Source organism: Lithobates pipiens, unplaced genomic scaffold (assembly GCF_037356315.1).
Source record: "Lithobates pipiens isolate NorthernLeopardFrog02 unplaced genomic scaffold, aLitPip1_a1.2 Scaffold_23, whole genome shotgun sequence".
In the NCBI taxonomy this organism is placed as follows: domain Eukaryota; kingdom Metazoa; phylum Chordata; class Amphibia; order Anura; family Ranidae; genus Lithobates; species Lithobates pipiens.
This window is the reverse complement of record NW_027507785.1, coordinates 165,957,001-166,029,089: the sequence shown is the minus strand read 5'-3', so window position 1 is coordinate 166,029,089 and position 72,089 is coordinate 165,957,001. Positions and strand designations below refer to the sequence as shown.

General features: G+C 45.8%; 1 protein-coding gene across 1 annotated transcript; it reads left to right on the top strand.

Annotated features, from left to right (window-relative positions):
* The first annotated feature begins 33,815 nt into the window (after positions 1-33,815).
* FHIT (fragile histidine triad diadenosine triphosphatase) lies at positions 33,816-63,210 on the top strand. Its single transcript, XM_077452553.1, has 2 exons — positions 33,816-33,981; positions 59,885-63,210. Exon 2 carries the CDS (start codon positions 59,980-59,982, stop codon positions 60,424-60,426), a length of 447 nt encoding a protein of 148 aa, XP_077308679.1. The 5' UTR covers positions 33,816-33,981; positions 59,885-59,979; the 3' UTR covers positions 60,427-63,210.
* Positions 63,211-72,089: the final 8,879 nt, after the last annotated feature.

Sequence of the window (72,089 nt, the reverse complement as noted above, 5' to 3'; positions counted from 1 at the left end):
AGATAACTGTGAACAGGCAGATAGGTTTATTACATTGCAAGTCTGTCTCTTCTGCCACAAGGAACCTGCCTGCTTCCAGTTTTTCTTTTTAGACTTTGGTTGGCTTTAATACACCTTTGTGCATAAAGCCTTAATGCAAAGAACCATGATGAGGCCATGCGTTATAGTAATCCTGGTAATTGCTAGTCTATAGGGCCAAAAACATACTTTCCGACCCTATAGAATCTGCTGAATTTTTCTGGCGCAAAAATCCACATCATATCACCCAGTTGTGACTGGGCCTCATAGGATAACATGGAAATCTGTTGTCAAGTGTTGAAGAGCTTCTGGAAACATGCTTTAGATGGCTCAGGTGTGAATGAGGCCTTACCTACCACAAGTGTGCAGATCATTTAGAAGTCCTCAGTCACATACAGTTTTTTGCGAAAGTATTCGGCCCCCTTGAACTTTTCAACCTTTTGCCACATTTCAGGCTTCAAACAAAAAGATATAACATTTTTATTTTTTGTGAAGAATCACCAAGTGGGACACAATTGTGAAGTGGAACGAAATCTATTGGATTTTTGAAACTTTTTTGACTAATAAAAAAATGAAAAGTGGGGCGTGCAAAATTATTCGGCCCCCTTGCGTTAATACTTTGTAGAGCCACTTTTTGCTGCGATTACAGCTACAAGTCGCTTGGGGTATGTCTCTATCAGTTTTGCACATCGAGAGACTGAAATTCTTGCCCATTCTTCCTTGCAAAACAGCTCGAGCTCAGTGAGGTTGGATGGAGAGCGTTTGTGAACAGCAGTTTTCAGCTCTTTCCACAGATTCTCGATTAGATTCAGGTCTGGACTTTGACTTGGCCATTCTAACACCTGGATATGTTTATTTGTGAACCATTCCTTTGTAGATTTTGCTGTATGTTTGGAATCATTGTCTTGTTGGAAGATAAATCTCCGTCCCAGTTTCAGGTCTTTTGCAGACTCCAACAGGTTTTCATCCAGAATGGTCCTGTATTTGGCTGCATCCATCTTCCCCTCAATTTTAACCATCTTCCCTGTCCCTGCTGAAGAAAAGCAGGCCCAAACCATGATGCTGCCACCACCATGTTTGACAGTGGGGATGGTGTGTTGAGGGTGATGAGCTGTGTTGCTTTTACGCCAAACATATTGTTTTGCATTGTGGGCAAAAAGTTCGATTTTGGTTTCATCTGACCAGAGCACCTTCTTCCACATGTTTGGTGTGTCTCCCAGGTGGCTTGTGGCAAACTTTAGACAAGACTTTTTATGGATATCTTTGAGAAATGGCTTTCTTCTTGCCACTCTTCCATAAAGGCCAGATTTGTGCAGTGTACGACTGATTGTTGTCCTATGGACAGACTCTCCCACCTCAGCTGTAGTTCTTTGCAGTTCATCCAGAGTGATCATGGGCCTCTTGGCTGCATCTCTGATCAGTCTTCTCCTTGTCTGAGCTGAAAGTTTAGAGGGACGGCCAGGTCTTGGTAGATTTGCAGTGGTCTGATACTCCTTCCATTTCAAAATGATCACTTGCACAGCGCTCAGAACCCTGAGACTATCACAGAGCAGGTGCATTTATACAGAGACTTGATTACACACAGGTGGATTCTATTTATCACCATCAGTCATTTAGGACAACATTGGATCATTCAGAGATCCTCGCTGAACTTCTGGAGTGAGTTTGCTGCACTGAAAGTAAAGGGGCCAAATAATTTTGCACGCACCACTTTTTTAGTTTGCTAAAAAAGTTTCAAAAATCCAATAGATTTCGTTCCACTTCACAATTGTGTCTCACTTGTTGGTCATTCTTCACAAAACATTAAAATTGTATATCTTTATGTTTGAAGCCTGAAATGTGGCAAAAGTTTAAAAAGTTCAAGGGGGCCGAATACTTTCGCAAGGCACTGTACATGCTCAGGATCAGTTATTGACAGTGCTGAAGCAAGCCATATCAGCCAGGCAATCTGCATTTTCAAAGGCAGAGGTTACCAATGGCAATGTCCAAGTTTTTCTCAGGACATGTTTTCATTAAGCTCTTTCTGTCGGGGGTCACACATGTGTAACAGTAAAGAGGTGTGCCTTACTGTTGCGCTCCTCCATACTGTAAAGGTGTCACTATGTTGTTCTTCATGCGCCCCCAGAAACAATGACATTGTGACATGTACCAGCGATCTGGAGTCAGTAGGCGGGACTCCTGATTATATCATCATTGCATGCTCATCGCAGTGAGCACATCACCGAAAGCCCCACCTACTGGCCTCTGGGGTCACAGGATATTTAAAGGGCCAGCAGCAAGATTAAAGGCTTCCTTCAATCTTATAATACAAACAGTGCAGAGCTAAATAAAAAAAAAAAAAACGTGTAATAAACATGTGGTGTGATTAATAATTCCAAGAAACATATTAAATATAGTCTCAAGAAGATTTTCCAAGATGATTATCAAGATGAGTCCCACCTACCATCCTACTGTGATAGTAATGAAAAGCAGGATAGAGTGGGTGTCACTAACCAAAACTCATGCTGCGCTTACCAGAAATCATGTGACCCCCTAGCTAAGAGTGGTCACTGCACTTAATTTACAATAACCAGGCCAGACTGTTTTCATCCTCCTGGATGAACTGGCACCATAGGGAAAAGCACATGAACGCAGTAAAAGCAGCCCTCAGTATTCAATTTCCCTGCAATGATTAATCCGTGTCATGAGGCATGTAACAAAAAGTAATCCACATAATGTGATAACATTTAAAAACAATTTATTAAAAAGAGTAACACTAACATGAGTAGGAGTAACAGGAGCATGTAAAACACCAAAAGATCATTTCCTACCATCTTTCCGACCATCAATCGCTCATGCGTGGTAGCGTGTGTGCATGGCTCCGGCCTACGCATTACGTCATTAATGATGTCATCAGGGATGCACACACATGCCATTACTATGCTCTTATATACAACAATAGACCTGGGAGGATCAACACAATTGCCCCATCAGTCCCATGGTGGGATGGCCCAACCACCTAACATGTAAACAATATCAAAGCACTGAGATATGGTAACCCGCCGATCCATCCTCAGCACCATCTTGTGGTAGATTACAAATAAGCACTCTAAAAATGAAATGAGATTTAAATTATATTAAAGCAAATGGAGGGCTATAATGGCCTGCATATCAAGGACATGCTTTATGCAGGACAATTCCAAATGTGGTTTTCCCACATAGTATAGCCAATATAAGTGTCATTCTCCCAGGTTAATTAAATATTTAACAACTACAACAAATTCAAAGTAACACAACATGAATACAAATTCCTCCTAATCACAATAAAAACCTTGTTGAATAAATCACCATATATTGCCAATCCCAGTTATTCTCAACTGTTATTGATGTAACATTTTATGTCTCACTCAATGAAAAATATAGCACAAATCTGAAAACATCCTACAATATTGTGAAAAATACTACAAACTAGTGATGATAAGCTCCTTATAATTAGCATGTATAAAACTGATCCACACTATGAATACTGTGCCATTAATTCCTATATACAATTAACATATGTGTGATATGTGAAAAATAAAGTGCAAATGCAAGAAAAGCAAAAACAGAAAAAAATATATATATGTGTTACCACAATTTCCTTGTGCAACCCTAGATATTTTGCACCAAAAAATTGTTGTTCATAAGTGACATTCTAACATCCCAAGTTCATATATATCTAAAAAGTTCATTAAAAAAGTGCATATATATATATAGGGCCCAAAGTTTGATCATTCTTTAGATCCTGACAGTATTTCCTTACAATACTCTTGAAAGCATAATGTTGGCAGGAGTAAGTTGTAAATTTAGACCAAACCAAAATTCTGTTACCCCCTATTGGGGCGGACAATATCAGAGAAAAATTGTTCCCAATCCTGACTTGCCACCTCCTGAATAATCTGATCAAGTGTATTTTCTTCGTACCTGTTATCAAGGAACCTTAGCCCCCAAACCCACACAGTTTCTCTGAAGATAGAATGATCCCTGACTCCAAAAAAAGTTGTGAGTCATGAAGAATTGGAGTAAGTCCAGTATAAGCTCATATTGAATCCTTGGGATAGTGACATTCTGATTCAGGTAATGTTGCACCGCCTCCAACCCTAATTAATGGGAAATTGCTGTATTAAGCTGCTGTAACAAGCAAATAATCAGATCTCCATTGAATGTCTCCTAACATGTTTATAACGTGTTTGGTGTCCTTAAGGAAGGATAGGGTGGCCCATAACCAGTGGCTGAAGATAATGGTCAATATATTTTTCTGCCCAAGCAGTGATGGAATCAATACCACTGATGATGGACCGCCTCAGAGGGTTATCCAGATGGTGAACTTTGGGCAAACATAAAATCTTTTGATCTTTTGGGGTCACAGGATTTTGGTTTGGCCTTCTTTACAATGTACTCCTGCCAACATTATTATTATATTATGTCAAGAGCATTATAAGGAAACAATGCAGATTCCAACGAATGATCAAACTTTGGGACCTATTTTGCTGGATTGAACCACAGTCATATTTAGAGGGGCCAATAATTTAAGGAATAGTGTGGCACACAATGTGGCTGATCAGCCCCATAGGCCATTTTATTTTTTACAGAAATTAACGGATATTATTTTTGTAGGAAATGCAGGGCATGTCAGATTAATGTACTTAGAAGAAGAAAGGTAACAAGTTTTAATTCTGTGCAGACAGGAAAGGCATATGACATACAGTCTTTCATCACCTGTCTAAACACTATGCCTTGAAACACAATAGGAACCCCACTGGTACTGTTTTCATTGCTCTGGAGAAGTGCACTCCCCTCCGGAGGGGGGATGCTAAAAGATGTATTTCAAGGGCTTAAACCAGGCGGATTTATCAGCTGAAGTCCTACTCTTCAAACGGTTTGAATTTTTGTAGTTGTTAAATATTTTATTGACCTGGGAGGGTGGCATTTATATTGGCTTTACTATGTGGGAAAACCACAATTGGACAAAGTCCTGTACAAGGCATGTCATTGATATGCAGGCCATTATGGCCCTCTATTTGTTTTGATAGAATTTTAAGCTAATATTTGCTTATTTGTAATCTAACGCAAGATGGCAGGGGTGGATCGGGCGGCTTACCATATCTCAGTGCTTTGATGCATGCTAAATAGTTGGGCCGTCCCCCCACAGGATTGATGGGCCAATTGCGTTGATCCGCCCAGGTTTATTGTTGTATATAAGAGCATGGTAATGGCATGTGTGCATGCCTCTGATGACGTCATATATAACTAAATGCGTAGGGAAGAGCCACACACACAAACGATACCATGCATGTGCGATTGATGGTCTGCCATCTTGCTTTCAGGAGGAAATGATCTTTTGGAGTTTTACATGCTCGTGTTACTTCTGCTTCTGTGAGTGTTACTTTTTTTTAAATTGTTTTTAAATGTAATCACACTATGTGGATTACTTTTTCTACATACCTCATGACACAGATTAATCCCTGCGGGGGAATCGAATACTGAGGGCTGCTTTTACGGCATTCAACTGCTTCTCCCTATGGTGTCAGTTCGTCCAGAGGAGGGGAGGATATCCAAACAGTCTGACCTGACTATTGTAAATGAAGTGCAGTCTGACCACTCTTAGCTAGCGGAGTGACACGATTTCTAGTAAGCGCAGCATGACTTTTGGTTGGTGACACCCACTCTATTTTGCTTTCCATTACTATCACGGCATGTGGGGCTCTTCATCTTGGAAGATCTTCTTGGGACTATATTTAATACATTTCTTGGAATTATTACTCACACCACATGTTCATTACATGGGGTCTGTGCTACAATTGAATAATGTGAACACTCTGAAATGAATTGATAAGTCGTTTCAGTTTGAAGGTTTTTATCCCTTCTTCTCTTAAAGGAAATTACCTGAATTAGTCATTTCAATGTATAATAAGGATGTATAGCTTTAAGCAATCTCAAGGGGGGTGAGGCGCAAATCACCAGATTTGGAACAATGTGAAGCATGCTACATTAATTGTTTGCCACCCCCAACCTTGCAACTCACCCCCCCCCCCCCACGCACAAAGATTATGTTTAGTTTTTTTTCATCTAAACCAGTGGTCCTGCACACCTATAGTGCTCTCCAATGCTGGAATGTGGACCGGCACTTATAAATGATCATGTACAATGCAGGACCAGTAGTGGTCAGTGACAAGGATGTCAACGAGGAGGGCTATTTTTTTATATGATGAGATTCAAGGTCAAAAATTAACCTGGACTTTGAACTTTAAAGTAGCTGAGAGGCTCTTTTTAAAGTGTTTGTAAACCCTTTTGTGTGACTTTTACCTATAGGTAAGCCTAGAATAAGGCTTACCTATAGGTAGTGGAAGCGTCTCCTAAACATGCGCTGTTTAGGAGATATTTCGTTCATAGTGCGCTGATGATGTCACTTCACTCGCAAGTGGCGTGACTGGTCCCCCCGTGGCGTCCCTGGCTCCTCTTCTCGAGTGCCCCCACAGAGAACCACACTCCATGGGGGCACTCGTGTGGACATGCTCCCAAGTCCTGCTGCTGCGTCCATTTACACAGACAGCACGACTCGGCCCTGCCCGACTCCTATGTCACTGGATTTGATTGACAGAGGTGGAAGCCAATGGCTCCTGCTGCTATCAATCTATCCAATGAGGACCCAAGACAGTGGCTGGAGCTGATGTGCTCGTCCCCCTTGCTGGAACGATCAGGCTAATGGTAAGAAATGATCAGGTAAGAAAAAGGGGGGCTCTGAGGGGCAGCTGCAGCACAGGAGGTTTTTCACCTTAATGCATAGAATGCATTAAGGTAAAAAAACGTGAGGGTTTACAATCCCTTTAAGGTAAGGTATAGTGTTTACTTTAGCCCAGCATGTCACTTAAAAAGTAATTTTTACAAATATTAATCAATATCTGCTCTTACATGTACAGTATCTCACAAAAGTGAGTACACCCCTCACATTTTTGTAAATATCTTATTATATCTTTTCATGTGACAACACTGAAGAAATTACACTTTGCTACAATGTAAAATAGTGAGTTTACAGCTTGTATAATAGTGTAAATTTTCTGTCCCCTCAAAATAACTCAACACACAGCCATTAATGTCTAAATTGCTGGCAACAAAAGTGAGTACACCCCTAAGTGGAAATGTCCAAATTGGGCCCAATTAGCCATTTTCCCTCCTGGTGTCATGTGACTCATTAGTGTTACAAGGTCTCAGGTGTGAATGGGGAGCAGGTGTGTTAAATTTGGTGTTATTGCTCTCACTCTCTCATACTGGTCACTGGAAGTTCAACATAGCACCTCATGGCAAAGAACTCTCTGGGGATCTAAAAAAAAGAATTGTTACTCTACATAAAGATGGCCTAGGCTATAAAAAGTTTGCCAAGATCCTGAAACTGAGCTGCAGCATGGTAGCCAAGATCATAGAGCGGTGTAACAGGACAAGTTCCACTCAGAACAGGCCTCGCCATGGTCCACCAAAGAAGTTAAGTGCACATGCTCAGCATCATATCCAGAGGTTGTCTTTGGGAAATAAACGTATGAGTGCTGCCAGCATTGCTGCAGAGGTTGAAGGGGTGCGGGAGTTAGCCTGTTGGTGCTCAGACCATATGCCACAGACTGCATCAAGTTTGTCTGCATGGCTGTCGTCCCAGAAGGAAGCCTCTTCTAAAGATGATGCACAAGAAAGCCTGCAAACAGTTTGCTGAAGACAAGCAGACTAAGGACATGGATTGCTGGAATCATGTCCTGTGGCGTGATGAGATCAAGATAAACTAATTTGGTTCAGATGGTGTCAAGTGGGCACCACAGTGGTGTAGTGGTTAGCACTCTCGCCTAGCAGTAAAATAGGGTCGCTGGTGCGAATCCCAACCACGACACTACCTGCATGGAGTTTGCATGTTCTCCCTGTGCCTGCGTGGGTTTCCTCCGGGTACTCTGGTTTCCTCCCACACTCCAAAGACATGCAGGTAGGTTAATTGGCTTCTGTCCAAAATTGACCCTGGTATATGAATGGGGACCTTGGATTGTGGGCTCCTTAAGGGTGGGGACCAATGTGAGTGTGCAATGTACAGGGATAGGGACAATTGTACACACTCACTTAGGTTGAACTGGATGGACTGGTGTCTTTATTCAACCTTAGTAACTATGTAAGTGTGTGTGGCATCAACCAGATGAGGAGTACAAAGACAAGTGTGTCTTGCCTACAGTCAAGCATGGTGGTGGGAGTGTCATGGTCTGGTGCTGCATGAGTGCTGCTGTTACTGGGGAGCTTCAGTTCATTGAGGGAACCATGAATGCCAACATGTACTGTGACATACTGAAGCTGAGCATGATCCCCTCCCTTTGGAGACTTGGCCGCAGGGCAGTATTCCAACATAACAACCCCAAACATACCTCCAAGATGGCCGCTGCCTTTCTAAAGAAGCTGCGGGTAAAGGTGGTGGACTGGCCAAGCATGTCTGCAAGCCTAACCCTTATTGAGCATCTGTGGGGCATCCTCAAACAGAAGATGGAGGCGTGCAAGGTCTCTAACTTTGACAGCTCCGTGACGTCGCCATGGAGTAGTGGAAGAGGACTCCAGTGGCAACCTGTGAAGCTCTGGTGAACTCCATGCCCAAGAGGGTTAAGGCAGTGCTGGAAAATAATGGTGGCCACACAGAATATTGACACTTTGGGCCCAATTTGGACATTTTCACTTAGGGGTGTACTCACTTTTGTTGCCAGCGGTTTAGATATTAAAAGCTGTGTGTTGAGTTAATTTACACTGTTATACAAGCTGTATACTCACTACTTTGTAGTATAATTTCTTCCGTGTTGTCACATAAAAAGCTATAATAAAATATTTACAAAAATGTGAGGGGTGGTTATAAGAATTATTTGTTTTGAACATTTGTCCCTTGGCACATACTGCATTAAACGTGCATAATAGATACAGATTCATGTACTGATGTACTGTATGTAGTTAAAAATACATTTATTAATACATAAATGGATTAAATATGATCTTTAACATTTTTGATTGCCCTTTTCTTCCTGCAGATGCATGAATTTTGATGCTGTGCACCCATACATGCAAATTTTTTATTCAGGCATATTAACACATTTTGATTCTTGCCTACACCATTTTTTTCCTGCGAGGAAATTACTGATTTATCCACCAATTAGCTTTTTTCCTTAACACTTCTTATTGCACACAGTGAAAGATAGAGCTTTTGCAACATTTATGTGAAATTATGTTTTAATATGTAAAATTCCATAGACTAATGCCCTGTACACACGGTCGGACAATCCGACGTCAAAATCCGTCTGATTTTTTCTGACGGATTTTGGCCCAAACTTGTCTTGCATACACACAGTTGCACAAAGTTGTCAGAAAATCTGATCGTTCAGAAGGAGGTGACGTAAATCACATACAACGGGACTATAAAGAGGCCAGTAGCCAATAGCTTTCGCCTCGTAATTTATTCTGAGCATACGTGGCACTTTTTCTGTCGGAATTGTCTACACACGATCGGAATTTAAACGATCGGATTTTGTTGTCGGAAAATTTTAGATCCAGCTCCCAAACTTTGTGTGTTGGAAATTCCAACGGAAAAAGTCAGATGGAGCCCCCACATGATCGGATTTTCCGACAACATGATCCGAATACATTGTCGGAAAGTCTGACCGTGTGTACAGGGCATAACATTCTGATTTGTGTCATTTCACACAGTTGGAGAGACAGCTGTGCCTCAGCTGTATGGACACAGAGGTTTGCACACAAATGCACATGCGTCTCAGTGAATTCAGCTCCACAGAGAGTGAAAAAGAAGAAACAAAAGAAAAGCTCCTCCTCTCAAGGTGGATATACCGGATGTGGTGGTTCTTAGATGAGGCTAAGCAAAACCTTGCAGCCCCCTAAGGACTGTAGGCACAGTACAGTAGAAGAAAGTACTGGAATGGGCAGAGTACAGGAGGGCACAGAACGAACAGGAGACAATGTACAGGAGTGGTCAGAGTACAGAGGGCACAGTTAGGGCGTTGGCACAGAAAAGGAGATAAAGTACAGAAGCGAGCACAATACCATTTCCAGCACATGCTTCCTGAGGGTTGGTGACCAGAACTGGACAGCATACTCCAGGTGAGGCTGGACCAGAGTCTTGGGAGAGTGGGAGAATTATCGCTTTATCTCTTGAGTTAATCCCCTTTTTAATGCATGCCATATTCTGTTAGCTTTGTTAGCAGCAGATTGGCATTGCATGCCTCATCTACTAGGACTCCCAAGTCCTTTTCCATCCTTGAATCCCCCAGAACTTCTCCCCCAGTGAGTAGATTGCATTCATAGTTTTGACACCCAAATGCATTATTTTAAATGTTTCCACATTAAACCTCATTTGTCATACAGTTAATTTGTTCAGATCTACTTGCAAGGTTTCCACATCCTGCGGAGAAGTTATTGCCCTGCTTAGCTTAGTACCGTCTGCAAATACAGAGATTGAACTGTTTACCCCATCCTCCAGGTCATTTATGAACAAATTAAATAGGATTGTTCCCATTACAAAACCCTGGGGGACCCCACTTTCCAGCCTTGACCATTCTGAGTACTCCCTGTGAACTCGCCCTTGTAGCCAGCTTAAAATCCATGTTCTCACCCGATGGTCCATGCCAACTGACCTGACAGGGCTGGGCTCAGCCCTTCCTTCTCTGAGCTGGCCGCTCAGCTGTCGGGCTAATTGCCAGCTCCTATCTCTCAACAGTAGGGATGAGCCGAACACCCCGCGGTTCGGTTCGCACCAGAACTTTCGAATGGACTCCAAATTCGTACGAACTTTAGAACCCCATTGAAGTCTATGGGACTCGAACGTTCGAAATTAAAAGTGCTAATTTTAACGGCTAATATGCAAGATACTGTCCTAAAAAGGGTTTGGGGACCTGGCTCCTGCCCCAGGGGACATGGGTCAATGCCTAAAATGTTTTTAAAAATGGCCGTTTTGGCGGGAGCACTGATTTTAATGACGATTAAAGTGAAAAAAAGTGAAATATTCCTTTAAATATGGTGCCTGGGGGGTGTCTGTAGTATGCCTGTGAAGTGCCACGTGTTTCCGTGTTTAGAACAGTCCCTGCACAAAATGACATTAAACGGAAATAACATCATTTAAAACTGCTTGTGGTTTTAATGTTATATCTGGTTCCTGCAATATGGTTGAAAATCATTGAGAAAAATGGCATGGGTAGCCCTCCCTGCCCATTACCAGCCCCTTTGGGTCTTGTACGCATATTAAGGGGAACCCAGTACCCATATTAAAAAAGGAAATGCGTGTGGCCCCCAGGCCCTATATATTCAGAACAGCAGTATACAGGCGGTGCAAACAAGACAGGGACTGTGTAGGTTTGTTGTGTTAAGTTGAATCTGTTTGTAATTTTCAACTGGTACATTTTTAAAGTGTAGCTCCAGTCAAAAAAACTATTTTTAAGCTTTTTGGAAAACATAGGGAAGGGTTATCACCCCTGTATAATTTGTTTTGTCGTACATCTTTTTTCATCTCACTTGCTGTTGTCTCCTTCCCTTTGCAAGTAGGAGATGTTTGTAAGTTGGATATTTGAAAGTAGGGGCCTGCCCTATATGCTCTGCAGAAATGGCGGAACAAGGTGTTGGTTTTGCCACAACATTGTAAGCCCTCAAAGTGACTCTTGGTGGGCGCTGGAGTGCCCTGCTGTGAACGATTATATCAAGAATTGTAATTACATGCCATTGTTGAACAGTGGTAGAAAAATTGACCTTTGGTGGTTGTGGTGCTGGTGCCACAACACTATAAGTCCTCACAGTTACTCTGGGTGGGCACAGGAACGGGCCCTCCTGTGAAATATTATATCAAGAATTGTAATTACATGTCCCTGTTAAACAGGGGCAGAAAAATTGGGCCTTAGGCACTGGTGCTGGTGCCACGGCACTGCAACTTCTCCCATATACTCTAGTTTTATTGCAGGAATTAGCCCTGCTGCAAAGCATTGCATCAAAAATTGTAATTAAACGCCCCTGTTAAACAGGGGCAGAAAAATTGGGCCTTAGGCACTGGTGCTGGTGCCACCACACTGCAACCTCTCCCATATACTCTATTTTTATTGCAGGAATTAGCCCTGCTGCAAAGCATTGCATCAAAAATTGTAATTAAACGCCCCTGTTAAACAGGGGCAGAAAAATTGGGCCTTAGGCACTGGTGCTGGTGCCACCACACTGCAACCTCTCCCATATACTCTATTTTTATTGCAGGAATTAGCCCTGCTGCAAAGCATTGCATCAAAAATTGTAATTAAACGCCCCTGTTAAACAGGGGCAGAAAAATTGGGCTGATGGCATCACCCAGAACCAGAAATGTTCTTCCAACATATCAGCGGAGGAGGAAGAGGATAAACAATCAACATAACAGGACAGTCACTCAGCATCAGCATAGGCAGTCTTGAAGGGATGTGATATTTCAAAAAAAATTATTCGGTTACATCAGCTTCAGGTGCTTGGTAGCTGTGGGTGATCCAAGACTGATTCATCTTGATGAAGGTCAGTCGATCAACTGATTCGGTGGACAGGCACACCCTGTGATCGGTAACAAAGCCACCAGCAGCACTGAAGGTGTGTTCCGAAAGAACGCTGGATGCAGGACAGGCCAGTAGCTCAATTGCATACTGTGCAAGCTCTGGCCAGTGATCCATCCTCAAGACCCAGTAAGCCAGAGGATTTTCGGTGGGAAAGGTATCGAGTCTGACCTTGCCCCTAGGTATTCCTGCACCATGTAAATCAGACGCTGGCGATGGTTGCTGGAACCGATCATACCTTGGGGCTGCGGACTAAAAAATTGTCTGAAAGCATCAGTCAGACGGCCACCTTCTCCACCACTCCTTCTGACCGATGCCTCAGCAACACGTTGTCCAGGACCAGGAGTTTGTAACCTTCCAGTCTCTGGGAACGCGTTGCACAGACCTTTCTGCAAGGCCTCCCGGAGATGTCTCATCCTCTGCTCCCTCTGCGATGGCAAGATAAGGTCGGCAACCTTACCCTTGTGCCGTGGATCAAGGAGAGTGGCCAGCCAGTAATGGTCCCTCTCCTTGATCCGAAGAATACGAGGATCCTTCCGCAGGCTTTGCAGGATCAGGGAGGCCATGCAGCGTAGGTAAGCTGAGGCATTCGGTCCGGAGTCCTCTGGGTCACTAAGGGCAACATGATCCGCAGCTACCTCCTCCCAGCCACGTACAAGTCCACGTGTTTCTTGGGACTGTAACTCATCCCTACAAGACTGCTGCTGCTGATGCTGAGTGCCAGCCTCCACCTCCATGCTGACACAATCATCCTCCTCCTCCTCTTCCTGTGTGATGGGTGGCACAGCAGGAACACTGTCTGGATAAAGGGGGCCTTGAGAGGCAAGGAAGTCCTCCTCTTCCTGCCTCTGTTCTGCCTCAAGCGCCCTGTCCATTATTCCACGCAGCGTATGCTCCAAGAGGTGGACAAGAGGTACAGTGTCACTGATGCATGCACTGTCACTGCTCACCATCCTTGTGGCCTCCTCAAACGGTGACAGGACAGTGCATGCATCCCTGATCATGCCCCACTGGCGTGGTGAGAAAAAACCGAGCTCCCCTGACCCTGTCCTGGTGCCGTAGTCGCACAGGTACTCATTGATGGCCCTCTGCTGCATGTGCAGCCGCTGCAGCATGGCCAACGTTGAGTTCCACCTGGTGGGCATGTCACATATAAGGCAGTTCTTGGGCAGGTTCAACTCCTTTTGGAGCTCAGCCAGCCGAGCACAGGCATTAAATGATCGGCGGAAATGCACACAGACTTTCCTGGCCTGCTTCAGGACATCCTGTAAGCCCGGGTACCTGCCCAAGAACCGCTGCACCACCAGGTTAAGGACGTGAGCTACACAGGGCACATGGGTCAGTTGTCCCTGTCGGAGGGCAGAGAGGAGGTTGGTGCCATTGTCGCAAACCACCATTCCTGGCTTAAGCTGGCGTGGCGTCAACCACCTCTCGGCCTGCCCCTGCAGAGCTGACAAAACATCCGCTCCAGTGTGGCTCCTGTCCCCCAAACAAACCAGCGCAAGCACGGCATGGCATCATTTTGCCTGCGTACTTGCGTAGCCCCTGGGACGCCTACGGAGCACCGCTGGTTCTGAGGACAGAGCACTGGAAAAGGCCATGGAGGAAGAAGAAGAGGAGGGGGTGGAGGAGAGAGGTGTGTCACAACCAATAGTAGCATTTTGGAGGCGTGGTGGCGGAACAACCTCCAACACTACTGCACCTTGTCCTGCATCCTTCCCAGCTGCCAGAAGAGTGACCCAATGGGCCGTGAAAGACAGGTAACGTCCCTGTCCATGTCTGCTAGACCATGAGTCAGCAGTAATGTGCACCTTACCGCTGACCGCCCTGTCCAGCGAGACAAGGACATTGCCTTCCACATGCCGGTAGAGAGCCGGAATCGCCTTCCGTGAGAAAAAGTGGCGTTTGGGGACCTGCCACTGAGGAACCGCACATTGTACAAACTCACGGAAGGGGGCCGAGTCTACCAACTGAAAAGGCAGCAGTTGAAGTGCTAGCAATTTAGCCAAGCTAGCATTCAACCGCTGGGCATGTGGATGGCTGGGAGTGAACTTCTTTCGCCAGTCCAGCAGCTGGGGCAGGGACATTTGCCTGCTATAATCGGACGTGGGTGTACTGCTAGCAGAGTGCCCGGAAGCACTTGGCTGTGACACACCTAATTCTACACCTTCATTCCTCTCAGAGCAGGTTTCAGAGAGGACAGAAGGTCTAGTGGGGTTGGAGATGCCAGCTGATGAGGAGCAAGGAGAGGTCCACTTTGTTCTTTGGTGTGGGTCTTTGAGGTACGCTTGCCAACGAGCTGCATGGCAGGTCAACATATGTCTGGTCAAGCATGTGGTGCCCAAGCGGCTGATGTTTTGGCCACGCGAGATACGCTTGAGACATATGTTGCAAATAGCAGCGGTGCGATCTGATGCACTCGTCTCAAAAAAGGCCCACACCAAAGAACTTTTAGAATAACGCGCAAAGGCAGCGCCCTGCACAGGCGGAGCTCTGCGGTGTGATTCAGTCGGTGTGCTGCCCCTAAGCTGGCCCCCGGAGGGCATCCTGCCTCGTTGGACATGTGCCTCCTCCTCCTCCTCTCTCCTACCAGGCACCCACGTGGAGTCAGTGCCCTCATCATCCCCTCCCTCTTCATCGCTGTAGCAAACCTGGCAATATGCTGCAGCTTGTGGAACATGACTGCCAGATTGCTGTCCTTCTTGAGCATCCCCTCTCTCTGCATTCACGCTACTGCCTTCCTCTAGCTGAGTGTCATCATCAGAGCCTACAAAACACTGGGCATCCTCCTGGAGCATGTACCCAACACTGTGCTCAAAGAGTTCAGGAGACTCCTCAGGAGGACGTGGTGGGTCTAGGGAAGGAGTCACTGATGATGACATTGAGACGAGGGAAGACGATGCGTTGGCAACTGCTTTGCTAGTACCCTGAGACGGGGTGAGAGAGGATGAGGAGGATGAAGAGGGCTTGGTCATCCACTCTACCAAGTCGTTGGCATGTTGCGGTTCAACATGTCCAGCTGCCGAAAAGAAGGACAAGCGTGTCCAATGGCCACGTGCTGATGACAATGCACCGCGTCCACGACCAGCACTGTTGTTTCTAGACACAGAGTCTGCTTGCCCTCTTTTATCGGCTCGCGCCTGTCTGCCTCTCCTTGCTAGCCTTCCAGACATGGTAATGGCCTGAAGGGAGTTGGGTAAAACAGCAGTTGGGTAGTGTATATTGTGCTGGAGGCACACAACACCCACTAACTCCTGCAGATGCCTTTATTATAGAACACCAGAGATAAAGGGGTATACTGTAATGGAGTCACACAACACCCACTAAGCCCTGCAGATGGCTCTATTAGAGAACAGCAATAAAGGGTAGATACAGGTGTATATTGTGCTGGAGGCACACAACACCCACTAACTCCTGCAGATGCCTTTATTATAGAACACCAGAGAAAAAGGGGTATACTGTAATGGAGTCACACAACACCCACTAAGCCCTGCAGATGGCTCTATTAGAGAACAGCAATAAAAGGTAGATACAGGTGTATATTGTGCTGGAGGCACAAAACACCCACTAACTCCTGCAGATGCCTTTATTATAGAACACCAGAGATAAAGGGGTATATACAGATGTATACGGTGCTGTGCTGGAGGCACACACAACTTCCAATAACTCCTGCAGATGGCAAGTGGGCTCAAATAGAGAAGAGCTATGTAGGTGGATATAGCGGTGTGTACTGGGTACAGAGCACACAGACAGCACGCACAAGCTCCTAACACTACTGACTGCAAGCTCTATTATAAAAGATAGATCACTAGCTATATAGGTGAGGTGAATATAGCGGTGTATACTGCGGTCAGGGCACACAGACAACAACCACTATAGAAGAGCAAGATCGAAAATCGGCCGATAATGATCGGTGTATACTGTGTTGAAGGTACACAGAACACCCACTAACTGCTTCAGACGCCAACACACTACACAAGGCCGCCGCGGTGGCGGCCTTATATAGTGTGGGGCGCGTACTACACAGCCTGAGCTATGATTGGCCACAGGCATCCTGCCTGTGGCCAATCATGGCTCTCCTCGCTGCTGGCGCTGTGATTGGCCAAGCATGCGGGGTGTCACGTACCTGGTGGTAGAGCCCGACTTGCAGGAGGAGACCTCTCTTGCAGCTCCGACTCAAGGGCCCTGGTAGAGTATACAGGTAACACAAGAGTCAAGAGGGGCACGAGTGTCTGGCAGGATCAACAGCTGGATCAGGGGATGGCTGGAATCGGAGGGAAACAGGATCAGCAGGCAGGTGCAGGAAGCTGAAGCAGAGCGGCAGGCTGAGAGGCTGGACCAGGACACCAATGCAGGAACTCTGGCAGAGGCAGGACTTCAGGCAGGTGCTGGAACCACTACTGGAGGTAGAGCAGCAGACGGCACCGGAACAGGAGGCTGGAAACAGAGCAGTCAGACAAGCCGGGTCGGAGGTCAGGCGGTCAGCGAAGGTACCAAGGATCAAGCAGGTGGCTGGTCGGACGAGCCGGGTCGGTAAATGGGCAGGCAGCAAGGCACCGAAGGATCAAGCAGAGGGGAGGTCAGGCAGGCCGGGGTCAGATGCAGGCGGATAGCAGGAGCAGTAGGTAAACAAGCCGGGTCAATAGGTCACAGAAGGCAGGTTCTCAGAATCAGGGTACTCGCACGCTGTAGATCAGACAGCAAGAACTGGATGTGACCAACTGAGTTAAATAGCCCGCCTGGCGCCAACGAGCGCACACACGCGCGCACGACCGCGCGCACAACCGTGCGCGCACACACGGATGCTAGCGCGTGCAGGCGCGCACCCGTGGACGCGCGACGGAAGGTCCGGACTGACCACTGCTGGCAGGATCCTCGTGACATTGCCCCCCCTCAAGGGGCAGCCTCCGGATGCCCAACCGGGCCCATCTTTCAGGGTGCAATCTCCTGAAAGCTTCGATTAAAGTCTTTGCATGGATATTCTCCACAGGCTCCCAAGAATTCTCCTCCGGGCCATAGCCTTTCCATTTAATTAAAAATTGAGCTTGGTTATTTCTTTTCCTACAATCCAGGATAGCTTCAACTTCAAATTCTTCCTCCCCATTCACTATTACAGGGTCCGGAGGATTCACATTCCGGTCTGGAAAAGGATTGGGGACAAAGGGTTTCAACAGGGAGACGTGAAAAACAGGGTGGATTCTGAGTGAATCCGGGAGCTCCAGCTCATAAGCCACCTCGTTAATTCTCCTCTTTACAGGGAAAGGGCCCAGGAATTTGGAACCCAATTTCCTGGAAGACAATCTAAGGTTCGCAGAGGATAACCATACACGGTCACCTGGTTCGAGCAACAATTCACCCCGCTTCTTCCTGTCGAACACTTCCTTATTCTGCTCCTGGGATCTTGCCATGGTCTTCTGTAATAATTGGTTGTTCGAGGAGAAAAAATTTATAGTTTCCAAGACTGCTGGCACAGAACATTCGGGAATGGAATTAGGAAGAAAAGCTGGATGAAAACCATAATTAGCAAAAAATGGACTTTGCTTGGTAGCAGAATGCATGGAATTGTTATAAGCAAATTCGGCCAACGGAAGCAGTGTGACCCAGTCATCTTGAGAAAAGGATGAAAAACAACGCAGGTATTGCTCGAGGGTCTGATTGGTCCTCTCGGTCTGACCATTCATCTGAGGATGGTAAGCGGTGGAGAATGATAGCGTAATTCCCAGGACTTTACACAGCGCTTTCCAAAACCGCGAGGTAAATTGCACTCCGCGGTCAGAAACTATATTGGTCGGGATTCCATGAAGTCTAATTATTCCCCTGATAAACATCTGGGCAGTCTCGGAAGCAGAGGGGGTACCCTTCATCGGAATGAAATGGGCCATTTTAGACAGCCGATCTACCACCACAAAGATGGCAGTCTGCCCAGCTGCAGGGGGTAGGTCGACAATGAAGTCCATAGACAACATCTTCCAAGGCCTGTCTGGAATGGGCAGAAGTTTCAGTAACCCCCAGGCTCTGGACCTACGGGTTTTGCTCCGAGCACAGGTTGTGCAGGACTCCACGTAAATCCTACAGTCCTTAAGTACTTGGGGCCACCAGAAAGTACACTGGACAAGATCAGCAGTCTTGTAGGCACCAAAGTGCCCTGCTAGTGCATGATCATGGCAAAGTTCGAGAATGGCCACCCGTAAGCATTCGGGTACAAAGATTTTGCTGACGTACCAAAACAGTCCATCCCTGACCTGTAACTCAGTTCCAACGGTGGGTGTTGACCCCATGGAAGCTTGTTTCAACCGCGAGAGCAGATCTTCCTGTAGCAGGAGAAAGTTCCCTGGGGCCAGGATAGTGTCAGGGGTTGAAGTTTCTTCGGATTTGTGAAACATCCTAGAGAGGGCATCGGGTTTCGTGTTCTTGGAGCCGGGCCGGTAAGTAAGATGGAATGAGAACCTGGAAAAGAACAAGGCCCACCTAGCTTGTCGCGGTCTCAGCCTCTTTGCAGACTTCAGGTATTCCAGGTTCTTGTGATCTGTGTAGATCAGGATAGGATGAGCAGCTCCTTCTAACAGGTATCGCCATTCTTCCAGGGCAGATTTTATGGCCAGTAATTCCCGATCACCTACGTCATAATTTCTCTCCGCGGGGGACAGCTTTCGGGAAAAGAAGGCAACTGGAAAAAGTGAAGCTTTGGTACCTTGTCGTTGGGAGAAGACAGCTCCAACAGCGATTTCTGAGGCGTCTACTTCCAGGACAAATGGTAGAGAAGAATCGGGATGTTTTAAGACATCCGCGGAGGTAAACAGTCTCTTGAGGGACTCGAAAGCGACTTGAGCTTCCGGGGACCAATGAAAACGCACCCCTTGCTTGGTTAGTTGCGTGATTGGGCAGATGATAGCGGAGAACCCCTTGATAAATTTCCTGTAAAAATTGGCGAAGCCAACAAAACGTTGGACCCCTTTCTTGTCGGTGGGAGCTGGCCAGTCAAGAATTGCAAAAATCTTTTGTGGATCCATCCTTATTCCTTCTACAGAAATAACTAGACCCAGAAATGAGATATTTTCTTGTTCAAAAGCACATTTTTCAGCCTTGGCGTACAGCCCGTGTTGCCGGAGCCGGTCCAGGACACATTTAACATGTTTGCGACGAGAGTCCAGAGAAGGGGAAAAAATGAGGATATCGTCAAGGTAGACAATGACAAACAAGTCTAAATAGTCCCGGAAGACATCATTAATGAAATACTGGAAGGTAGCGGGAGCATTGCACAATCCGAAGGGCATCACCAGATATTCGAAATGCCCAAAGCGGGTACAAAAAGCTGTCTTCCACTCATCCCCACTTCTGATACGAACCAGATTGTAGGCCCCTCTGAGATCCAGCTTAGTGAAGGTAGAGGCAGTTTCCAGTCTCTGAAATAATTCTGGTACCAGAGGAAGCGGGTATCGATTCTTTACTGTTATCTTATTTAACTCTCTGTAGTCAACGCAGGGCCGGAGGGTATGGTCTTTCTTTTCCACAAAGAAGATGCCTGCACCCGCTGGGGAAGTGGAGGGTCGAATGAAGCCTTTCTTTAGGTTTTCGTCTATGTACATTTTCAGAGTCTCCTGTTCCAGTTCGGTCAGTGGGAAGATCCTGCCAAAGGGAATTTCAGCCCCGGGGAGGAGTTCAATGGGGCAGTCATATGCCCGATGGGGCGGCAGAGTTTCCGCCCCCTTCTTACTGAAGACCCCTAGGTAGTCATGATATACTTCAGGAACTGCTTGGCGAAGCTCAGAATCAGAGTCCAGACATAGTAAGGCAGAGGATTCGCCAGGATTCTTCAGGAGACAGTACTGCTGGCAATAAGGAGAGAAAAATGTGATCTCCCCGGTCACCCAGTTTATAGCAGGGTTATGGGCCTGCAACCATGGCATGCCAAGGATGATTGGAAACAAAGGAGATGGGATAATGTCCAAGCGAAGCAGTTCCTGATGCAGATTAGAGACAGAAACTGAAAGGGGGTAGTCTCTTGCGTAACTGGTCCAGATTTTATTGTTGAGCCATCGGCCAGGTGGATAGAGAGTCCTTGAGCCTTGTACAGCAAAGGGATTTGGTGTTTACTGGCAAAAGAAGAGTCCATGAAACAGCTGCAAGCCCCCGAGTCAATGATAGCGGGGACCTGCAAAGTCCTTCCTGGGAGCTGCAACGAGACAGAAAGGGCAAGGTGAGAAGAGGTCTTAAGCCAAGCAGTAGTAGAGCCAGACGAGACAGACATGCACTTACGGAGCTTGGCAGGACAGTTCCTGACATAGTGCCCAGGTTCCCCGCAGTAAAGGCACAAGTTGTTGACCCGACGACGTTGGCGTTCCTCCATCGTGAGAGCAGGGCGAAGGACTCTGAGCTGCATAGGTTCGGAAGTATCAGGTGCTTGAACAGGACTAGGAGTGGGAGCCGGATGAGAGTTGTTAGGTACCCGAGGCAGCATCCAGGAGGGACAAGTAGACCCAGCACCTCTTTCAGCTCTTCGCTCCCTCAGCCGTCGATTAATTTGAATGCCCAGATTAATCAGGGCATCCAGATTTTGTGGGACTCCCACACGAGCCAGTTCATCTTTCAGTGGGTCTGAGAGCCCCATACGAAACTGGTAACGAAGGGCCGCATCATTCCAGTCCGTATCTGTACTCCAACGGCGGAACTCAGCGACATAGTCCTCTACGGCCCTACGCCCCTGTTGAAGGGTATCCAGGGCGGCTTCGGCCATGGCGGAGAGTTGAGGGTCCTCGTAGAGCTGGGCCATCGTATCAAAGAAGGTGGTCAGGTTGGTTAGGACCTCTGCTTTCTGTTCCAGCAAACGATGAGCCCAAGCTTGAGGATCTCCCAGGAGCAAGGACACCACGAATCCCACCTTGGTGGCCTCAAGTGAGAAGGTGCGAGGCTGTAGGGCAAAGTACAGTTCACAAGAGTTCCGGAATGCTCTGAATTTACTTCGCTCTCCAGAAAACTTTTCAGGCGTGGGAACCCTGGGTTCGGAAGGCAACATTACCACTGTCGGAGAAGAGGTGCTGGAGACAGAAGCGGACGGAAGAGGCCCCTGAGCGGTTGTGGGTGAAGTGAGAGCTTGGACCTTTTCCTCCAAACGAGTGTATCCGTCCTGGAGACTCTTAACAGCCTGGGTGAGGCCAGCCAGATGCAAACAAAGTTCGTCCATGGGAGAGGCTCCCTGCACGGGCTCGGACATGGCTGTCTGATACTGTCACGTACCTGGTGGTAGAGCCCGACTTGCAGGAGGAGACCTCTCTTGCGGCTCCGACTCAAGGGCCCTGGTAGAGTATACAGGTAACACAAGAGTCAAGAGGGGTACGAGTGTCTGGCAGGATCAACAGCTGGATCAGGGGATGGCTGGAATCAGAGGGAAACAGGATCAGCAGGCAGGTGCAGGAAGCTGAAGCAGAGCGGCAGGCTGAGAGGCTGGACCAGGACACCAATGCAGGAACTCTGGCAGAGGCAGGACTTCAGGCAGGTGCTGGAACCACTACTGGAGGTAGAGCAGCAGACGGCACCGGAACAGGAGGCTGGAAGCAGAGCAGTCAGACAAGCCGGGTCGGAGGTCAGGCGGTCAGCGAAGGTACCAAGGATCAAGCAGGTGGATAGTCGGACGAGCCGGGTCGGTAAATGGGCAGGCAGCAAGGCACCGAAGGGGGGAGGTCAGGCAGGCCGGGGTCAGATGCAGGTGGATAGCAGGAGCAGTAGGTAAACAAGCCGGGTCAACAGGTCACAGAAGGCAGGTTCTCAGAATGAGGGTACTCGCACGCTGTAGATCAGACAGCAAGAACTGGATGTGACCAACTGAGTTAAATAGCCCGCCTGGCGCCAATGAGCGCACACACGCGCGCACGACCGCAATTATGCCTCATTTATAGAGTAATAATGCCCACAAGTGCCACCTATCGATGCCCACAAGTGCCACCTATCAATGCCCACAAGTGCTACCTATCAATGCCCACTAGTGGTGCCAATCAGTGCCACCTAGAAGTGCTGCCTATCAGTGTAACCGATCAGTACCAATCACTGCCACCTATCGGTGCCCATCAGTGCCGCCTCATCAGCGTACATCAATGAGGGACAAAAATTACCCATTTTTTTTCAATTCAGTCTTTTTACATTTAAAAAACTAAAATAAAATCGCACAGGTGATCAAATACCACCAAAAGAAAGCTCTATTTGGGGGGAAAAAAATTATAAAAATCATTTGGGTACAGTGTTGTATGACCGCACAATTGTCATTCAAATTGCGACAGCGCTGAAAGCTGAAAATTGGTCTGGATAGGAGGGGGGTTTAAAGTGGTTGTAAACCCTTACAAACCACTTTGACCTACAGGTAAGCCTGGATTAAGGCTTACCTGTAGGTTCAAAAAATATCTCCTAAACATACACGGTTTAGGAGATATTTACAAAAAGACAGGCACCGCAGGCAAACTGAGCATGCTGCTGCTAACGGCGATATGCCGTTAGTGGCAGCTCCCATGCGCATGCGCGGGAGTGATGTTATTGCTGCTCCGGCACTGTGAGTGGCTGGAGCAGCGATACTTGGAAGAAGATGGACGCTTCGTGCTACAGGGGACATCGGTGACATCACTGGCTCCTGTGTCAGGTAAGTGACACATAATGGGCTACTATGCGATGCATAGTAGCCAATTATGCTTTACCTTTGCAGGGAGACAAAGAGGAAGTAAACCCATCAGTGTTTGCTTCCTATTTAAGTGCCCAGTAAGCAAGTGGTTAAATATTGGTGCTACATTGGCTTTTCTCCAATCTGCTGGTAACATTTCATTCAGTAAGCCACCTGGTCCCCGTGACTTATTAATGTTAAGTTTTCCAAGTCTATTTCTAATTCTGTCTTCTGTTGGCCATGAGGGTGCTTCCTGTGAAGTGTCATGAGGATAAACGCTGCAGTTTTGGTTACTGAAGCCCCCCCGATTCCCTTGTGAAGACCAAGAAGAAAAAATTCAATACCTTCGCCATCTCACCATCCTTTGTAACCAGATTCCCTTCCTCATTCTTTATGGGGCCAATATGATCTGTCTTCCCTCTTTTGTTGTTTATATACTAAAATAATTTCTTGAGAGTTTTTTTGCTCTCCTCCACTATGTGTCTTTCATGTTCTATCTTAGCCGCCCTAATTGCACCCTTACATTTCTTGTGGCATTCTTTGTAAAGTCTGAATGCTGATGATGATCCCTCAGCCTTGTCTTTTTTGAAGGCCTTCTCCTTTGCTTTTATATGCATTTTTACATTGGAGTTAAGCCATCCAGGACTTTTGTTTGCTCTTTTAATTTTATTTTCCAATGGGATGCACTGGCTAATGCCCTTATTTAATATGCTCTTAAAGCAAACCCATCACTCCTCCATGTTCTTTGTTCGTAAGATTTTATCCCAATTAATATCTTCTAGCAAGGTTTGTAGTTTAGGAAAGTTGACTCTTTTGAAATTCAATGTCTTTGTATTCCCCTTATGTTTCCTATTTGTGTGATTTATACTGAAGCCAATTGACCTGTGGTCGCTGTTTCCTAAATTTCCCCTTATTTCCACATACGTGATCAGGCCTGTATTGCTGGTAATCAGTAGGTCTAGTAACGCTTTGTTTCTACCATCTGACCCATGAAATTGTCCTGCAAGACATTTAGGAACTGGCGAGCCTTAGACAAATGTGTGGTTCTATCCGCCCAGTCTATGTATGGATAATTAAAATCCCCCATTATGATGACACCTCCCATCCTTGCCGCTAATCCAAATTGTGATAGGAGGTCTGTCTCCCCCTCTTCCCTCAGGTTAGGGGGCTTATAGCATACTTTCAGTATTACTTTCCCCTTAGTTTCATCCCTTTGGAGCTCCACCCATAAGGATTCCACCTCCTCCCTAGCTTCCCTAGTGATGTCATTTCTCACATTCACTTGTACATTATCCTTGATATACAGGCACACCCCTCCCCCTTTTTTACCCTCTCTATCCCTGCGATAAAGGGAATAACCTTGAATGGTTGCCAGCCAATCATGAGAGCTGTTGAACCAAGTCTGTCACGTATCAGATAAGACCAGAACTGTGTGGACTGCAACAGAGGAAACCCAAACGTGTATAAGTGAAATATGATTTATTAAAGAAAGTGAATAATATAAATACAACCACACAGTGCAATAAACCAACCAACAAAGACCCCCAAACAACAACAGACAGATATGTACAATAAACAGGAAATGCAAGGACCGTAAACAGTAGGCAGGCCAGGGTCATACACAGAGGATCAGCAAATAAACAAGGGCAGTCCAGAATCAGAGTCACAAGCCAGGCCAAGGTCATACACAGGGAGATCAGCAAATGGGGTAAGAAACACAGGACAGGGAGAGGATGGACGGATCAGACTGCAGGACAGGGATAATGGTAACAGGTGAGACAGGGTAGGGACCAGGACAGGGAAACAGGATCAGAACCACGGGTCACAGGTTCAGGGCACAGGAATAGGTTCAGAATCAGGATCACCAGCAGCAGGTCAGGGCACAAGGAACAATACCAAGGCGAGGTGTGTGTGCACCTGCCGGGTATTTATAATGGCTGCTGTCAGTCATGTGACGCCTGACTGTAGAAGGCAATACCTGCTCCACACTGCCAGGATCCCTCCACTGGTGGACACCAGTACTGCAGACCAAAGATTACATAATTCCAGCAGGAGACACCTGCTGGTGGATCGCAGTACTGCATGCCAAATGATTGATATTACCAGCGGAGGGAACCTTTCCTGACAGTACCCCCCCTCAAAGGAGCGACCTCCAGACGCTCCAACTAGCAGTTGCTGGGGAAAGTCCATTGCGCCAAGCTGGGCTATGAGCAAAGTCACATCAGGTTGGGTAACGGGCACTTCAAGCAGGGCAGCAGACAGAAGCACATCGGACCGGGAAGCTGGCACAACGGGCTGGAAGGCGGGCAGCGGCACGTCAGGCTGGAAGGCGGGCAGCGGGACGTCAGGCTGGAAGGCGGGCAGCGGGACGTCAGGCTGGAAGGCGGGCAGCGGGACGTCAGGCTGGAAGGCGGGCAGCGGGACGTCAGGCTGGAAGGCGGGCAGCGGGACGTCAGGCTGGAAGGCGGGCACTGGGACGTCAGGCTGGAAGGCGGGCACTGGGACGTCAGGCACATCAGGCTGGACAGCAGGCACATCAGACTGGAAGGCATCGGACTGCAAGGCCGGGACATCAGACTGGAAGGTGTCGGGCTGCAAGGCCGGGACATCAGACTGGAAGGAATCGGACCGCGAGGCCGGGACATCAGACCGCGTGGCCGGGACATCAGACCGCGAGGCCGGGACATCAGACCGCGAGGCCGGGACATCAGACCGCGAGGCCGGGACATCAGACCGCGAGGCCGGGACATCAGGCCGGAAGGCCGGGACATCAGGCCGGAAGGCCGGGACATCAGGCTGCAAGGCCGGGACATCAGGCTGCAAGGCCGGGACATCAGGCTGCAAGGCCGGGACATCAGGCTGCAAGGCCGGGACATCAGGCTGCAAGGCGTCAGGCTGGAAGGCCGGGACATCAGGCTGCAAGGCGTCAGGCTGGAAGGCCAGGACATCAGGCTGCAAGGCGTCAGGCTGGAAGGCCGGGACATCAGGCTGCAAGGCGTCAGGCTGGAAGGCCGGGACATCAGGCTGCAAGGCGTCAGGCTGGAAGGCCGGGACATCAGGCTGCAAGGCGTCAGGCTGGAAGGCCGGGACATCAGGCTGCAAGGCGTCAGGCTGGAAGGCCGGGACATCAGGCTGCAAGGCGTCAGGCTGGAAGGCCGGGACATCAGGCTGCAAGGCGTCAGGCTGGAAGGCCGGGACATCAGGCTGCAAGGCGTCAGGCTGGAAGGCCGGGACATCAGGCTGCAAGGCGTCAGGCTGGAAGGCCGGGACATCAGGCTGCAAGGCGTCAGGCTGGATAGCAGGCAGATGATTGGCATAATCAGGTGGGTGATCAGGTTCAGCTGGCATGCAGGCAGGCTGGAGCAGGTTGGTTGATGTGGAGGCAGGTTGCGTTACTGGCAGGATCAAATGGGTAGGAAAGAACTTCCGTCTCTTTTTAGATTTAGCTACTGAAGGCCTGTAGGTAGCTGCAGATCTATAGGTAGGGGATGAAGCAGACTGGAGAGAAGGGTTGGAATATGGCAGGGAAGAGTTAACAGTGGCTGGGGGAAGATCTTGAGGGATAGTGGGCCACGGGAAAGAGGCAGTTGGATTAAAGGCAGGATATGTGCAGCAGGAAGAAACAGGGTATTGATATTTGGTGGGGAGTAGAGTATATTGGGCTGAAACTGAGGTTGCCATAGGTGATGGAGGAAGAGACTCTTGGGCAGGCAGGTGTTTGGTAGCAGAGATGGTTTGTTGTGGGCTGGCTGTGGCTGATTGCAAAATACCAGACCATGCTAAAAGTAATGGTTGTACAAACTGCGGGTTACATACTGCCTGTCTAACAAGGGATTGTACGGAATCAACACATTCTATTATCATCTGTTGGGAACAGGCTGTGTAATGCTCAAAAAAGTAAGGGGAAATCATCTTCCAGAAGCCATACCAGTGATGTGACTTGATTAATACTGAAAGGGGGAGAAAAATCATCCTGGCCCCCTGGGATGCAGGGCAGGGCCAGCTCTGTGCAGATTTGAATTAACGGCTGAACATCCCCAAACAACATACAGCCCTGATCAACCCAGGAGTGAGCTAAACGAATGGTTTCCAACAGCTGATCACTGGTCCACCCTTTCAGTGTCTGGCGGAGATAGTCACCACTCTCAGACGCCAACAAAGCATAATAACGAATCACTTCTAAATTCATTTCAGTAAGCAATCTGAACCAAGATGGTTCCTCTGTGTAGCCACTTCTGGTCAGGGATGGCCTTGGTATTCTGTCACGTATCAGATAAGACCAGAACTGTGTGGACTGCAACAGAGGAAACCCAAACGTGTATAAGTGAAATATGATTTATTAAAGAAAGTGAATAATATAAATACAACCACACAGTGCAATAAACCAACCAACAAAGACCCCCAAACAACAACAGACAGATATGTACAATAAATGGGAAATGCAAGGACCGTAAATGGTAGGCAGGCCAGGGTCATACACAGAGGATCAGCAAATAAACAAGGGCAGTCCAGAATCAGAGTCACAAGCCAGGCCAAGGTCATACACGGGGAGATCAGCAAATGGGCTAAGGAACACAGGACAGGGAGAGGATGGACGGATCAGACTGCAGGACAGGGATAATGGTAACAGGTGGGACAGGGTAGGGACCAGGACAGGGAAACAGGATCAGAACCACGGGTCACAGGTTCAGGGCACAGGAATAGGTTCAGAATCAGGATCACCAGCAGCAGGTCAGGGCACAAGGAACAATACCAAGGCGAGGTGTGTGTGCACCTGCCGGGTATTTATAATGGCTGCTGTCAGTCATGTGACGCCTGACTGTAGAAGGCAATACCTGCTCCACACTGCCAGGATCCCTCCACTGGTGGACACCAGTACTGCAGACCAAAGATTACATAATTCCAGCAGGAGACACCTGCTGGTGGATCGCAGTACTGCATGCCAAATGATTGATATTACCAGCGGAGGGAACCTTTCCTGACAAAGTCTCTGAAATTCCCACAAAATCAAATCAAATCAAATCAGCAGCCCTCTTACATCAGAGTGTCCCATCAGCAGCCCTCTTACATCAGAGTGTCCCATCAGCAGCCATCTTACATCAGAGTGTCCCATCAGCAGCCCTCTTACATCAGAGTGTCCCATCAGCAGCCCTCTTACATCAGAGTGTCCCATCAGCAGCCCTCTTACATCAGAGTGTCCCATCAGCAGCCCCCTTACATCAGAGTGTCCCATCACCATCCCCCTTACATCAGAGTGTCCCATCACCATCCGCCTTACATCAGAGTGTCCCATCACCATACCCCTTACATCAGAGTGTCCCATCACCATACCCCTTACATCAGAGTGTCCCATCACCATCTCCCTTACATCAGAGTGGCCCACTCAGCCATCGGGCCACCGGGAAACTCCCAGTAGTCCCGATGGCCAGTACATGCCTGCAACACTCAGGTACTCACAACACACACAAACACACACTTGGGTACTCACAATACACAGGTACTCACTATACACAGGTACTTTCCACACTCACATTACTCAGGTACTCACAATACACATGTACTCACTATACACAGGTACTCACAAGACTCTGAATACTCAACAATTCGCAGATACTCAACAGCTGCTCAGTCACTTAGCAACACTCAACAGCTGCTCAGCCACACTCAGGAACTCAGTCATCTTAGTCATCTCAATGATCTCGAGCCGCCCTCCTCGGTCCCAGTGGGCAGGGGGGGGGGGTTTCACTGTCCATAGTCCGACACATTCAGCTCCCCACACTCAGGGCCGGGACAAAGGGGTGGGCAGGAGGGGCGGCTGCCCCTGGCACAATGGTTTATTGCAGGGGTAGGGGGCACCCTGACCCTAACCCTAAGGGAAAGGGGGGCGTGGTTTGGAATCTTTGCCCTTGGCGCTGGATGACCTTGTCCCGGCACTGCCCACACTACACTGCTACCCCTGCTACTTACCCAGTCCTCAGTGCAGGAGGAGTGGCTGACAGGAGGCTAAGCTGTCATGCTGGGTATAAGCGTTCTCTGACATGTAGCATGACAGCCCAGCCTCCTGGCAGCAGCTCCTTCTGCTCTGAAGGGGTGCTATCACTTGGGGCATGCTGTCACTCATAAACAGAATCCGGCTCCTGCTTTTAGAACAAATGACAGTGGTAGAGCAGGCCTAGTGCTGGAGATGGAGGCACCCAGCACTGCCACGTCCCAGCTAAAAAAAGCTGCGCTGACAAGAACAAAACTGCAGTCACTCCTGTCAGTGAAAAGCAGGGAGAAGGAAGCTGTTAGAGCGTGCCCTCTCCCTGCCGCAGCGCTCAGGAAACGTGCCCTTTCTGCCCTCGCCATGTCTCAGTTCTGGTAGGAATGATGCCACCCTTGCTTGCTCCTTAAATGGACTATGAACCTTGGGATTTGTTGTGTGTATAGAGCAGCGCACATGACAGCAACTTACACACATCGCTCATTAAAAAAAAAAAAAAAAAAAAACAGAAGTTAGGGGGGAGTTAGGGGGGAAAGGAGAAGATCGGGAGCTCACATATGATATTACAAGGAGGCATAAAACACAGTAAGAAATTTTACCACTTCAGCCCCAGATTTTACCCCCTTCCTGACCAGAGCACTTTTTACAATTTGGCACTGTGTCGCTTTAATTGACATCCCCATTTTTTTTTTTTTTAAAACACATTTCTTCATCAGTTTAGGCCAATATATATTCTTCTACATATTTTTGGTAAAAAAAAAATCGCAATAAGCGTATATTGATTGGTTTGTGCAAAAGTTATAGTGTCTGCAAACTATGGGAAAGATTTATGGAATTTTTATGGAATTTTTGTTATTATTATTATTTTTTTACTAGTAATGATGGCAATCTGTGATCTGCAACATTGCGAGGCATTTGCCATTTTTTTGGGATTATTGGCACTTATACAGTGATCAGTGCTGTAAAAATGCAGGATAGGGAAGGGGTTGACACTAAGGGGCAATCAAGAGGTTAATTATGTGTTCCCTCAGTGCGTTCTAACTGTATGGGGATAGGATTGACTAGGAGAGGAGACATTACGTTTTTCCTACTTAGTAGGAACAAACAATATGGCTCCTCCCCTCTCACAGCACAGGGAGACAAATCCCTGTGTTGGCATTCGTGCACGAGATCGTGTGTGGCTAGCGAAGATCGTTCTCGCCGGCCAAACGCATCGGGTCACCTGCCGTGGAGTGGGTGCACCTCCGGTGGCGCGCGCCCTCTGGTGGCCGAAAAAGGTAGGACGCACCCGTACAGATTTCGCCCAGGAGAGCCATTGTGCCGCAGTATATCTGCGTGACATGCTGCAGAGAGCTGAGCTGTCCGCTCCCACCCCTTCCACAGCCTAGCACTCCAGGGAGCAGTCACCAGCTCTCTGCTCACGGAGCCCTGAGGACCAAGCGATTAGCGGTGTTTGATTGCTTGGTTCTGGTGTTAGAGCCAGCAGGGGACAGATGCAGCATCGGACCAATGGTGCATTCAGCTAGGTAAGTATGATTCACAAAAAAAAGTAAATCCTATACTTGTTATTAATGGAAAAATAGACAACAGAGTGATTTAGCGGGAGATTTAATAAAACTGGTGCACACACAATCTGGTGCAGCTGTGCATAGTAACCAATCAGCTTCTAGGTTTTATTGGCAAAGTTTAGTTGAACAATCTGAAGTTAGAAGCAGATTGGTTATTACGCACAGCTCCCTCTAAGCCCCCGTTCACTTTGGGGGCGATTCGACCTGTCAAATCGCATGCAAAAACGCAGCCTATTGCTGGCAACTAAGGATGAGCTCAGGCGTTTTCGCATGGTCCATGTGCAGAACCCGCCAGGAAGTCGGCGCAGCGCTGCGCTAATCACTGGCAGTGAGACATTCCCCCGATGTGCGGCTGCAAAGATCGGGCAATGTCTCATTGCCTGTGATTACCGCAACGCTGCTCCGACTTCCTGGCGGGCTCTGCACTTGGGCTCATCCTTACTGGTAACAGCACTGTCCCAATTGGTGCGACTTTGCGGTTTCCACAGCGACTTTGGGGGCAATTTCAATAGACATCTGTGCATGAACCCACACTAATGTCTTTCAAATCGCCCCCAAACTCTCACTGAAATATGGGTTCAGCTGAACTCGCATGATTTCAAACCCATGTTCAGTGTGAACGAGGGCTTAGATAAGGATTATCCACTGAGAAAGGACCTGCCAAAATAATCCGTTCTAATCAGATTGTGTGTAGACATTGTGGCAGTGTGGAACCAACAACACTGTTTTCCATCTGTATGTCAGCCAGATATTGGAAAATAGATAAACTATATACAGCATATGTTGGTGCAATGCCATGTACACTTTATCAATGAAATGAGCACACTATTAGTGATGTCCAGTTCATGAACGAATCGTTCTTTTGAACCGGTTCTTTTTAGTGAACTGGATGAATCGATTCTTTTCAGTGAACTGATTCGTTTGAAACAGTTCACTCTGCACTCAGTACATAGCAGAGCAGCAGAGCTGGCAGTGGTAATATGATCCTAGAGTGAGAGAGCTCGGCCCCTCCCTGCAACCAATCAGCTGACTCGAAGCACAGTGATACTCAGGAACTGGATACAAACTTAAAACAAGAGCCAGGAGTGCACAGTACACCGAGTTAAAGAATCGTACAAGTTACCGAGTTAAAGAATCGAACAAGTTACCGAGTTAAAGAATCGTATCAGTTTTTAGAACACAGTACACTGAAAGAACCATGAGTCACCACCAGTAAAACAATACACTAAACCAATGAGGTAGCAGCAGTGATCAGGTGGTACGAACAGCCTAAGGACCTTTCACACTCATGCGACTTGTCCTGCGACTTGAGACTGCAAAGTCACATGACAAGTCACACCCCATGATTTCCAACGAGTTCAGTTCATATCTGTGCGACTTCAAAGTAGTTTTTGTACTACTTTTGTCTGACTTTGATGCGACTTGTGGCAGAGACCTCCAGATTACACAGACATCGCTTCAAGTCGTGGCAAAAATCATGGCAAAAGCACTTGACTTTCAAGTCGCACAAGTGTGAAAATAGCCTTAACGATTGGATTTTACTGCCAGGGGTACTTCGCCCATGGTAGTGGTAGTAAAATCTGATCATCATTCCTGTGCATGCGCTGTAAAGACTATGGGAAAATCTGATGGCTAGCAATGTTAACTGGGAAGTTGGCCCATCAGAATGCAGTTCACATGCACAAAAACCCACTTTTCATTTAGGCTCCATTTCCACTTGTGCAACTTGTCCTGCGACTTTGTACTCTATGATTTCCAATGAGTATTATTCGTATCTGTGCGACTTCAAAGTAGTCTCTGCACTACTTTGGTCCCACTTTGATGCAACTTGAGATCCATAGACCTCCGGAATACACAGGCATTGCTTTAAAGTCGCATCAAAATTGCGGCAGAATTGTGCAACTTTCAGGCTGCGTTAGCCTGAAAAGCCAGAAAGTTGCATTGATTCTGCCGCGACTTGAAGCCATGCCTGTGTATTCTGGAGGTTTATGGACCTCAAGTCACATTACAATGGGACCAAAGTAGTGCAGGGACTACTTTGAAGTCGCTGTGACTTGAAGTCGCACAGATATGAATGGTACTCATTGGAAATCGGGTACTTCTTGTCATGCAACTTTGCAGTCCCAAGTCGCAGGACAAGTTGCACAAGTGGAAACAGAGCCTAAATGAAAAAGCGGGGTTTGTGTGCATGTGAACTGCATTCTGGGGCAACTTCACAGGTAACATTGCTATCCATCAAATTTGCGGAAACCTAGGCTCAGGGCCGGTTCACACTGCAGCATAGTGCAAAATAGCATGCGATTTGCACTGCAGTGCAAATCACAGGCGGTGTCCGTGCAATGCGATTTCAGCAATACAGATAGTATGGTTGAAATCGTATCGCATTCGGACTAAACTCGCACAGGACCCTTTTTTTGGTCCGCACTAGAATCGGATCGCATAGCACTCATGCGATCCGATTCATGTCCAAACTGACACTTCGCAGTGCGACATGCGAACTGAAATGGGGTGCCATTAACATTGTATGACACTCCCCAGCAGTTCGCATATGTCGTTGTGAACTGTCGTGCGAGTTGGGTGCGATGCAGGAACCTGTCGTGGAATCGCAGGGTTCCCGCATCACACAAGTGTGAACCCAGCCTAACACAGCTGTTTGTGTATCACCAAAATTCATGACACTGCGCTAATCTGACAACAATGGAATAATTGTCAATTGACAACAATTGTGCTCTGCGCCGATGAACTAAATCATAGTAAACATTACCAGGACCTGCCAACCTTCTGTGTGAATCAGTCTTCTGATTCTACTCATTTAAGAAGGTTGAATCAGAGCTTCGGTTCACTTGCTTGTCAGTAGACTCAGCAAGTGAACCGAAGAACCGAAGAATCGATTCATTGAATCGGTTCATTTCAGTGAGCAGTTCGAAATGAACCGATTCATTTTAAAGATCCGAACTTCCCATCACTACACACTATGCATCAGAAGGTGATATGTTCCTTTAAGGGGAGACGCATGATGGGACGGATGATGCAACATCACGTGACACAGACCAGGAAGTAACCTGATTGTTTGACTGTGTGCAATGTGCAGTGACTGGGGCTCAACAGAACACAAATTGCCAGAGAAGTTTGCTGTGTAGTCAGGACAGTAACATATCCTGAGTTCAGTATAAAGGACACTGGCAGGTAGGAGAATGAAACCTTCTCTACTGAAGCTTTATTTGCATATAGTAGGTTGGCTTTGTGTTGATTTACACAGGGATAGAAACAGAACAAGGTTCACCAAAAAAAAAGGAATTATGTATGTAAGTTTTAACAATGAACTTCTATTTGATCCCCATTAGTCTGTTAAAGTGGTTGTAAAGACAGGAAATTTGTTAACGTTAATACATTCCTTGCTTTGAGGTAAAACATGTCACAGTATTTGTATCACCCCCTCGCCTCCTTGAACCACTACAATACCAGGCACTTTCGCCCCCTTCCTTCCCAGACCAATTTTCAGCGCTCTCGCATTTTCAATGACAATTGTGCGGTTGTGCTACGCTGTATGCAAATGACGTTTATATTGTTTTGTTCACACAAATAGAGCTTTATTTTGGTGGTATTTATTGACAAATCCGTTTTTAATTTTTTGTGATATAAGCGAAAAAGAGCGTAAATTTTGAAAAAAAACATCATTTTCTTTCTATTTTAACCACTTGACCACTGGGCACTTAAACACCCTTAATAACCAGACCAATTTTCAGCTTTCGGTGCTCTCGCATTTTGAATGACAATTACTCAGTCATGCAACACTGGACCTATATGAAATTTTTGTCCTTTTTTTCACACAAATAGAGCTTTCTTTTGGTGGTATTTAATCACCGCTGGGTTTTTTTTTTTTTGTGCTATAAAAGAAAAAATACCGAAAATTCTGTAAAAAAACGAATTTTTCTTTGTTTCTGTTAGAAAATTTAGCAGATTAGAAATTTTTTCTTCATAAATTTTGGCCAAAATTTATACTACTACATATCTTTGGTAAAAATAAGTACAAATTGGTGGATATTATTTGGTCTTTGTGAAAGTTATAGAGTCCACAAGCTATGGTGCCAATATCTGAAAATTGATCACACCTGAAGGACTGACGGCCTATCTCAATTCTTGAGACCCTAACATGCCAGAAAAGTACAAATACCCCCCAAATGACCCCTTTTTGGAAAGAAGACATTCCAAGGTATTTAGTAAGAGGCATGATGAGTTTTTTGAAGTTGTCATTTTTTCCCACAATTCTTTGCAAAATCAAGAACAAAAACCTGTTGACCCTGCCAAGAAAATTAAAATTCTTGTGTATTCTGCATTCTTATCTTAAGTGTAATCAGCCCTCTCAGGTCACCTCTGGGAAGTTCAGAACATCTCAGCCTATGTTATAGAGAGCAGGGATCTCAGCAGGAAGCAAACAGCCAATCATAGGCAGAGGCATGCCCTGCAGCTGCACATACATGACCCTTGTATGCTTCATTCCTAATGCCGCGTACACACGATCAAACAATTGGGTGGAAAAGTCCGGCAAACTCAAGTCCGCCAGACAATCCCACCGCGTGTAGCCTCCGGCATACTTTTTTGATCCGAAAGTACGGCGGACTTAGAAAGTAGTTTTGCACTCCAATCTTTCCGCCGGACTCGCATTTGGGCAGACATTCCGGCCGTGTGTATGCCAGTCCGCCGTACTTTTGAAATGAACGGACTTTTCCCACCCAGAGAATAGTCCAGGTAGGCGGGGCCCACGAAGGAGACGTCGCTGGCCCCGCCACCTGGTATGGACTTAAAGGGGAACCCCAACGCCGAAAAAAATCGGCGTGGGCGTCCCCCCATGTCCACATCAGAGCCTTGTCTGAGCACACTACCCGGCCAGGAAAGGGGGGGGACGAGCGAGCGCCCCTCCCCCTCCGAGCCGTACCGGGCCACGTGCCCTCAACATGGGGGGTGCCTTGTCCCCATGTTGATGAGGACAAGGGCCTCTTCCCGACAACCCTGGCCGTTGGTTGTCAGGGGCTTATCGGAATTCTCCTTCTCCTTCTCCGTCTCCTTCTCCTTCTTCTTCTTCTTGAGATGTTGACTCGACGCTCTCTCTGGCCGCAATGCCAGGGACGCGCTGCGCGGCGACTTATATAGGGACAAGGGGCAGGGTCATCGGTTGATGTCACATGGTGACCCCGCCCCCTTACAATGTCACAGTCCCGGAGGATGCTGGGACTGTCGCCATGTGACATCAACCGATGACCCCACCCCTTGTCCCTATATAAGTTGCCACGCAGCACGTCCCTGGCATTGCGGCTGGTGAGAGCGACGAGTCAACATCTCCAGGAGAAGAAGAAGAAGAACGGAAGGTGGCGGCGACAGAAAACCGGGCCACCGCCTGTAAAAGAGCTAGAAGAAGGCGCGGTGGCTCGGCAGAAGAACCGAAGAGGGGGAAAAGACCCCCGAAGTCGGAAGAGGCCGCGTCGAGGAAGAAAGCCGGGCTCCTCCGCTAGCAAAAGAGCTAGAAGAAGATAGCGGAGGAGTCCAGCGAGAAGACCCCCGAAGACGGAAGACCCCCGGAGCTGTGCAATAAACTATTTTATCTTGTGTGTTGTTTTTTTTTTTGTACTTTATTTTACAGGTGAATGGGTAGGGCTACATTGTACCCCATACTCATTCACATAGGGTGGGGGGCCGGTATCCGGGGGCCCCCTTTTTAAAGGGGGCTCCCGGATTCCGATAAGCCCCCCGCCTGCAGACCCCAACAACCAACGGCCAGGGTTGTCGGGAAGAGGCCCTTGTCCTCATCAACATGGGGACAAGGTGCTTTGGGGTGGGGGGGGGCTGCGCGCCCCCCCCCCCCCCACGGCACCCCCCATGTTGAGGGCACGCGGCCTGGTATGGCTCGGAGGGGGGGCGCTCGTCCCCCCCCCTTTCCTGGCCGGCCGGGTAGCGTGCTCAGACAAGGCTCTGATGTGGACCTGGGGGGACCCCCACGCCGATTTTTTTCGGCGTTGCAGTTCCCCTTTAAGTCCATACCAGGTGGCGGGGCCTGCGACGTCTCCTTCGCGGGCCCCGTCTACCTGGAGACGCACTTGAAATGAGCGGACTTTCCTCCGCGTGTGTGGGCGAGTCCGTTCATTTCAAAAATAGGGCGGATAGTACGGCGGACTTAGTACGCCGTATTAGTCCGCTGTAAAAGTGCAGTGCGTGGGCAAGTAGCTCGTTCGGAAAGTCCGACGGACAGTCTGGCGGGAAGTCCGCCAGACTAAGTCCGTCGGATAGTCGGCTACGTGTGTACGCGGCATAAGGCTCCATTCATAGCTGCACATTCTGTGAACACAAGTTGCAATGCCATTCGTTGTTAATGGCACCCCAAACGTGGCCACCAAATGTGCAAAGCTCTACACCTAAAAGCAGGAGCTTCTTTGGCACGTGTAGGGAAGCCCATTCAAATGAATAAGCAGCCCTATGTGTCGTGCAAAAAAAAAACATGCATTTATACGACTACTGAATGTGAATGCAGCCTAATGGAGAGGGGGATGTGTTTAGTTGTCCTACCACATACCTTGTTCTAGAGTGATAATAATGCTTTTCTATAGATAAAATATGGTGAGTGAGCGTTGTTACCCTAGGGCAGTGATGGCGAACTTTGGCACCCCAGATGTTTTGGAACTACATTTCCCATGATGCTCGACTACACTGCAGAGTGCATAAGCATCATGGGAAATGTAGTTCCAAAACATCTGTGATGCCAAGGTTCACCATCACTGTCCTAGGACAAAGCGTGTTACTGGCATGATTACTAGGTGACAATACAGGTGAAAAAGCCCCCAAAAAAAAGATAGACGTTCAGCATAGAACTAACTCTAAATCTACTGGCAGACACATTCTAAGACTAATCTAACTCTTTAAAGCAAAAATCGTTATACATATCTTTTATGAAGAGGGAGGGGACTGACTAGAGGAAATGACGGCTCATGGTTCCTAGCTAATGGGAACACACGATCTGTCACTCCTCTCAGAACAGGGAAGTGTGTGTTTACACACACTCGTCCCTGTTCTGTCTCTCCTGCTGGCGATTGCTCATGGCTGGCAGTCATCGCTATCATTGGCTAAGAGCATCAGCACCCCCGCTGTGCAGCAGGTGCACGCATGCCTGCTATCCTGGTCATGCAAGCTGACCTATAGCCACGACGGTTCGCGGGATTGTGCCGACCAACCGTAGTAAAATGACGGCGCTGGTCGGCAAGCGGTTAAGCCATCGCATCAAAAGACTGGTAAGATGCAAGATTGTACATGTTTTGTTCTTGGCTTTAGTTTCATGTGAATCTTGTGGAACCGCATGGGGCAATGTGCTCGAACAATGAGAATATACAGTATGTATGCCAGTATTTTTCTATATACAGCTGATATACCTGTATGCCTAGTGTCAGATCTGCAGCATAAATAGCTGGTGCTTGCTGTCATCTAAATGTGCTATGCAACTGCCTCATCTAACTGACATTTTATTTTAGGAATTACAATTTTCACTCATGTAAGTTTTGGAGGCGGATAGGTATCTCCTATATTTATGTACATTGTTATTCTTGTTTTATAAGTCAAAAATACCTTTTGCATTCTCAGAACCCTAAAACCTCATACACATCAGATTTTCAGACGACCGTTTGTCCGTTTTTTTTGTTGTTGCTAGTCTCGTGTCAAAATTGAAGAGGTTACAAACCATACAAAAAATCTCATATGACAGAATTCAACTTCAGAAGTGACGTAATGTGTTGAATAGTTTTGTATGTATTCTTTCATTTCTGAGCACACGTAGTCTTGCTCTTAAACTAATTTTCAGATGAAAACTGTACTAATTAAACGTAAATCGGACGTTGAGTTCACGTACAACAAAAAATATATAGTCTGCACATCCAGTTTTTGTCAGACAAAAAAACGGAATTGGCTGTTGAAAGCACCATGCTAACTATGTGATCGTTCGGATGAAATTTTACTTCCGATTTTCGTATCGTGTGTACAGGCCTTAATGTCGCGTACACACAATCGGATTTTCCGATGGGAAATGTTCCCCTGAGATCACTTTTATTGGCGGTGGGAGAAGTGATGCTCCCTGGCAGTCTCTGCCGCTTACTGGAGCCATCGGAGATGGTCCTTTCTCCTCTGAGGTTGGATGCCAAGTGAGGGAAAGATGGCTCCCACTCGGCTCCATACTATTGGATGATGGAAGCGACGTCAAACATCACTTCCGCCCAATGGTGCTAAAGGGATTTATTTATTTATTTTTTTTTTAAACCCTGATGGGTTTTACTTCCTCTTTATTCACCTGCAAAGTAAAAGCATAATGGGCTAGTATGCATCGTATAATGCATTTGAAGCGATGTCCCCACTGGTGGCCACGTCCATCTTCACTCCTTTTCCTTCCAGGGCCTGGACTCCGGCTCTTTGGCGTAACATCACTCCAGTCACATGCACACTGGAGCCACAGTTCATGGCACGCACCCTATAGAAAGGGCACGATAGTGCCCTTTCTATAGTGCGCATGCGCCGATGACGCCGGCGCTCGCGTATATGGTACATATCTCCTAAACCATGCTAAAGATGATATTTCCAGTACCTACAGGTAGATCATTTTTTGTTTGGGGGGGGGGGCGGTTCAGCAGCAGGTACTAAGTCTTTTTAACCACTTCAGCCCCAGAAGAATTTATCCCCTTCCTGACCAGAGCACTTTTTATGATTAGGCACTGCGTTGCTTTAACTGACAATTGCGCGGTCGTGCGACATGGCTCCCAAACAAAATTGACATCCTTTTTTTTCCTCCACAAATAGAGATTTCTTTTGGTGGTATTTGATCGCCCCTGTGGTTTTTATTTTTTGCACTATAAACAAAAAAATAGCATCAATTTAAAAAAAAACACAGAATTTTTTTACATTTTGCTATAATAAATATCCCCCCAAAAAATGTTTTCCTCAGTTTTGGCTAATACGTATTCTTTTACATATTTTTGGTAAAAAAAAAAAACGCAATTATACCGATTATTGATTGGTTTGCGCAAAAGTTATAGCGTTTACAGAATAGGGGATAGTTTTATGTAATTTTTATTAATAATTATTTTTTATTTTTTTTTAAATGGCGGCAATCATCGATTTTTATCGTGACTGCGGCATTATAGCAGACACATCAAACATTTTTGGGACCAATGTCATTTATACAGCAATCAGTGCTATATAAATGCACTGATTCCTGTGTAAATGACACTGGCAGTGAAGGGGTTAACCACTAGGTGACAATGTAGGGGTTAATTATGTCCTGGGGCATGTTTCTAACTGTGGGGGGTGTGGTTGTGTGTGACACATCTCTGCTCCCTGTGATCGGAGCAGAGATCAGTGACACTGTCGCTAGGCAGAACAAGGAGATGCTTGTTTACATTAGCATCTCCCTCTTCTTCCTCCCCCGTGAGGCGATCGTGGGAATCCCTGCGACTCAACTCACGGAGCTTGCCGTGGGCACGTGCACCTACTGGCCGCCTCTTAAAGGGCAACGTACAGGTATGCGATTCTGCCGACGTATATTGGAGTGAGGTGGTCGGCAAGCGGTCAAATAACATAAAAAATAAAATAAAAATAACACAAATTGCTCCAAATTCATAAAGACTGGAAAAAGGAAAACCTGTGTGTTGCTCATAGTAAGCAATCGCATCCTTGATCCTTTGAGAATTGAACCGGATTTCAGTTTTGCCTTCGTACAGTTTTCATGAACATTGCTCAGTGAGATTGGTTGTGCACTGTACTAGCAAATCTTACTGAGCAGGTGCAGAGGGGCACCATCTTGTGGAAGGCGGCACACTCATTGATTTATTTTTTTACGCAGCATACTAGGCAAAATAATTGGTACTGTGCAAAGTCCATACATACAGAACGTACCTCCCAACTTTCGAGCTTGAGAATGAGGGGCATGATGAAAGGTGAGAAGTGTCACTGCAAGGAGGTGGAGCCAAAGGAAAGAGAGAATTGGTGAGCGGGTAGGCGTCGGCCGCTCCCACGCTGCTCAGTGCTGCCTCCTGTCCTGGTGGCTGCAGCTGGACAAATCAAGAAGACATGATCTCATATACAGAAGCCTAGAGGCACCGAGGTACGGAGGCGCAGCAGCGAGAGCCAGGGCCCTCTTTAACCACTTCAGTGGGATTTGCCCCCTTCCTGACCAGGCCATTTTATGCTATATGGCACTGCGTCACTTTAACAATTGCTTGGATATGCAATGTGGTACCCAAACAAAATGTATGTCCTTTTTTTCCCTACAAATAGAGCTTCTTTTGGTGGTATTTGATTATCTCTGCAGTTTTTATTGTTTGCGCTATAAACAAAGAGTGACAAAAGTTATAGCATCTACAAAATAGGGAATATATCTATGCCATTTTGAAATGGATATTTTATAGATAGGCAACTCCTATCCTCATATTGATTAGTGGTTCCAAATGAATAATAACTACTGCAGTAGGGAACAGACACAAGATACACTCAGCATCTTTCCAAATAACCATTCTCCTTTATTATGACGCATGTGAAGGTTTTTATACACATGATTACGTAGGTATCACGTTAATATTACAATTGTACGTTTATGGTAACAAGGGGCGTTACATAGGCAGGCTAATTCTAATCAGAACTCGAAAGAATGCAAAACATGTACTGAAAACATTTAGTGCCGTGTGCACAGTGAGGTCATTGTGCAATACATATAAAATAGAATACAATTATATACAGAACCTACAAATTTCCATTACAGTCTCCTCTTTTGATCAATATTTTGATCACTAACCATACTTGCTATCACCTTTAACCTGGAACCTCCACACGCTTAGGTGGAGGTAGTCCTGGCCAAAGAGGCAAAAACTCCATTGTGGAGAAAGTAATAGCTGAGCATCTTTTTTCATTACAAAATTACTTTTCATTGTGAAAAACAAATGATTGATAAGACATATTTACAGAGTACTGGCTGTACACTCCTGTGGCCAGAATGGCCTTCTAGTTTAATTGTTGGTATGCTGACTTATCAGCATATGTAAACACAGACAATTCTACATACAATGGAAGAGGTACAAAAGACAAATATGACTTCAACATGGCTTAACTACTTTTCAAATATATATATCCCTTACAATTAAAGTAATTGAATCAAAAAGTACCCTAAACTGTGACCGCAAGAGGGAAACAAATCAAACGCAGAGATTTCTTTAATTTAGTCATTTTTGCAGTGTCTGGTGTGGATCCAGGTGACTTTTCCTTCGAGTTTTGCAAAACTGTACATGAAATAGATGCTGTATTGAGTCTCCAAAAAATTCCTTATATATAAATGTCTCTTAACAATCCACAAGTCACCTGGCTTTAGGAATTCAGCTGCTGAGACAAAAGTGAGTAACACACTCCCAAACCAATTCCCATAGGGAGAGAGTCCAACATCCACTTAGGGGCTTGATAAAATATAATAAAACATTCAGGCAAAAGTTTTCTAGTGTCTTACTCTACTTTGTCCGCTACATTGTAGACAGTGGGGGGGTGTACAAATAAAACCTCAAAACTTCTAGTAAGGACTCTCCTATAAAAATGATTTCCTCTGTTACTCTCTGTAGATTCTGCACGCTGTACTTAAAAACTACTTCTGATAACACTTTTTTCTCTAGTCGTCTGTCCAGGACAGCACTAGAGAGATAGGCTCCACCTCCAGAGGCAGGAAACACAAACCAGATCTTTAAAGGGCGGTCTCCGTCCCTTCCCCTTCAGTCTTTGTGTTTCCTCCACCGGAGGAGGAGGCTGGATCAGGAGCTCTCCTTCCCCTGACGGTGGGATAGCCCATAAGAGACGGGGAAAGAGTTCTGGGTACCTGTTGTGGGTAACAGACATCTGAAGTCCTCCGGTCGGGTTGACAGCAGCTACGAACCGGCGTTCTCCTTCTGAAGCCCGGGGAGGGCTGTCGTTTCCCCGTCTGACAATAGGTTCAAAATTGGGCACGAAGTCAGGTGGGGGGTGGGCACAGGCATAGAGTTCCGGCCTGTGGAATGCAGGAGGAGGATAGAGGACTTCCGGCAATCCACTACCGTTTCCGGGTCGCGCGGCGAGCGTGGACGTTCGGGACCTTGGCGGCTATTTTAAAAAGCCTCGGCCACATAGCGTTCATGCTGCATCGCTTACGAAGGGAAAAGCCTCCAGGCGGTTAGGCAAGATTCCGATCGAATATGGATGCAGTGGAGAGTGGCAGTGGAGTCGAACCAGCTCAGGTAGAAAAACACAGAGGTGTCTTGTACCTACAGGGCTGGGAGAGAGGGGGGGGGGGGGGAGTGATGGACTAATCAATGCAAAGGCATTCTGAAATGGTCCAGGTGTGTTTTTCCTCCCTCCCTCTCTCAAACAGGATCCGGACTAAAGAGTCTTGCGAATCCTGTTAGCGGTTGGTGGGGTGCACATAGGTGTTTGGTGAAGGCGTCCTATTTTGCTAAGGTTTCACTAACGTTAGCTTGTCTGTTTTTCCCTTCCTTCTTCTCTCCTTCTCTTGCCTTAGGCTCTCCCCAAAGAACCAGAGAGGTCAGGGGGGAAGAACAGATGTCCTTCATGTATGAGTAAATTAAAAGAAGGATGGTCTAAGCCCCTTTGCAAACCATGCATAGGCAAATTGGTCTATAAGGAAGCTACGGGAGCTTGTAAGGATTTGATTTCTGGAGTACAGAAAGAAATGGAGTCCATCAAAGCAATGTTAGCGAACCTTGAAACCCCAAAACCAGCCGCAGTTCCCTCTGCTTCCACCCCAGTGGAAGGTGACGAATCAGGGGAGGAGGAATTTGATTCTCTGGATGGCCTAAGTGAGGCGGCATCATCCAGAGATGTTCCTGTTCAAGGGTCAAGCTCTCCCAGATACAGGCTCTCACTTGAGGAGGTTAATGCCTTACTGGGGGTGATTTATGAGACGCTCGAAATTAGAGAAGAGCCAGTCTCCCTGTCCTTGCATGACCGGATGTATCAGACCTTAAAGACAGATTCAGTTAGGGTCTTTCCAGTTCATAGCACACTGATAGATTTGATCAAAAAAGAGTGGGAGGAGCCAGAGAAAAAGCTATTTTTTCCTAAAAGTATGAAGCGGAGATTCCCCTTCAGCGAGGACCCCCCTTGTGTTTGGAACAAAGTGCCCAAGGTAGACGCAGCTTTTTCCCAGTATGCAAAATCAACAGACCTCGCCTTTGAGGACATGGGTGTTCTTAAGGAACCCATGGATAAAAGGATGGAGGTACTGCTGAAGAGGTCATGGGAAGTAACCATGAATAATTTAAAACCTGCAATGGCCACGACAATAGTGGCTCGCAACTTGGAGGTCTGGCTGGAACAATTACAAGGCCATTTGGAAGGGGGGACCTCCAGAAAGGAAATTCTGGATTCCCTTCCTATGCTACATAAAGCAGCAGGTTATATAGCAGATGCCTCTGCGGAGTCTGTTAAATTGTCAGCCAGGACCGCTGCCCTCGTAAATTCATCTCGCAGGGCACTTTGGTTGAAGTCTTGGTCAGGAGACTCGGCAACAAAAGTGAGGTTATGTGGCATCCCCTTTGAGGGAGACCTTTTGTTCGGGCAGGATCTTGAGAAAGTCCTGGACCGTACTGCGGACAAGAAGAAGGCCTTTCCTGTCAAATCTAAAAAGACTACAGGTAAACGCTTTTTTCATCCTCCAAGGCAGGGACAGTCACAAGGACAGACCTCTAAGGAGTCAACCCCTAAGAAACAGTGGATGGGAGGAAAACAGAAAGGCAATCTCTTTTCCTCTTCTAAAAAAAAACACTAAATCCCAGTGACTTGGTTCCTGTGGGGGGGGAGACTGGGGCAGTTCCTCCCACAGTGGGAAAACGCTACCCCAAACTCTTTTATTCTGAGGATTATCAGGGAGGGTTACAAAATACAGTTCAAGCACATCCCACCTGCAAGGATGTGTCTGACCAAGCCTCCCAAGGATCCCCAGAAAGCGACAGCTTTGCTGTCGCAAATTGGGGATTTAATAGATCACAGGGTTCTAGTGCCAGTCCCGCCACAAGAAATAAGTCACGGTTTCTATTCGCACGTGTTTGTAGTGAGGAAACCGTCAGGCAAATTCCGGTTGATTTTGAATCTGAAGTTACTGAACAAGTGGGTAACTTACAAGAAATTCCGGGTGGAAACAATTTTTACAGTGAGATCAGTACTCCCTCCAAATTGTTTCATGGCCTCTCTCGATCTAAGGGACGCATATCTACACATCCCGATTCGAGAAGACTCTCAAAAGTATTTGAGGATAGCGATTCTTTGGGGAAGTCAGATTTGATACCTCCAATTCAGGGCTCTGCCATTCGGTCTGTCTTCTTCCCCCAGGATATTCACCAAGGTCCTGGCAGAAGCGTTGGCTCCCCTAAGGCTGAAAGGGATCGCTGTCATACCATACTTAGACGACCTTTTATTCTTTGCCCCCTCAAAGCTCCAACTGCAGGGAGATCTGAGGGTAGCCATCTCTTGCCTAAAAAGGCTGGGGTGGTTGGTAAACGAAGAAAAGTCACACTTGATACCAACACAGGCCATACAGTATCTAGGTTTTCTGGTGGATTCAGTGTCACAGAAAGTCTTCCTCACAGGGGAAAAAGTGGAAAAGGTGAAAGAGATGGTAATCTTCTTGCAGTCCAATCGGACAATTTCCATCCGATCAGCTATGGCAGGGTTGGGCCTATTAGTGGCAACAATCCCTGCAGTTCCCTGGGCAAGAGCTCATTTCAGGTGCCTCCAGGCCAATATTCTGAGCAGCTGGGATGGGACACAAGAGTCCCTGGACGGGACTATCCATCTTTCCTCAAAGGCCAAAAGGTCTCTTTGGTGGTGGAAGAGGGAGGAGAACCTAGTACGGGGTCTATGGTGGTCTCCTCTAGTGTCTGTTCGCATCACCACGGATGCCAGTGCTTGGGGCTGGGGGGCCCACTTGGGGTCGAAAGTAGCCCAAGGATGCTGGGGGAAGACACAGTCCCAGAGGTCGACCAATTGGAGGGAGTTGCAGGCAATCTGGGAAGCCTTAAGGGCATTTGCCAGGGATCTGAAGGACCACCATGTACAGGTCCTCTCGGACAGTATAGTGGCGGTTTCCTACCTAAACAAGCAGGGAGGAACAAGATGCCCATCCTTGATCAAGCTAACAAGTACGATCATGCATTGGGCAGAAGGAAACCTAAAATCGGTTTCAGCGGTCCATCTAAAGGGGGTGGACAACCACCTGGCAGACTTTCTGAGTCGACACCGGGTGTACGAATCAGAATGGTCACTAAACAGGGAGAGTTTCCAGCTGATAGTGCGCAAATGGGGTCTTCCGGAAGTGGACTTGTTCGCCAGGAAAGCGAACACCCAGGTCCCAGTATACTTCTCCCTAGAGAAGGAGGCAGGGGCAAAAGGGATAGACGCTTTGGCACAAAACTGGGCATTTCACACTTGCTACGCCTTCCCCCCATTCAAGCTGATTCCTCTAGTCCTGAGGAAATTTTTGCAGGAACGGACCACATTGATACTGGTGGTTCCGTATTGGCCGAAGAGACCATGGTTCTCGATGCTGCTGGGCCTGACAGACGAGCCTCCCCTCATACTGCCCGAGAGAGAGGATCTGCTGTCCCAGGGTCCAGTTCTGTTGCCAGAAATACAGACCCTAAAGTTATCGGCCTGAAGAGAGTCTCTTGAAGTCTAAGGGACTCTCGGATAGGGTAATTAAAACACTTCTTTCTAGTAGAAAGAAGGTAACCCAAGCAATTTATGTTAAGTACTGGAAGGTTTTTTGTTCATGGTTGGACACTAAAAAGGTGTCTATAAGTATCCCGACAGTCTTGGAGTTTTTACAAGACGGTGTGGATAAGGGACTGGCCATTAGTACCTTTAAAGGTACAAATTGCGGCCCTGTCTGTTTTTTTGGATCAACCTCTGGCGGTAGACCCGCTAGTCAGCAGGTTCTTTAAGGGGTTGACCAGGATTAAACCTGTTCCTTTCAAAATTTTACCCAAATGGGACCTGTCAATTGTGTTACAGGCATGGGTAAAAAAGTGTCTGGAAGAAGAACTTTCCTTGAAATGGATCACGCTTAAAACTGTGTTCCTAGTGGCTATTTCCACAGCCAGACGCATTAGCGAGCTTCAGGCACTTTCGCTGAAAGAGCCGTTTTTACAAATTTTTGAAGATAGGCTGGTGTTGCGCACGGACCCTGGGTTTTTACCCAAAGTAGTGACAAAGTTCCATAGAACACAGGAAATTGTTTTACCTTCGTTCTGTGGGTCCCCCACTAATCCTAAGGAGGTAGAGTTTAGCCAACTGGATGTGAGAGCCTGTGTCTTACAGTATCTGGAGATGTCAAAAAACATTAGAAAATCAGATGCATTATTTGTTTTACATGCGGGTAAAAAATCTGGGTCACAAGCTTCGAAAAATACAATTGCAAGGTGGATCAAACAAGCTATTGTAGAAGCCTACAAAGGAATGAAAACGGAATGTCCTTTTTCCCCCATGGCTCACTCCACACAGGCACTTTCGACCTCATGGGCAGAGCGAGCTGGAGCAACACCAGAACAAATTTGTCGAGCAGCAACTTGGTCAAGCTACTCGACGTTTATGAAGCATTACAGATTGGACCTTATCTCAGCGCAAGACCAGGCATTTGGGAGAAAGGTCCTTCAAGCGGTAGTCCCTCCCTAATCTTCTGGTAAGTTCTCGTTGATCCTCTCTAGTGCTGTCCTGGACAGACAACTAGAGAAAACGAGAGTTAGACTTACCGGTAACTCTGTTTCTAGGAGTCGTCCAGGACAGCATGGATTCCCTCCCTATATGCTGTTATAATGCTGGACAAGTGTTTTTGTCGTTACAGAAGCCGTTTTCCGGGGAAGTTCTCGTTTACAAGACTGAAGGGGAAGGGACGGAGACCGCCCTTTAAAGATCTGGTTTGTGTTTCCTGCCTCTGGAGGTGGAGCCTATCTCTCTAGTGCTGTCCTGGACGACTCCTAGAAACAGAGTTACCGGTAAGTCTAACTCTCGTTTTACTGTGGCCATTGCAGTAGCATTTGCCACTGGACATCCAGAAAACATGTCCATACAAACAAAATACATACTTGTAAGATCCTGACTTGGGCATATGGATATCTTTTTGTTATCTCTGGAAGGGATATTCAGCTTTTGGTAACACCTTTGGTAACAAGTAAAACAAGAAGTGGTATGTTATAAAATCAAACTGTGGTGAGCCCTGGCTCTATCCCATGCTCATTTACTAAGGCAGCCATAACTGCTTGTGACTGATGACACGGTCCATGTGTCAAGCTGAAGGGAAAAGAGTGGCTGGCAGACATAAATGATCACCTTTTCCAAACTCTTGCTTCGTAAGAAGTTGCCCTCTGTGGACCACTTATTCTTCTCGTTCTGGGGTCCTTAAAGTTGAATTAATCCCAGCTATACTGGGCTAGAACTAGGGTGGAATCTGAGTTGCACAGACCCATCAAGTGTCCGGGGCTGTAAATGCAGCATCCTTAGTTGCCTGGTCTGCTTCCATGTGTGAGTTTTACTGTTAGTATGGCTACCTCAGCAAGAACCTGGAAGGCTGAAAACAGCCGATCAAATTAACTTGGCGTGCTTGATTGGTTTACCTGCCGAAGTAAAAGCAAACTTCTGGCCATTCAAATGGAACCAAAAGCTCTCTCTATCTCAACTATCTATATAAATATCCACTCTTTTTATAGCTCACAGGCTTTGCTAAAACATAGAGCTCTGCTTCTTGAGCTGGGAAAAAAAGGATCCAATGACTCTGAATACAGAGAATCCTTCTGGGTGATAAACTTCATCCTCCGTATAAAACCAGGAATAACACTACAAAAAAGTAAATACTCGGGTCTTCAGGGAGTGTGTCCTGCACTGGGCTCACAGCAGCTGATTCCTACGTCATCAATTTAACACATATGGTTTTTCTTTGTCTCCAGCCTCCTCCAATAGAGGCAATAAGGTGACTGGATTCAAATGTACGCATTTTTCATTGTTAGATTTATACATAAACCAAACAAATTCATATTTTGAACATTTCATTAGACAAACATTTAGTTAGCTATATATTTGCTGTGCAGAATGTCGGACCATTAAAAATTAAATATTTGACCAAAATAATGTCTGTAACTTGTCTAATAGCAACTTTGCATAAAGCTACAGCTCTGATATATTGGGGTGAGCCCTTCATTACTGGGTCCAGCTTGCATAAATATAACAATGTCTTGTTTTCTATCATGCTGTTTGTGTAAGAACTCCAGTTTCATGTTTCAAAAAGACAACTTTTTCCTGGCAATATTATAATAAATGATAAGAATACCCTGCAGTCATGCAGAGATGCTCATAAACCCTAAGTATTCTTCTACTTATACCCACTGCACTTACAAGGAAAAGGGGCACATCATTTCACAATCCACACATTCTGCTTTGGATTTCAAAAATAAAAATACATAAAAACAAAAGGACCAACAATATGTATGATGGACCAGAAAGCACTCGGCCATCAAAAACTATAAACCAACTGGCTGCAGGCAGCATCTATCCTAACAGGGTGTGTGGACTTGATGTGATGGGTCTGTTATATTTACATTTTATTTATTATTACTCTCACAACATGGACCGCACATCAAGTTATTCTCAGACTTTAAGATTTAATTTTTGTAGAAAAACTTCTTATGTATCCCATCCATCTTGGCTTTGTTAAACATTATTGCAGCTGTATTAAAATTAACAACCTCCTCTTAATCTTTTTTTTTTTTTTTTTTTTTCTTTCCACTCAATAAATGTAAAATTACAAAATTGTTATCTTAATCTAAACTAATCCCATTTTTACCAATTTCCCCATTGGTTGTCTAAACCAGTTTCTATATATATATATATATATATATATATATATATATATATATATATATATATATATATATATATATATATATATAATTTATAAAATTGTTAAACTCATTGTTAAACTCATATTAGAAATGTAATTTCAATATTGCACACTAATATATATGCACAGATAAATGTCCTTAAAAAGGGGACATATTACTTCATTTTACTCAATTTGTCTTTTTTTTTAATGCACTGTTTTCACTATCACAGGATATTCAATTTGTGTAAGACACGGTTAAATGTAACCTTCATTTTACCATGTTTGGAAAACGGATTCAAAAATAATTGTGATCACATTGTTTGTTTATCATTAGATTCGTTAACCCGGCACATTTTGTTATAAATTTTTTGTCTAAAAAACTGAAATTGGCCTAGTGTCCTTCCAGCTAAAGGAGGGGGCCACAGCTGCGTACATGACACACATAAGCGATAGAACGAAAGGTTCTAGCATTCACAAACATACACAAATATATCTCTAAAATTGCTTACATTATTCCCATTTGTACACAACACATGCATATCATTCTCTCACTTTATTTTAACGCTTTTTAATACTTCCTTGCTTAAACTTCTGGTTTCTTTATTTTGTTCTGATATCCTTTGCATCCAATGTATTGTAATACCATACTTCACATACTGTACCTTCTATGATCAGACAGGCAGCCATAGTGCTCATCCCATCTTCCCTCTCTGACAACATATAAAGCATTCTGTTTTAACTCTCATTACTGTTTCTTGACTTTACTAGTTGTAGTGCCTGACCCCAAATTCATCCCACAACTTAACATCAAAAAGTCCCTTTCTGTCTAGTGTTAATTGTCACCCTTGATCCATCCTGCTCACATAGATAGCTGTTTCTCTAACTGTATACTCTGCATGATTCTTTGTCCCTGTGGACTTTGGTGGTAACCCAGTTACCCTTTGTGGATCCCTGTCCGCTTTAACCATTAATCTAGGGGCTCAGTATAGGCGGAACCGCACCTTCGGTTCATATATAGCGCTCCTCTTGCACTGGGCATTTTTGAGGGTCTCTTACCCTTCATTCCCTTACTTAATTTAATGCCTGGCCAGTCTTCTCTACGTGTGCCTATACCCTCTTGCCTCTAAATTACTTTATCTAGCAGATCTTCTACATATACCTGTGAACAGCACTATTCTTCCCTTTCTCTATAACACTCCAATGGACAGTAGACAGTGACAACATAACATATAACCACCAATCAATGCAGTTCGATTAAGAGGAGTAAAATAGGTACCATTTGTCCCGAAAATGCCTTACCGATCAAGGAAGTCTGATAACTCAAATGTAAGCAAAAGGCTTACCTCAGCTGGCTGATTATAAGAAATTCCTGGATCGTCTCAAGCTCCTCGTTTCGGATACTCAGGTCACCTGGTAACCCCCCCTGGCTGGCTCGCCACCTGAAATGGATATTTTGTAGATAGGCAACTCCTATCCTCATATTGATTAGTGGTTCCAAATTAATAATAACTACTGCAGTAGGGAACAGACACAAAAGATACGCTCAGCATCTTTCCAAATAACCGTTCTCCTTTATTATGACGCATGTGAAGGTTTTTATACACATGATTACGTAGGTATCACATTAATATAACAATTGTAAGTTTATGGTAACAAGGGGTGTTACGTAGGCAGGCTAATTCTAATTAGAACTCGAAAGAATGCGAAACATATACTGAAAACATTATTATTGCCGTGTGCACAGTGAGGGCATTGTGCAATACATATAAAATAGAATACAATTATATACAGAACCTACAAATTTCCATTACAATTTTTATTATTATTTTTTACTAGTAATGGTGTGTGTTCTGCAATTTTTATCATGACTGCGAGATTGCAGTGGACAGATCAGCTACTTTTGACACTATTTTGGGACCATGTTTACACACACACATGACCATTCTCGGACTGGCAAGCTATCGCCGGTGCCCAGTGGACATAGCGCCGACTATGGGGATACACTGTGGGCACACACCTGCTGTGGTGCCTTAAAGAGCCAATGTATAGCTATGGCGATTTTCATATCTGTGCCAACCTGCCACGGTATAACTGCGGCGACTGCTCGGCAAGTGGTTAAAATTAAATGGACCCTGGGCAAATGTTTTCAAAATGAGTTTACTGCGGCAGATCAGACAGCGATTGTGATTGGTTGTCAGAGTTTACAGCACACATTACGGCTCACTGATTATTTGCTACAGATTACAGCGAATCATTTCTGCTTGCTGAGTGGTTGCTAGAGGTTACTACACATCATTACTGCTCACTGATTCGTGCTAGAGGTTATTGCACATTATTACTGTTCACTGATTGGTAGCTATAGATTACTGCTTATCATTACGGATCGATTACAGGAGACAACCAATGACTGTGGATAGATTAGAGAAAATAATCAGAGAATGCAGATAGATTTAAGCAGATAACCAGTGACTGCGGATGGACTACAGGAGATAACCAGAGACTGCGGATGGACTACAGGAGATAACCAGAGACTGCGGATGCAACATACTACACGGGATGATAAAGTACCCATTTTTAAAATGTTACCTTTTCAGCAATGCACAGCTATACAGGGGGGTAAACAATAATGTAAGGGAGGGTTTAGCATAACAGTGATTCTACAGGCAGTGTATATGGGTGGAAACACCTACCTGGCCAGCCGGCTCACCTCCCACTCCCAGCGGCCCGGGGGCAGGGCTCCCAGCGGCCCGGGGGAAGGAGGTCCCACTCGGTTTCTCTGCTCCGAGCACATAGAGGCTGCATGGAACAGGGCAGGCTCAGAGCATCAGTGGAGCTCCCGGCCCCGCCTCTCCCTCCTGACAGAGCCTTCCTCAGCCTAAGATGAGCCCAATAGCTTGGGCCAACGTGCCCCGGTGGTCGGATGTGTAATAGCATGCCAGGCTCAGGCACAACAGTGTGTCTGTGAGTCAGTGCCGAGTGCGGTGATGGTGGCGCGACTGGCGCCACTAGTTAGAGCACACATAGCTGCTACATCTGCACTGACTCTCTGGTTGGGGGGGTTACCCCTTACCTATGTCCCTGCCTACAGGTAAACCTTATTATAGGCTTACCTGTAGGTAAAAGTGGTGTGTAAGACTTTACAACCACTTTAAAGTGGTTGTATATTCTTTATTTTTTTACTTTTATCATAGGCTTACCTGTAGGTAAAAAAAATATCTCCTAAACCTGTACGGTTTAGGAGATATTCCCCTCGCAATGTGCCGCTGACTGCAGCGGCGCATGTGCACAGGGGATTCTCGGCTGAAAGTTCGGCAGACGCCGGACCCTGCCGGAAAGAAATCTCCTGCGCCTATGCGTGGCAGGGACAATATCACGGAAGACACGCCGAGGGAACATGTCAGCTCCCTTGGCGTGGATCAGGCCAGATGTCGGGGCCTCGTTCTAAGGTAAGTATTTCATAATGAGCTAGTATGCGGTGCATACTAGCTCATTATGCCTTTTCCTTTGCAGGTAAAAAAAAAAAAAAAAAAGACTTCAGCAGGTTTACTCCTACTTTAAGTGTAAATGTGAGATTTGAGGTCTTTTTGACCCCAGATTTCACATTATAGAGGTCCTGTCATGCTTTTATTTTTTCTATTACAAGGGATGTTTACATTCCTTGTAATAGGAATACAAGTGACACTTTTTTTTTTTTTTTAAATGGACAGTGTAAAAATAAAAAGTTAAAATAAGGAAAAATTCTTTTTAAAGTGCCCTGTCCCGCCGAGTTTGCGCGCAGAAGTGAACGCATACGTAAGTCACAACGGCATATGAAAACGGTGTTCAAACCACACGCGAGGTATCGCCGTGATTGTTGCTGTTTCTAGCAAAATACCTCCTCTGTAACTCAAAACTGGTAACCTGTAGAATTTTTTTAAACATTGCCTATGGAGATTTTTAAGGGTCAAAGTTTGTTGCTATTCCACAAGTAGACACAAATTTAAAGCATGACACATTGGGTATCAGTTTACTTGGCGTAACATCATCTTTTACATATTACACTTTTTTTTAATAAAAACAGTATATATTTTTCTCTTTCGTTCGTTGACAGACACAGCATCTTCATCTCGACCTTAGGGTTATCTCACCCCTTCAGGAGAGGACTAGGCAGAACATGTTGAAAACAGAAAAACTGCACATTACCACACAGGGGTGGTTCTACTGGCTATAACCCCTCACACTGCATCCAGCAGCTCAGTTTTTTTCTGCCTAGTGTAGGAGAAGGACCTGGCTCCCGGTGGGACCATTGGGATTTTTTTTTATTTTTTCTGCATTTTTGATTCCTGTGATCTACAATCAACAGCCGGGCTGGGTGACAGGCTGGATAATATAGATCCTGGTAGTCTCCCCAGCCTGGCCATTGAGCGTGAGCAGACCTTAGCTACTGAGGGCCCCCCCCAGGACTCACTACCCTGAGCCAGGTACCATGCTGTGCTGCTGCTGTCCACTCTCCCCTGTGTCAGCCAATTGTTCTGTGTAAAAAGCGCAGTGTTCTACAATCGGCCACAACATGCCCCGTCTGATCTTGGGGTGGCCGGTGAGCTATATGCTCCGGGGTACACATCGGACTGGGCTTCTGCTGTCCGTGTCACAGTGTGCCATTGCTGACAGCCACCCGTACTGCACGGGTGATGGGTCTGTCCGTGGAATGAGTCCAGCAGTCCCTGCAGGAGAGGTAATTATGGTTCCACCTGTCTCGGCAGGATGGAGCAGCTGGGCATTCCCTGGGAGGTCGAATAGGGGGTCTCTCAATCTCCCTTTCTTCTCTCCCTGTCCCTTTCCCTCCTCCCCATGCTATGGGCCGCTGTGTGACTGGGCGTAAGGGGGTGCATTGCAGTACCTGGCTGGGGTTCCTCCCGGGGGGGGGTTCTCCAAGTCCTGGCAGGGGGCTGTGCTGGGTATTGGGGGTCCGCTTGTCCTCTTCCCTGTTTCCATGTGGGGGACACAGACAGTTTTTTCGGCAGAGGTGGCTGGCAGCTATTTTCTAGTAGCCTCAGCTTGTTTTGCCTCTCGTGCAGGGGGACTGTTTCTTTGTAGAACAGCATGCTTTTTACACCGAACACCTCATGGCTGACACAGGGGAGAGCAGACAGCAGCAGCAGCACAGAGTGGTACCTGGCTCAGGGTGGTGAGTCCAGCGGGGGGGGCCCCTCAGTCTGTGGCAGCTATGAGAGTAGGTATTTTGTGTGACTTGCCTTAGGTTCCTAAGTGGTGACAGGCGGGTGTGGGTCAGCATGGCGTCAGAAGCTGGCGCTTCTTCCCCAGATATCCCTGTTATGGCAATCGGTTCCCCTGCACCTGCGGTGCCTATGGACGCTTTGTCGGCGGTCCTGTAGTCCTTTGTTGCCAGGGTGGAAGCAGCGTGCGGGCACAAGGGGGGTAAAAATGCCCGCCCCTACCGTCTTTTGGGGAAAGCTTTGATGCAAACTCGGGTACCGCTGTGTTTGTGAAAGTACAAAGGCTCAGGATGGAATCAGTTCGTTCCATGGTCGCTGCACTCTAGGGCATTTCCTGGCGTCCCTGGACATCAAGAACGCATATTTGCATGTCTCCATATGCGTCAAGCATCAGAGGTTTCTGCAATTTGTGGTTGGGGACAAGCACTACTAATTAGTATCTCTCCCTTTTGGCCTGGCGTCTGCACCAATGGTCTTCACCAAAGTGCTAGCCCCAATTCTGGCTTTGCTAAGGCAGAGAGGGATCGCAGTTGTGGGTTACCTGGACAACCTCCTTCTGAGATCAGCTTCCACATCAGAATTAAGGGAGGATGTGGCAATCACCATGCAAACTCTTCGGGAGTTTGGGTACTGAACCTCCAGAAGTCTGTGTTGGGGCCAACTCAACGCCTGGAGCACCTGGGCTTGCTTCTGGACACTTTAGAGGCGAGGGTCTTTCTCCCTTTGGACAAGCTGCAGACTCTTCAAGCTGCAGATAAGTTGTGGGTGTCCCGCAGGAGGTCGTCGCTGCGTTTTTTTTTATACGAATCCTGGGTCTCATGGTAGCCGCTTTCGAGGTGGTATCGTATGCTCAATTCCACTCAAGTTTTGCAAAAGGAGATCCTGTCCAAATGGGACAAATCTCTGTTATCCCTGGATTGTCAAATTCGGGGGAGATAGTCAGGGATTCCCTTCTCTGGTGGCTGAGGTCTCTGGCCCTTTGGTCCGGGAAGTCATTCCTTCCTCTTCATTGGACGGTGATCATAACAGACCCCAGCCTGACCGCTTGGGGTGAGGGGTTTGGGGCATGCAATTGGCCCAGGGTTGCTGGACGCAGGAAGAATACCACCTGCTGATCAATGTTCTGGAGCTTCGGGCGATCAGGCGGTGCTTCTCCACATGGTCCAAGAGGCTGCAGCGGCGTCTGGTCAGGATCCAGTCAGACAACGCCATGGCGGTGGCATATGTCAGTCATCAAGGAGGAACAAGGAGCTCGGCTGCAGCACTGGAGGTCGCTCACTTCCTGCGGTGAGCAGAACAGCGCGTGCCGGCTTTGTTGGCCGTGCACATTCCGGATGTAGAAAACTGGCAAGCGGACTACCTAAGTCGGCAGATGTTGGATCAAGGGGAATAGTCGCTGCATCCGGATGTATTTTGCCTCCTTTGCCTAAGGTGGGGCATGCCAGATGTGGATCTCCTGGCTTCTCGACTCAATCGGAAGGTACAGAGGTTTGTGGCCAAGTCAAAAGATCCCTGGGTGGACACGGCAGTCGCGTTGGTGGCAGATATCAGTTTGGCTGTCTTTTTTTTTTTTTTTTTTAAGCGACCCTTGAGGATTCATTCATTGGTGAGTACTTTTTGTTCAGGGGGTTCGACATGTAGCCCCTCCGGTTCGACCACCGCTGCCTCCATGGGATTTGAATCTGGTGCTCTTGGTGCTTCAGAAACCGGCCTGCTATGGCTCCTTTTTGGAGGTCGGACTCGCCGTTTGTATCTGTGCCTGGTCCGAAGAAGGGCCTGGCGGTCTCGACGACCACCATTTCTCGGTGGATCAGACAAATCGTGGTTCAGGCTTATGCCTTAAGGGGGCGGGTGCCCCCCTTTTCTGTCACGGCACATTCGACCAGGGCAATTGGTGCCTCCTGGGCTTTCTGACATAAAGCGTCCATTTCCCAGGCGTGTAAGGCGGCGACCTGGTCGTCCGTTCACCCTCTCACTAAATTTGACAAGGTTGATATGAGCGCATCTTCGGATGCTTGCTTTGGCCGCACGGTTTTGCAGGCAGCTGTTTAAGGTGGCAACTCCTCCGTTGAGAGCTCTGGTTGTTATGGCTGGAGTTATATTCTTGCTGTTCCCACCCCTTGTTTTTTTTTTTTTTTTACACTGCTTGGGGACGTCCCTAAGGTCAAGATGAAGATGCTGTGTTTGTCAATGAACGAAAGAGAAAATAGGATTTTTGTACTCACCGTAAAATCCTTTTCTCTGAAGTTCATTGACAGACACAACACCCACCCCTGCTGTTTATGTTTGTACTGCTTTTTGACAAACTGAGCTGCTGGATGCAGTGTGAGGGGTTATAGCCAGTAGGACTGCCCCCTCGGCGGTACTGTGCAATTTTGCTGTTTTTAACATGTTCTGCCTAGTCCTCTCCTGAAGGGGCGATATAACCCTAAGGTCAAGATGAAGATGCTGTGTCCGTCAATGAACTTTCAAAAAAAAAAATGTGTTTAATACTGCTGCACAAATACGGTGTGATCTAAAGTATTGCAACTAGCTCCATTTTTTTTTCTAGGGTGTCTGATTGATATATATATCAATCTAATTTTATTTTTTCAGACACCCTAGTGTAGTAGTTGCAATACTATATATATATATATATATATATATATATATATATATATATATATATATATATATATATATATATATAAATTAGTGTATGTTCTAAATAATTTTCTAGCAAAAAAACCTGATTTAAACAGCTCTCAAAAAAGGCTTGGTCCTTATGTAGTTAAAGTTATTGTAAGGGTTTTGTTTTTTTAAATAAACATATACTTACCTCCACTGTGCAGCTCATTTTGCACAGAGTGGCTCCAAACCTCATCCCGCGTTACATAGTTAGTCAGGTTGAAAAAAGACACGAGTCCATCCAGTTCAACCTTAAAAACAAATAAATAAAATAAAAAATAATCGTACAATCCAAACACCCAATTTTATGCCCACAATTGATCCAGAGGAAGGCGGAAAAAAACCCCCAGCAGAGCATGCTCCAATTTGCTACAGCAGGGGAAAAAAATTCCTTCCTGATCCCCCAAGAGGCGATTGGATTTTTCCTGGATCAACTTTACCTATGTTAGTACCTAGTTATATTATGTACCATCAGGAAAGTATACAGGCCTTTCTTAAAGCAATCTACTGAGCTGGCCAGAACCACCTCTGGCGGGAGTCTATTCCACATTTTCACAGCTCTAACTGTGAAGAAACCTTCCCGTACTTGAAGATGAAATCTCTTTTCCTCTAGACGTAAAGAGTGCCCCCGTGTCCTCTGGGTTGACCGTACAGAGAACAACTCAACACCAAGTTCACTATATGGACCACTAATATATTTGAACATGTTGATCATATCCCCCCTTATTCTCCTCTTCTCAAGAGTGAATAAATTTAGTTCCTCTAATCTCTCCTCATAGCTGAGCTCCTCCATGCCTCTTATCAGTTTGGTTGCCCATCTCTGCACTTTCTCCAGTTCCCCGATTTATCCTTTTTGAGAACTGGTGCCCAAAACTGAACTGCATATTCCAGGTGAGGTCTTATTAATGATTTGAACAGGGGCAAAATTACATCTCTCTCTCTGGAGTCCATACCGCTCTTAATACAAGAAAGGACTTTGCTCGCTTTGGAAACAGCAGCTTGGAATTGCATGTTGTTGTTGAGCTTATGGTCTACCAAAACCCCCAGATCCTTCTCTACTATGGATTCCCCCAGTTGTACTCCCCCTAGCATGTATGATGCATGCATATTCTTAGCCCCCAAGTGCATAACTTTACATTTATCAACATTAAACCTCATCTGCCACATAGTCCCCCAATTAGACAGTGTATTGAGGTTGGCTTGTAAATTGGAGACATCCTGTAAGGATGTTATTCCACTGCATATCTTGGTGTCATCTGCAAAGACAGAAATGTTAATTTTGATCCCAGACCCAATATAATTTATAAAGATGTTAAAAAGTAAGGGTCCCAGCATTCTCCCGAGGGCTTACCTTGCGGTCGCGCTCCCGAGTCCAGCATGTGCGTCCATAGACACAAATGCCGGACTCTGCCCCGCCACATGGCGCTCGCACCGTTGATTTGATTGACAGCAGTGGGAGCCAATGGCTGCGCTGCTATCAAGCTATCCAATCAAGAGCCGGGACCCCGAGGAGAGAGGAAGAGCACGTCTCCGCCGAGGGAATTACAGGGCTCAGGAAAGTAAAACTGGGGGCTGCTGTTTTTCCACCTTAACGCAACATAGGATGCATTAAGGTGGAAATACATGAGGGTTTACAACCCCTTTTTAAGGATGTTGAGGCAGAAAGAAAATGTGCTAAAACTCAGATTAGGCTATTAATCCAAAATTTCTGACTTAAAGTGAAAGTAAACCCTTCTATCGTTTTCAGTCAAGGAAGCTGCCATCTTGGCCTCTAATGATTCTTCAACTGTGATCAGTTATGAAACCAGCCACTGGATAGTTTGAAAGTTTGGTTGAGAGCACAACCAATGTGAAAGTTAGCATTTCCAGCATGCCGGGAATGTAAGTGTTTTTTTAAACTGGGTTTACTCCCGCTTTAAGCCTGCGGTACATGGATCGAAATTCTGCAGGGAGCGGACGAAATTCGATCCATGTATGAGTGGGCTGACACATCAGATTGGGTACAAGCAGCCTGTCATTTTCTTTTACCTTTGATTGCTGACATTGGCTATATCCACTAGCGGTAATCATTGTGCTCTGTTGGCCCGGAAGGCTGTTGGCGCGCCCCAACTCAACACTGTGGTGGAAGGAAAGAAAATCAAATAGTCTATGGGCTGCCTTAAAAGATTCAATGTTCGATGGGTGACATTTATAACTAATTTGTGCATTTATACATTAAAAAAAAAAAAGTTTACCTTCATTTTTGTGATACCAATATGTCTGCTAATAATTCTTTGTTTTGCAGATTTTGAATTGCTAAAATTAATTGTGTATCTGGAAACATCAACTGTGCTTCATCACCACATCACCGCAAAAAAAAGATACACTTGAAAAATAGAAATGTCCTTGGGGTTTGGTAAACATCTCATTAAACCATCAGTTATCTTCTTGAAGACCGAATTGTCTTTTGCCTTTGTGAATAGAAAGCCAGTGGTACCTGGACATGTACTGGTTTGTCCCCTACGACCTGCAGAACGTTTTAGGGACCTGTGGCCTGAAGAAGTTGGTGACCTTTTTAATTCGGTACAAAGAGTTTCGAATGTGGTGGAGACCCACTTTGGTGGCACCTCTCTAACCATTTCAATCCAGGATGGTCCAGATGCCGGACAGACTGTCAATCATGTTCATGTGCACATCCTACCCAGAAAACCTGGAGATTTTGAAAGAAATGATAAAGTTTATGAAATTTTGCAAGAACATGACAAGGAAAGAGAGGACTGCCCAGACAAATGGAGAACAGAAGAAGACATGGAAAGAGAGGCTGCGTCACTTAGAAAATATTTTTAAAGGGGTTGTAAAGGTAAAGGTTTTTTCACCTTAATGCATTCTATGCATTAAGGTGAAAAAACATCTCACACTGCCCGCGCCCCCAGTCCCCCCGTTTTACTTACCTCACCCCTCGAAAGTCCTGCACTCGCCCCCGCCGTCCTCTTCGCCGCTCAGCCTGGCCGCTGATTGGCTGGAGTGGATGGATTGAATGCAGAGCAGCCATTGGCTTGCGCTGCTGTCAATCACATCCAATGACGCGGCGCACCGGGGGGCGGGGCCGTGTGATATAGCCAGCGGCTATAGCCACTGTCTGTATCACAGGAGCGCGCCCGCAGGTGCTTCTCACCATGCGAGGAAGCTTGCATGAACGCGAGAAGTACCTGCGGGAAGAAGCAGAGACAGCTGCCGAGGGACCCCAGAAGAGCAGGTTCGAGCTGCACAGTGGAGGTAAGTATAACATGTTTGTTATTAAAAAAAAAAAAAAAAGTTTACTTTACAATCCCTTCAAGCCTTTTAGGCATACTTCTGTTCTAAACTTAACTAGTGGGATAGGTAGATTTTTTTTTTTTTATTTTTTTTTTATAAAATGGTGTAGCGCTTGATGTATCAATATTATATATGCATGTGCAAACCAGAATTTCAAATAAAACACTTTGTCCCACCCCACACCTGCTCTTGCATGCATGTGTACAACCATAATTATAAACGCATGTGCAAACCAAAATATGAAAATAAAATTGTGAAATACTTGAACCATAAGTGCATGTAAATAAAATAAGAATTTAGAGTCTCTTAATTTCAAACTCTGTGTGAAAACACTAAACTCCTAGTCCAATTTAAATCTCAAAACACCCAGTGTCCTTCTGTATAGGGAACTTCCAATATTATTAATCCCTCATATGTGCTGCTTTCCCCATCATATGTGCTCTCGACTTACTAGTAGGACCCTACATATTTTGTATGGTTAAATGCACTTTGTGTCCTTTTTAGACAAAATGGTAGATCTCTAATCTCTTCCAGATATTCAGCCGAAGGGTGTAACAATCATTTGATTAATATTCTTGGAAGTTCCTTATAAAGTAGGACACAAAGTGGGTCTCCGCAACATTTGAAACTGCAAAAATTCACAATTTTATTTTCATATTTTGGTTTGCACATGCGTTTATAATGATTGTGGTTGTACACATGCATTTATAGTGAGGTTGACATAAGTGCAGGTGTGGGACAAAGTGTTTCACTATTTTATTTCAAATTTTGTTTTGTACATGTGTTTATAATATTGATACATAAAGCGATACACCATTTTATAAATAACTTGTTTGTTACACACTGTTTATGAGAGGGTGGGAGGTGGTAGCAGCTGCAGATTGGTTATTTGATATCAGAATTCCAAGACGAGAACACACACAAAAAATTAGCAGGTGTGCTGATCAGCAATTAATCTTCCAGCTGGCTGTTGGTAACGAGTCTTTTTGAAAGACAAGCCACAAGAATACTGCTGCTCTCTACAAATCCTTGGGGTAGCAGGAACACATCTAAACAAAAACACAAAAAAGAGAGCGCAAAGCCACCCTAGTGTAACTCTGCTTTATTAAGGTAGCCTTAAAACCACTTCAGTGGTCAAACACATTTTGTATGAAGAGTGATTCAGCATAAAAACACTACGCTGTAGCTGTATCAAGGAAGGGGAGCTGTGGACGTGTTGTCATGTCAACCTTGTAACGTCAGCTCTCCTCTCGTCTCCCACTCTTGCGGGTTAGTGTATGGAGCGCAGTTCCGGTGTTCTACGAAAACAGCATTTTCGCCAAAATATCAAACACCTCCCTTGCAGCAGTAATTGCAGATTTTGACAACTTGGCTATTTTTGACAGAACACAAACAGCGTATACACTACAGTACACAATATGAGTGGACATTGTTAGTCTGCCGCCAGTAACCAACATGGCTGCCTCCAATGCAGCGACAACTTTTTACTCCTAAGCCAGTGTTCTGTCAAAACAGCCAATTTGTTGTCTACTGCAGTATATATGCAGCCGGTGTTCTGTGAAAACAGTCAAGTTGTCGAAACCTGCAATTACTGCTGCTGGAGAGTAACCGTAAGTGACATGGTTGGAGATTTTGGCGAGTTGGCTGTTTTGGCAGAACACCGGTCGGACCAGACGCATGTCCGTTAAGATACACACGCAGTCTCGGATGTGCTGTCAGGATTCGGGCAGCCAGTCTAAGTATCCATAGCTCCCCTCCCTTGTCGGAATCTTACGGTGGTGGTCAAGAGTGCAGCCACAGTGGAGTTTGACCATTGAAGTGTCTTTATTGCTACCTTAATAAAGCAGAGTTTAACTAGGGCAGGACATTCATTTTGTTTGTGTACAACGTCACAAGATCGGGCAGTTGTCAATTAAAGCGATGCAGTGCTGTATCGCAAAAAATGGCCTGATCGTTAAGTGGGCAAATCCTTCCAGTCCTTAAGTGGTTAAAGAACTTTTTTAAAGACCAGTTTTAGTTGTTTGTGCCTTTTATGCTTTCTTTGAATTAGCAAGGTAACACAGCAAGGTTTGGTTATTGGATCATTAGGTAGAACAGGCTCAATAAATATTAAAGAGAAACACTGCTAGGCTTGGGTTAAATAATGCTACCTGACTTTTTTACAGTCCATTACATTGCTCTCTACAGTGGTCATTGCCAAGACATGTTCATTTAGCTGTAGGTCTTTGTTATATGTTCCGTATAGCTATGCCATGTATGTAATTTGATGCTTTGTTGTCTGGCAATAAAAATCCTTAAAAGGGGGGAAAAAATATACCCTACTGTCCTTGTGTTCTTTTTTTTAGGATGCTGCCTGTATATTCATCAGAATTGTTATGGCTTAACAGACACACGTCAGCACTGTGCAAAAGTTTTAGGCAGTTGTGAAGTAGAGCTGCGCAATTAATCGTTAATCAAAATCGCGATCTTTTTCCCTTCCAGATCTTCAAAACAAAAATCATTTTCTGCTAGAAAATTACTTTGCTTTGATCTTCAAAGCAAATCTTTGATCTTCAAACAAAAATAATTTTCTGCTAGAAAATTACTTTGCACACCCAAACATGATATATTTATTTTTTAGCAGAGACCGGTCTTTCAAATGCAGTTGTTTTTGAAAAAATACACTTTAATCAAAACAAAATCGAAACCGTAAAGTTGCCCAATTTTTTTGTATAATGTGAACGATGATGTTACACTGCGAGAATCGTGATCTTTATTTTAAGCAAAAAAATTCTCATTTTAGCAAAATCGTGCAGCTCTAGTGTAAAATTGAGCGAGGAACAGCCAAACTCTGCTGCTAAGGGGAGGTTGTGGTAGACCATTTCATGTCACAGGTAATACACCATGGCAAGACTGAGTACAGCAACAAGACACAAGGTAGTTCTACTGCATCAGTAAGTTCTCTCCCAGGTAAAGATTTAAATGCAGATTGGGGATTCAATATGTGCTCTTTAAGCTCTTGTGAAGAAGCACAAAGAGATCGGCAACATTGAGGACCATAGATACAGTGAAGGCCCACCCCAGATAAAAAAATGAAGGAGGCAGGTGTAAACGTACACAAGTCTGTTTACATCTGCTGCTCCATAGAGGTGAATGGAGGGTCTGATTGGGTCAGACAGATCATGTTAAAGGGGCCTAAGGCTACTTTTATACAGGATAGTCTGTGGTCTACCCGCACCTGTGGCTTTCCTGCAGGTTAGCTGTACTTTGCCATAGAATTTCTTTCTGAAAGTGCACCATACCCTATGCAGGTAAGTGCAGGTAAGCCACAGGTACACTGCGCTACACCTGCAAATCAGTTTAATAGCAGCCCAGTAACCACTGCAGAACAGATATGTCCATATATACACTGTGATTTTAGTAATAAACTTGCTGTTCCAGGCAGAGTGCATTTGGTATCACTCTACCTATGACGGGAGTCGGTGCTATACAGGAAGCATTGGCTTATGGAGCTCTTCTCCACAGCTGCTTGCTTCCTCTACCGATGGCTTCATTCACAACGCTTATGCTCTGGCATGGTGGGTAGACAACCTGCAATCTGGGCTTGCAAACCCACCATCCCAGAGCAGGAGGTCACGGGCCAGATCAGAGAGCTCTGCGGGCCACTGGTTGGGCACCCCTGGACTAGGTGGTGGATTCTGGGGCTCAGCCTGAGCTGCTGGGTTCTGCATCAATATGGTCCTGAAGGAACTTGGCGAGTTTGTAAGTTCCTTTACAGAGGAGAATAAGTCCTTGTATTGCTGGGATGTTTCTTCCTCCACCAGATCTTTAATACAGGATCTGCACATCGCCTTCTGCCATGAATCTCTAAGTGGGTTCTTGCAAGAAGGACATTTCCTCTGGCTTGGTGGATTTACATGTTTAGTTTTTCCTAACGCCTTTTCCTGCAACAACAAACAATTTTAACTAAACCTAGTGTCCCTAAAAGTACCAAACACTAGCAAATCCACCACCAAGCCAGAGAAGAGACAGAAAAACCCAAGCAGAATTAATAGCAAGGCACCCAGTCCACGCTGCAGGGTCTGAGTGAAGTAACCTCTGACCCTGCAGCTACAGGCTCCCCACAGGGAGGAACAAACAAATCCAACAAAGCCCAAATGGATCAGGAAAAGTCTCGTCTATCTTGCAAAGTAAAAACAGCAGCAAGGAAGAAACCCCACAGGTTTTTAAAATTTTCCCGGTCCCTGTGTCATCCGCAAGGGCCGGAAATGGAAGTGCCGGTCTTCCGACCCGCCCCCTGGCCTCTGTGTTCCATGCGCTTGGAACCAATAGCGCCACGCCCCGTCAGGAAGCCACATCACCGTAAATGACAACCTCGCCGGCCAGGATACACCGCTGACCGCCAGCAGCCCCTGCCCGACCACCAGAGCAATCTCCAGGGCCAAAAAAAGCAGAATCCAGGCACAGAGACACTGCACCTCTTAAAAGTGCTAACTCCCCCGAGATGGAGAGACCGGGACACCCCCCGCCTCTGAGGGTGTAGCTGGATGGTCGCTAGAGGCAAAAACAAAAGGAAAGCCTGACACTCCCCAGGCTTGGAGAGAGTGCAGCTCCCTGGTTCCAGGCACATGCTTCCGCCATGGCGGAGGAAACACAATAACTGAGGCCATGGTGGAAGAGGAGGGATTTCAAAGCTGCATGTGTTTCCTGTGAAGAAGGTGGAGCTACGCTCTCTCCAAGATTGTCCTGAAAGGCGATTTGGGAAATGAAGATCTTCCCTTCCGCTATCTCATAGACCATGCGTAGCATTCAGATGAGATAAGGCAGTACAAATAAATTCACAAATATCAGAAGTCTATTATGGACTTTTATCACCAGAACAGCATAACTACTCTTTGTATCAGTTTTGATCGATTTTGCCACTAAAGTGTAGACTCCCCTAGCATATGAGGAGTAACTGGCGTGATATTCTCCTGCAATATGTGCCCTTTTCAAAGAGAGAGTCCTGGAGCCCTGTAGGTGTATCTCCTGCAACGAAATCAAATGCGGTTTATATTTTTTGACGTAGTCAAATATCAAAGAGCGCTTAAATTTAGAGTTAATCTCCCCCCCCCCACGGGTTGGGTACCTTCCAGGGCTCCACGACTTCCACTCCTTCATTCTGCAGGGCGACAGCACAAAAGGCAAATTAAATAAATTTTAAACATACTTATGGTTGAACTAGATGGACTTGTGTCTTTTTTCAACCCGACTAACTATGTAACTTGACAGCGAGAGCACACAGGAAACAGTAACAATTATCCCAGGTTCTATTCCTCACCCTTACCTCCCTCCCCCCACCCCGCACCCAGCCTCAACTTACCAGGCACTTTATTCCCCAAACCTTAACCCAAAAAGTGGGTACAATGGATGTGAGACTTAAATAAGTCACACAGGCTCCAGCAATGTGAGGAGCAAGTGCAACCGTGAAGAAAAAAGTTCAATCAACAAAAAAAAAAGAAAACGGTCAAAGAGGGGAAGAAAACCTTTGCTCCCCTCCCTTCGTCCTGTTCCTCTACCCAGAAAATTGCAGTGAGCAGAACCGTCTGCAGATTCCTTGAGTGCTGTAGGATAGTATTGTAAAGAACGATGGCAAGATAGACTCCATTTTGTATTAGATTTTATGTGTTACATGACAACTCTTGAATTCAGATATGAGTTTAAGTTGAAACTCACATGTTTAAAGTGTTATCTATAGAAATGTTCTCGAGGTCGTTTTTACATATATATTAAGACTGTGAAGTTTGACTTAGCTCAGGCTTACGTTTGTTTTAGATAAGATAACGACATCTGTTCAAGAATACATATATTTTGTAGTAAAGATGATGTAAAATTTTGGCTCATGTCATCAGCTAATAAGTAAAATATTGACTGAAGCTATTTCTTCTGTATACATGTAACACTTCAGAAACTCCTCCTTTGTTATCTCAAGACTGCATAAAAGTACCATTTTGGCCTTGCCTAAAACCAGATAATCATAAAGTGAACGGTTGCACACCAGTCTCCTGTGTCACTTATTGATATCTCCGGGCCTGGGGGTCTACGGAAGTCTTCCTGCATTACCTGAACCTATCTGGGTGGTCCTAGAAGCTGAATTTCCCTACAACTGGGGGCTCGTCCGGGATAGAAAACAGATAAGCAAAGGTCAGCTGAAGGGTAAGTTTTTAATTTGTCTTTATTGACAAAATATTCCTTACCCCAGCTCTGATTTAATGCTTTTTTAGACCCGTAAATTAGTAGGGGATAGGATCACGCCAGAGGTTAATATTGGAGGGTTTTTGGGAAATCCACAAAGATAAGCAGTACTGCATACACATATATAGATACATTTCTTTTGGGAAGAAATATGAGAAGGTTAATGAGGAAATAGACTCCGGTGACCCCAAAATCTTTTGCTTTTTCTATCTATCGCTTAGAAACTATAAGATTATCTGTTGTGTGGGTCAGAAGGCTGCGTGGTAAAACAGTCGGCTCCCACTGTCAATATGGGTCAGAAACAAGGTAAAGAAGATCCTCCCCCTCTTCCCAACCCAGGAGAAACATGTAAAGATTTTGTAGCCAGAATTTGTGGTACTAATTATGAATTTATAGTCCCATGGGTTTCAAATTTAGCGGGCTGGACCGAAACCATGCACAGTGTAGACCCCTTTTCCCGGAATGGTAACAATGATAATTTTCATATGGATATGATTAAAGGATTGTGTTTAGGAGATAAGAGAACTTTCCCTTGGTACCCTGGGGATCCTCAATGGGATATGGATTATATGGAAAAGGGAGGGGAGAACTGGTTAAAATACGCCCCATATTGGTTTGAGAGGGAAAATAAGAAACAGAAAAAGCCCACCAAATGTCTAAGTAAGGAAGATTATGACCAGAAACATAGAGAAGAAGCTGATAGAGAGTTTTCCCTGACCCAACAGCCCCATCTCTGCCAATAGTCAGTCATCCTCCACCCGCATATGTACATGTCTATCCAAGTTTAGCAAAGGAAGATATTGATCTTCTGGCTGGACATTATGCAACCAGACAACGGCAGGTCCCTCCCGCTCCACAACCACAACAGCAGATCTCTCCCGCTCCACAACAAGATAGACAGCACCCACAGAGGAGAGAAGCGAGAGCCCAAGTCGAGGTAGCTGAACCAGAAGATCAGGGAGCTATAGGAGAGGTAGTTTCACCACCTGGCCAAGAGCAGGAGGAAGAACAGGAAAACGCTGATGGGGATAGAATATTCAGTCCCCCTAAAACAAAGAGTGGAGCTGTATATTGTAACCCTAATCTTCAAGCACCTTTCATGACCATTGGAAATGAAATATTGAAAAAGGCAATAGACATTGAGGACATTGACAGGATAGTAAAGCATTGCTCCAAACCAACCGCCTCTGCAGGAGGTACTTTAACTTACTTAAAAAAGGCCTGTAAGGGTAGAAATTACACACAGGAAGATATGCGTCTTATCATTGATGGCATCATAGGACACACCAGTTCCTGGAACACCATGTGGACGGAATTAGAGACTGAAATGATGAGAGTATTTAAAAATAAAAGTTCCCTCCCTACTGCCATAGCATGCAAACAAAAGTCAGGAGAGACTGTAGTTGAGTTCTGGAAAAGGTTTCATGAAAATTGGACAACAGAAGCTGGATTAGCTACAACTACTGATGTGGGAGCTTTGTTTATTCAAACTTATATGAATAATCTAAAACCCCAGTTCGCCTTGGTGGTCAAACAGATGATATCGGAATGGACCACACAGACGATTGACCAATTTCAGGAAACTTTAATACAGAAAGAAGCAGCAGGGTGTTTCGATGTAATAAAAGAGAAAGCAGTGAGTACCCATTATCAGGGTGGAGTGCAAGCCCAGCCTCCCCAAGTTGATGGTGGACAATGGGACAGTGGAAATAGAGATAGAGGCAGAGGAAGAGGAAAAATAAGAGGGAAAGGGCATGGTTTTTCCAAACCCCCCCAGCAGTCACGCACATGTTGTTTTAACTGTGGACAGGAGGGGCACTGGAGAAATCAATGTCCTTATGAATGGAATGACCCGAATACTCAAGATCAAGATCAAATGCATACACAGGGACCCCAATCTAGCCAACAGAATCAAGTTGCCCCAAAACAACAGGGTCCCCGATTCCCTATACAGTGGAATCAACAACAACTCAAATGAAGCTGCCCAGAAGGTAGTATCCCAGCATTTCCCTTGATCTCACACTCTTACAATGAGCAACCAATTGTGACCTTATATGTTAAATATAGGCCTGTTCCGTTTTTAACCGATTCAGGAGCGACTCGGAGCACCCTCAGTGAGGACTACTACAGAGGTGAGACCAAAATTGCTGAACCTTCTATGGGAATTAATGGGATACTTACCAAAACATACAAAACACCGCCTTTACCAGTAAGTAATGTTGAAGGGGAAGGTGCAACAGTCTTGCATCATTGTTTCAGGATTATACCAAAATGTCCCGTGAACCTCTTGGGAAGAGATTTGATGGGAAGATTGGGTATAACACTGAAAATGACCACTGAAGGAGGGGTCTTCGTACACTCCAAGGTAATACCAATATATTACACTGAGGATAGTGATCTCCCTCCACCAGATGATCCGGTATGGTCTAAAAGCTCCTTGGATGTAGGTCTTATTTCTTGTACCCCATACAAGGCAGCTTTAAAATCATGGGCACAGCCGGTTTATCACAAACTATACCCCATTTCAAAAGAAAAAGAGGAAGGAGTTGCTCCAATGGTAGAAAGGTTCCTGCAGCAAGGAATTCTTAGAGATACTCTCACCCTACAACACCCCCATTAACCCAGTAAAGAAGCCGGATGGCTTTTACAGGTTTGTACAAGACCTCAGAGCTATAAACAACCTAGTGATACCCATTGCTCCCATAGTGCCTGACGTGCCATCACTCCTAACCTCCATACCATCCGATGCAGAGTATTTTTCGGTCATTGACCTTTGTAATGCATTTTTTTCAGTTTCTGTTGACAAAGAGACACAACCTATCTTTTCATTCAATTTCAGAAATAGGCAAATGACGTGGTGTCGAATGCCAATGGGATATGTAGACTCCCCTGTAGTATATACAGTGGCCCTCCAAGCAACCCTGCGGTCCTGGGCACCCCACCATGGTTCCGTCCTACTTCAATATGTTGATGATTTGTTGTGTAGTCCAAGCCAGAAAGCATGTAAAAATGATGGTTTAGATCTGTTACATTGGTTAGCAGACAATGGTCACAAGGTTTCTAAGAAAAAGCTACAATGGTGTCAGGAAACTGTTGAATACCTTGGTTTTGTACTCTCCAAAGGAGAAAGGAAAATCAGTCACAAGAGAGCTGAGGCTCTTGTGGGTCTGCCCCGCCCACTTACTAAGAAGGACATGCTATCCTTTCTTGGTATGATTGGTTACTGCCGCCAATGGATACCTGATTGTTCCTACTATGATAATCTCCTGAGGCAAGCCACAGGTACTGACATGCCAGATTGTGTGAAATGGAATGATGAAATGTACAATGCTTTTGTGTATCTTAAAACTGCAATGGTCACAGCTCCTGGACTTGGACTACCTGAATATGGGAAAATGTTTCACTTGTTTGCAAGGGACAATTGTAAAACTTTGGCGGGGGTCCTGGCCCAGGAGCATGGGGGCAAACTCCGCCCTATTGCGTTTTTTTCAAAGGTTGTGCCTATGCCGGTACAGGGCATGCCCGCATGTCTCAGAGCTCTTGCGTCGTGTGCCATGGTTGTGGAATTGGCTACATCATTCACTCTAGGACATGCCACCACACTGCATACCACTCACAATGTATCCATTCTACTAAAAAACATCCATACCCAGCACATGTCAGCCCAGAGGCTGAGCGGTTATGAAGTCATTTTACTTTCTAACCCAAAACTTGAGATAAAATATGCCTCTCCCACTTCTGGCCCAGTTCCAATCCTGAATGCCTTGCTAGGCTTGAAAGGTGAAGAAGATGAGGTAGTGCCTCAACATGAATGCATGGACCTCATCCACCAAGACACATCCCGAGACCAGACATGTCTTCCACTGCTCTCCTTGGAGCACAGAATGTCTTCGTGGATGGGTCTTGTTCAAGACCAAATGATAATACATACCATGCAGGGTATGCTGTTGTTCAGCTGCCTGATAAAATACTGGAAGCAAACCCTGTCCCATTCCAATCAGCACAAGCTGCAGAACTTATAGCTCTTACTAGAGCTTGTCAGCTTTTTGAAGGGCAGGATGTCAACATTTACACAGACTCCAAGTACGCTTACGGCGTTGCACACGATTTTGGAGTTATATGGAAGAGGCGGGGCTACATAGCAGCAGATGGTAAATCCATCTCACACTCCACGCTTGTCACAAGTTTGCTAGAAGCTATACAATTGCCAAGGTCCATAGCTATATTACACTGTAGGGCACATACAGGGCAACAGGATGACATAGCCAAAGGCAACGCCTTAGCTGACAAAGCAGCAAGAGAAGCAGCATTCACACAGCCTGCAAACACACAAATGCCATTACTCTCACCAGAAATTCCTCTTTTGGATCAAACATTGCGTGATCTCCAAGCATATGCCACAGACCAAGACATCCAGCAATGGAACTCAATAGGTGTGCAGACAAGCCCAGAAACTGACCTTGTCTGCCAAGAGGGGAGACCATGTATCCCTGTAGCCAGCGCACCCATTTTTATTTCACAATACCATGGGATAGGTCACAGAGGGTGGAAAGTCACATGTGAACTTTTGGATAAGGATTTTTACATTCCAGGTCTTCCCTCTCTTGTAAAGGCATATGTTTCCAGATGCATCACATGCATTCGGAATAACCCTAGGAACCCTCACAAAGTAAAACATGAACATCTGATATATCCATCTACACCATTCACTCACCTGCAGATAGATTTTACACACATGCCCAAACTAGGTAAAAGACAAGAATACTTGCTCGTAATTTTGGATGTATTTTCAAGATGGTTAGAGATATTTGTAACTACAAAGGAAGATGCACAAACAGTAGTGAGGATTCTGATACAAGAAATTATTCCAAGGTGGGGTTGCCCACTACAGATCAACTCTGACAATGGTCCTGCATTTGTGGCCAAAGTTTGTCAAGACCTGGTAAAAACACTGAAAATAGAATGGAAGTTTCATATTCTTT

Excerpts from the sequence above, each read along its gene's own strand:
- FHIT (XM_077452553.1), top strand. The coding sequence starts at position 59,980 with ATGTCCTTGGGGTTTGGTAAACATCTCATTAAACCATCAGTTATCTTC.